At 33.5% G+C, this 60,948-nt stretch overlaps 2 protein-coding genes across 3 annotated transcripts; one reads left to right on the top strand and one right to left on the bottom strand.

The window, feature by feature from the left end:
• Positions 1–689: 689 nt before the first annotated feature.
• Positions 690–27,476, top strand: LOC127719517 (uncharacterized). Of its 2 annotated transcripts, none has more exons than XM_052225670.1 (7): positions 690–758; positions 2,202–2,288; positions 11,634–11,951; positions 16,004–16,183; positions 16,929–17,155; positions 21,286–21,438; positions 24,463–27,476. In XM_052225670.1, the coding sequence occupies exons 2-7, from the start codon at positions 2,204–2,206 to the stop codon at positions 24,817–24,819; spliced, it is 1,320 nt and encodes a 439-aa protein (XP_052081630.1). In that variant the 5' UTR covers positions 690–758; positions 2,202–2,203; the 3' UTR covers positions 24,820–27,476. The 2 variants fall into 2 exon arrangements, with proteins under 2 accessions (XP_052081630.1, XP_052081631.1); XM_052225671.1 differs by having other exon boundaries at positions 690–854.
• An 11,513-nt stretch (positions 27,477–38,989) lies between these two features.
• Positions 38,990–44,729, bottom strand: LOC127719518 (uncharacterized). The gene is made up of 3 exons (XM_052225673.1): positions 44,261–44,729; positions 42,843–43,064; positions 38,990–39,748 (listed from the first exon to the last, which is right to left on the bottom strand). Exons 1-3 carry the CDS (start codon positions 44,718–44,720, stop codon positions 39,123–39,125), a joined length of 1,308 nt encoding a protein of 435 aa, XP_052081633.1. The 5' UTR covers positions 44,721–44,729; the 3' UTR covers positions 38,990–39,122.
• Positions 44,730–60,948: the final 16,219 nt, after the last annotated feature.

Here is a 60,948-nt window from a genome sequence, read left to right as displayed (position 1 = left end):
AACGGATCGTATAAACCCGAAGGCAAATATAAAACAAGCTCAAACGAAAAAATATAAGAAAGTCTATATTGAAAACAACGTTCAAACCAGTCCTATGATTGCGTTGGATAAAAACCGCAATTTTTATACGTGTGCATGTAAAACAAATTTCTTGGTAGAGGGGTCTAAATACAGCTCAAACAACATTTTCCGAAAGACCAAAAAAGTGAAAAAGTATATTTTAACAAAACGCATAAATTTGACTCACGGAGTGCATGTATGCTATTTTTGTGTCACTGTGACACAAACATGTTTAATTTTTTTATATGACAATAAAGATAATTATTATTATTTGTTGTTGTTGTTTGGATAATGTCTTATATTAAATATGCTCTTTCTGAGCCCATTTATTGGAAATAAAAAATCTTCCGTTGTCATCATGTTTTAATCTTTCTTTTTGGTCTTGTAGCTGAGATTATAGTGATAATTACATTTTGTTAGTGTATTGTATTGTATTTAAATATGAGACAGAGGTAAATAAGATCACTCGAAGGCTTATAATTTAGCATTACAGTATAATCAGGACACTAATTATAGGCGCGGATTCAGAAATTAAAAGATAAAAAAAATGCCTACCGGGAATCAAACTTGTCCTTTACCGGAATTAATTTTATAATTAATTGTAAAACAAATAACCCTTTCTATTTTTATCCTAAAACAGACGCGTCTGGAAAATTCAAAAAAGTTATGAAGTGTACCATTGCCAATTTGTGCGTTTGGTAAGGTTGTTTTGATTTTACAAAGAATGTTTTCAAGGAGATGATGGAACGCTTTTTTCTTCGTGTTCTTATTCGATTTTAAGATACAAAATTTCAGTGAGTTCCTATAATAATAATATTGACCTAAAATTATTGGCGCTTCTTTTAAATACAACTTACAAGTATTTTGTTGTTCAGTAACACCATATGTCCATTGACAAAGGAATTATATAGAAATCCTTTCCCATATAAGATTGATTGCATAATCTAATGTTATCTTACATAATCCAGAGACATATATACACATATGTATATGTATATATACATATATGTGTATATATGTCTCTGCATAATCCAATTTTATTTATTACATAATCCAATACTATTTATATTACATAATTTTTGTAGATTGAAACCGAGACGTAGTCCAAATAATTATGACGTCTTGAATAAGTTGAAAGGCTAATTTTAATTTTTTTCTGTGACGCTCACAGAAAAAATAACCGGTAGGAAGGCATGGAAGGTGTCACAGAAAAAAATTAAAAACAACCGACGTCATAATTATTTGGACTAGATTGAAAGGTGTATATTTCACTCATCACCATGATTATTGCAGACAGTTGGGGAATTACAGGTTTCATAACAAGTGAGAATTGGATATTGCTTGATATGATGATATCAACCCCAGATATTAAGTTTATAATTATTATTGTAATAATAATTATAAATGATTGTTCATGCTCCTGTATTATTGCTATTTAGATTAAATAAAATAATGGGAGTTGGTATCGAGCAGTATCCAATTCTCATGAGTTGTTAAATCTATTTCTCTTATGGTCAACACACTCATTGTGTAAACAAAAAATTCCATGAATCATTGATCAAGTCTTTTGCACATACATTGACATACCAGTATGATGTCATATGTCCTGTTCCAGCGTCAAGCTTTAACGCCTGACAAAAAATTAGACAAAAAGAAGATTTTCAGATGAAAAGTGATAGTGTTTTATATATTAGGCACCTTTATATTATTGAAGAAGAAATCACTTATGTCCATTGACATGGACGAAATGTACATGTACTTGTCTTACATGTAGTCTTTGAAAGTCATCAAATTCAATGACCTAATGAATAGCCAATGAAAATGTTGTATTAAATATTGACTCATGATGCTGCATGAAGAAGCCAATCAAATCAACACAGTTTTCGCATCACTTTTTTCATATCAAAATAGTTTTTAATCTACTACATGTACTATATTGTTTGAATGAGTATGTATGTACTTAAATACCCTTTTAACTCATTTGAATGCCTGTTTTGAGGTAATTCTGTTTATACAATAAAGATTTCCAAAATTCCGCCCACCCTTTCCCGACTGACGCCCTGTGCCATAATGACACCAAGAAGTATACTGATCATGACCAATAGTAAACTTTTGTCTAAAAATAAAATGAATTTTTATAGGAATGGATGTGCCAGAAGCTCCATGTAATTCCCATGGTACACTGAAGAGGAAGCACTCTGCATCAGATACAACTCCAAAAATCCAAGGTAAGAAATCAGAAAACGTGAAGAGGAATAACTGAATTGTATTTGAGTACATGCGAATAATGTGGATCAGGTGTGGATCCAGGATTTTGAAAGGGGGAGGCTGACAAGCCAACATTTGGAGTGACACTTGTAAAATGTTTATGCATTTACTTGTAAGTAAAAAGTAAGAATTGCCAAAAATACCTCACAGTACAACAGACCTGTCACAACCTCAACCACCTCGCAGTACAACAGACCTGTCACCTCAACCACCTCGCAGTACAACATGACCTGTCACCTCCTCAACCACCTCGCAGTAAAACAGACCTGTCACCTCAACCACCTCGCAGTACAAAAGACCATGTCACAACCTCAACCACTTGCAGTACAACAGACCTGTCACAACCTCAACCACCTCACAGTACAACAGACCTGTCACCTCCTCAACCACCTCGCAGTACAGCAGACCTGTCACCTCCTCAACCACCTGGCAGTACAACAGACCTGTCACCTCCTCAACCACCTCGCAGTACAACAGACCTGTCACCTCCTCAACCACCTCACAGTACAACAGACCTGTCACAACCTCAACCACCTCACAGTACAACAGACCTGTCACAACCTCAACCACCTCACAGTACAACCATAGATGTATAAACCCATAGATGAAGCTCAACACTGACTTCAAAGGTTCTATGTGCGTTGTAATGGCTTTCACACTTATCTGATAATGACATGAACCAGTTGGTCATTGAGATGCCAATTGACAATCTAGACAATAGAAAACTGACAATCAAAAGCTACTTAGCAGTTAAACATGCAAAAAATCAGAAAGAAATAAAATCAAAATATATATTTTAGAATGACTTGGTTATGAAAAAATAATGTTCTTGTAGGTAAAACAATATTACAAATTATTCTCGAAAAGAAATTAATACATGTGGATATCTTTTTTTTAGCCAGAACTAATGTTTTCATCATATTTACATTTTTAAATTTTATATCTTTTATCAATTTAACTTTATCGAAACAATGTATGTTAACTATTATAAATAAGTCTATTGAAAATATAATTAATAGAAAACATGGAAAAAGTTGAATATATGCTCTATAATATTTATTTACCATGCTTTACATGGAATGTTTTGGTAGTACACTAAAATTCTTTACTTAAACTAATTTAATAAACATCATGAATGAAATTATTATAATTTAGCCATAGATGTATAAACATCTATGATCATTTAGTAGCTAACTTATTCGTAAAAATATAAAAATGATTTAGAAAGACAATTTATCTTCTAAAAATGTAGAAAAACTGATATATAAAGAAAAGAATGTACTTTCTTATTATTTTTTTCCCAAATTCGACGCAGTTCGACACCTTAATGAAGCATATCAAAGAGAAGGTGTATTTTAGAAGTTCAACAACGTGCTATTCCCATTTTCAGGAACTAACAGGAACATAGTTTTTATAAAATATAAAGATACAAGCCTTAAATAAACATTTTTTAATTCAGTTCAATATTTTTCTTGTAAAATGCGCAATTTCTGACCGATTTCATCCATTTTTTCACCATTTTATTTGTCTGTCCAGTGCGCTAAAAATAGACATACTCTTGGTTCTTTTTATCTAACAATAGAGAACAGTAGGGAACTTTTGACGAGCTTTATCTATGGGTTTATACATCTATGGTACAACAGACCTGTCACAACCTCAACCACCAACACCTTCTCTGGAAAAAAACACACATGACAATTAACAACATATGGTCATACAAATTTGGGTACACCGTACAGACGTCTGGCTGAGGTTTGAAAACCGCCCCCCATTTATATATTGATTTATGCAAAAATCCCTATACCCATTCATATATTTCATAAGAAAATCACAACCCAATTATATATATTTCCCAGCTATCATGACATCTTATTTAGGCTACATATTATTTAGGCTTTAACCATATTGGATCATTCATATTACATGTATTATAATACATTGTAATAAATATTAGATCAGAACAGTTTTGACAGACATCTTAACAGAAGATGAAAATTTATGACCTATTGACATTGAAATGTCTACCCATTATTATATTACCTCCGTGAAATATCACCAAATTGATATATTTGACATTCCAGCTGTGTATACCTTTATATAGGAAGAGACCCCCTTGCGTTAAACCAATTTTACATGCACATTAACGTCCTCCTTTGCATATCTAGACCATTGGTGCTAAAACTAAAACACAATAAAAAAAAACACCATGCAGTGCTGCTACCAACAAGAATACTACTAACATGATCAACAGCCTACGTCATGTAAAAAGTAAAATAACAAAAATTCCGAACTCCAAGGAAAATTTAAACCAGGAAATTTAAGTCACTTATCACAAATGTATCAAATGGCAAAATCAAACATGTCAAAAGCTCAAACACATCAAAAGTATGGAAAACAACACATGAACAACTGTCATATTCCTGACTTGGTACAGGCAAATTCCTTATCAGGGGTGTTTCCAGGATATTAGAAAGAGGGGGCGTAGATTACAATATTTCGCCGAGCGGATCGAGGCGAAAATTTTTTGGACCTTTTTTGGCTAAAAAACATAAAATAATTGTGAAATGCACTAATGTAACGGTTCCTGACTTGGAGCATGTATATTCTATAGTTAAAGTGTCAGGGTTTGATATTTTTTATGCCAAATTCTCTCCATTAATTGTCTATGGTATATTAAAATGATTGGATGGATCTTAACAGCAGTAGACCAATAACGAGAAATTCCAAATTCTAGGGTATAGGGCGTTACTTTACATTTCAATAGTCCTAGGCCAGGATTTTATGAACAGGAGGCGTAATTCCGGTTGCCTGGTATAGGGTCCATGGGGAAAGTCAGAAGCTCCTGGATTTCAACAATTTAGCATCAAATTATGAAGTATTATAACAGACTCCATGATAGACAAATTGGTGAAAATAGTCTGCCTTCGGATCATTCAAATTATGTATTGATTAACATGTGGATATCAAATCTTTGCATCTTTGGAAGAAGTTGTAAATTCAGTTAAAAGGTTATATGAAATGGGCATGAAAAATAAATCTTTAACGATAGCTTTTTCTGAACTTTTGATATATATATATATATATATATATATATATACCCGTTTTGTTAAAATAAACCTTTTCACTGTTTTGGTCTTTTGGAAAATGTTGATTGTGCTGTATTTAAACCCATTTACCAAGAAATTTGTTTTGCATGTACACGTTTAAAAATTGCGGTTTTTATCCAACGCAATCATAGGTTTGAACGTTGTCTTTAATTTAGTAGATATAAAAAGATGTGGTATGAGTGCCAATGAGACAACTCTCCATCCAAGTCACAATTTATAAAAGTAAACCATTATAGGTCAAAGTACGGTCTTCAACACGGAGCCTTGGCTCACACCGAACAGCAAGCTATAAAGGGTCCCAAAAATTCCTAGTGTAAAACCATTCAAACGGGAAAAACCAACGGTCTAATCTTATGAACCACATCAACAAACAACAACTACTGAACATCAGATTCCTGACTTAGGACAGGTGCAAACAGTTGCAGCGGGTTTAAACGTTTGAATGGTACCAAACATTCACCCTTATCTGAAACAATAGTGTAACATTGTATTTATAATACCCCGTTCTAGATAGTCAAATCTGACCCCTTCCAATGCAAGGCGAAAAAACATAACCCCATTTCAGACAATTTAGCTGAAAATGCAACCCCGTTTGTCGGAACATACCCGGTATCATATCTATAGCGAGTATCCCCCGGGTAGATGTAGAATGGCCATTGGGGAAGTGTCACACAAAACAACCATTTCATGTATAGATTTACTTACCGCTTTCGTAAAAAAGGTGTCCAAGTCACCCATCGGATGGGGGAATCAGTATAAAAAGAAATCAGAGTATGTGTTTAATTAATGAATATGATATTTTGTATTCAATACAATATAAGCAGATAACGATAGTTTTTTTGTTTTTTTTTTTTTTTGAAAAGAGGGGGGCGTACGCCCATTACGCCCTTACCTGGACCCGCCTCTGCTTATGTAGAAAATGGTGGAATAAACCTGGTTTTAAAGCTAGCTAAACCTCCCACTTGTATGACAGTCTTATAAAATTCCATTATATTGACAACAATGTGTGAAAAAAAACAAACAGACATAATAATTCAGTGGCTGTCATTGGTTGGTGTGTGTCATATTTGTTTTTTCCTTTATTGTTTCCTTGTAAATCAGGCCTTAATTGTCTATTGACTTTAAAACATGTGCTTGGTTTACATGTTACGTTTGTGATAAGGTCAGTTTAAGGGTAACCCCTTATGATAAGTCAATGATATTTGGTATGCATTTGTTTAAGCATTAGCAAATGTTTTTTTATGTCCCCGCTGTAGCGGAGGGGGCATTAAGTTTTACCCTTGACCGTCTGTACGTACGTACGTCCATACGTCCCAAAATTGGTTTCCATTCTCTAACTTTAGTTTGCCTCAACCAAATGTTATGAAACTTATACACAATGCTATTTACCACAAAATACAGATAAAGTTTGAATTTTGGTGGCATCACTTTAACCATTCTAGAGTTATGTTCCTTTATAAATGGAAAAATTGAAAATGTTTAGTTTCCATTCTCTAACTTAAGTTTACCTCAACTAAATGTTATGAAACTTATACACAATGCCTATTACCACCAAATACAGATCAAGTTTGAATTTTGGTAGCATCACTCTAACCGTACTAGAGTTATGTCCCTTTATAAATGGAAAAATTACAAAATTTTTAGTTTCCGTTCTCTTACTTAAGTTTGCCTCAACCAAATGTTATGAAACTTATACACAATGCTTATTACCACAAAATACAGATCAAGTTTGAATTTTGGTGACATCAATTTAACTGTTCTAGAGGTATGTCCCTTTATAAATGGAAAAATTGCAAAATGTTTAGTTTCCGTTCTCTAACTTAAGTTTACCTCAACTAAATGTTATGAAACTTATACACAATGCCTATTACCACCAAATACATATCAAGTTTGAATTTTGGTAGCATCACTCTAACCGTACTAGAGTTATGTCCCTTTATAAATGGAAAAATTACAAAATTTTTAGTTTCCGTTCTCTTACTTAAGTTTGCCTCAACCTAATGTTATGAAACTTATACACAATGCTTATTACCAGGTCCAAGGACACAGTTATCGTCCTTTGGTTTTCGTTGTCTACGAATATAGTCCCTAGTGTGAACAGTGTATAACTTGCATTTTTTTTTTGATACACTTTACCAATTTATTTCTTGATATTTTATGCATGAAATATTAAGTAAGGGGATGAAATTACATGTTAAAAAAATTTGGGTGCTGAATCTTTATGTTAAGTAGTGATTTGGTCCAGTTAAAAAAGGTCAAAAATTATAATGTCTGAAGCTGTCAAACTGAATTTTAGCCCCCCTTAACACAGAATAGTCAATATTTTGAGTTAGAGCTGGTAGAAGTTTCTATAATTTTGATATTATTTGTATCAATAGTAGTACACTACACTGTAAAAATCTTTTTGAGATAGAGCAGGTGCGATTTTTTTAATTTGAATTTATTGTCTAAAAGAAATGCACTACGAAATAACTGTGTTCTCGGGCCTAAGAGATGAATTCCGTACATGTAGATTTTGTACTTTGGCAACTTTCCTGAATGGTTTGCTGGTTTCAATTTGTCAAACTCAATAAAAGTAAAGGATTTACATCTTTGTTTGACAGAAATTCTGTTAAAATGTCCCATTTTGTCATTTATTTTATACGGCTAAAATAAGCATTTTAAAGCCATTTCCATTTTATGCCTAAGAGCCATGCTGACTTTCTATCTGATAGCTTTTTATGTTCCTGATATTTGTGTTTCTATGCTTAAATCAAATTTAATTAACCATTTGTGAACTCTGAATCTAGAGAAAAGTAGATTATCACAGAAAAAATGTGCAGAATATTTGTATTTATGTCCCTGGTTAAACGGCCTGTTTGATGTATGTGAAATGTGAAGAGCTTTGTACATAAAATCTGTAGTCCATCACAAATATTTCACTAAATCTGTAAAAAAAACACTTTACAATGATCAGTACACCCTATTCATTTCATATGCTACCATAATTTTCTTCTTTAGGATAATAAGTGGTTCAAATATATGCCAATTGAGACTAAAACTACATGCAAGTTTTCCATTGAAAAGTGAAAAACTGGTCATCAGACCATACTGTCTGCCAAAAAAGTTGAATTCAAGAGTCCTTTTGCAATTAGACTTCTTGTATCATGACATCTTAGCATAGAAATGAGCAAAAAGTAACAAATTTTCATTTCTTAAAGCCTCTGTGTGCATTTTTATATGTAAATATTGGCTACGGCCTAAATCGACTCTAAATAATTCTCAGTCTTACATGGCCTAAGACCATTTTATACTCATGTGGTATGTTTTTTGTAACTTTTCTTTACATTTAAAGTACATTTAATATATATGAAAGAATAATGTATGGTTAAAAAACTTCAAAAACTTCAAATTGGTTGAAAAAAATGCATATTTATGTAAGGCTTCCCTTAATTCGAAAATCTCTATTTTCAGGCACAGGCTCATATAAATTTGACTTTTGAATAGCTGTCATAAATCTGATGAATCAAATGAGTGTTCCGTTGCTTTTAATACTTATTATATTATATTCAAGAGTATTTAAAAAGCAAATTTTTGCAATATTTAAATTTTTAAGGCCAAAATCTTGACAGTTGTAAATATTTGATTTAAACGTCAAAAATAAACATCCAAATTTCAATATTAAAATGGCCCTAGTTTCTATAATATATATCCTATGGCCATGAAACATGGCCAACTATCATATAATTTCCTAAGCTTAGGTCATGCAAAGTTTTATTAAAATTTGTCAAGTCTTTCTATCCTATTAGGTCCAAGGACACAGTTATCGTCCTTTGGTTTTCGTTGTCTACGAATATAGTCCCTAGTGTGAACAGTGTATAACTTGCATTTTTTTTTTTGATACACTTTACCAATTTATTTCTTGATATTTTATGCATGAAATATTAAGTAAGGGGATGAAATTACATGTTAAAAAAATTTGGGTGCTGAATCTTTATGTTAAGTAGTGATTTGGTCCAGTTAAAAAAGGTCAAAAATTATAATGTCTGAAGCTGTCAAACTGAATTTTAGCCCCCCTTAACACAGAATAGTCAATATTTTGAGTTAGAGCTGGTAGAAGTTTCTATAATTTTGATATTATTTGTATCAATAGTAGTACACTACACTGTAAAAATCTTTTTTAGATAGAGCAGGTGCGATTTTTTTAATTTGAATTTATTGTCTAAAAGAAATGCACTACGAAATATCTGTGTTCTCGGGCCACCACAAAACACAGATCAAGTTTGAATTTTGGTGTCATCACTTTAACCGTTCTAGAGTTATGCGCCTTTATAAATGGAAAAATTGCAAAATTTTTAGTTTCTGTTCTCTTACTTAAGTTTGCCTCAACCAAATGTTATGAAACTTATACACAATGCTTATTACCACAAAATACAGATCAAGTTTGAATTTTGGTAGCGTCACTCTAACCGTTCTAGAGTTATGCCCCTTCATAAATGGAAAAATTGCAAAATCTTTAGTTTTCGTTCTCTAAGAAGTTTGCCTCAACCAAATTTTATGAAACATGTACACAATGCTTATTACCACAAAATAAAGATCAAGATTGAATTTTGGTAGCGTCACTTTAATCATTATCGAGTTATGCCCCTTTATAAAATTGAAAAATTGCAAAATTGTTAGTTTCCATTCTGCAACTTAAGTTTGCCCCAACCAAACATTATGAAACCTATACACAATACTTATTACCTTAAAACTCAGATCAAGTACAAATTTGGGTTGCGTCACTTTTATCGTTCTTGAGTTATGTCCCTTTATAATGTTGTATGCAAGTGGGGGCATCAACTGTGTCCATGCCCGGCCCGAGACAGGGACACATTCTCTATTTATTTTTTGAAGATTTTGTGACTCTGTACCTTTAGTCAGGGCACATCTCCTACTTTATAGAAATAAGGAGATGTGGTATTGTTGCCAATAAGTAAAATCTCAACCAAAGTTCAAATGAAGTGGATGTATGTTTTTCATACTTAAGATGTTATGACATGTCAACCATGGATTTTTGCCATTTTTATTTCAACATTTGGAACTATTCGGAAAATGTGTCAAATATAACCTAAAGTAGTTATTTTCATAAAGAGGGCTTTACCATGTCTACCTAAACAAAGATATGGTAGAGCCCCCTTGTGAAAATAAATACTTTGGGTTATATTTGACACATTTTCTGAAATAGTTTCAAATTTAACCCAAAATAGTTATTTTCACAAGGGGGCTCTACCATGTCTACCTAAACAAAAGTTTTTGTCTTGCCTGTGATAAAAGTTTTTGTGATTGTTCAGTTTCTCAGATACTATAAGAAAAAGGTCGACTATATTTGGTGTATGGAATGATTGTTAGGTGTACATGCATGTCTGACAGCCCTAGCTTGAACTTCTATAATGAATAATCCATTTTTTGGTTTACGATTTAATTTTACTTATGTCATCATACAGGAGAGCTGATAAGATACAGAAATATGTCTGGAAATGTTTGAATACTTGGCTATAGATAGGGAAAATAAATTGAAATAGGTTAGGGAAAAAAATTAAAATATATTAGGATTGATAAATTGAAATAGATAAGTTCAACAAGTTCTAATTAAGTCATGTTAGTGCATACTAAATTTTGTAAAAATCTGTAATACCTAATTGCATATATTTTAAACATGTTAGAAAAACAAATTTTAAGGATGTAGGGTATCCATCCATGACACAAAATCAGTACATGCACAGCAATAAAAAAACACAAAAGCAAAGGAACAGCACTTTTATTGCTGTTCTCATCTCAAAATCACAGTAAGGCCTTCAACATGGAGCAAGAAAACTCTCAACTCACTGCAAGTTTAAGACGGCCCCTAGCACTGGTTTGAGCAGAATTCTTTGCAAAATAGTTTGGGTAGACTTTGTAAGAATTGTAACACCACCAATTTGGGCCCAGTAAAAAAAAAACATACTGGAAAGTAGTACATGTATTTAAAACAAAATAGTTGTAAATATAGGACTGGTGTAAATATCAAACTATGTAGAATATATTTTGATGATTTAGGTATCAAATAGTTTTGACTTGATAAAAAAGATAAAATGTACAGAACCACAAAAATGAAACTAAATGAACCATCTATCTGGAAAACTCATCAAGAGTTATCATGCAAACAGCAGATTAATGTACTGTCATTTCTATTTTCAGGTCCCATAGCAACAATAGATTTAAAAGGCCCATTAAAAGGAGAATATGGGAAAACAGCTTGTTTGGTGGCTAAATGCAATATTGGAACACTTGATGCTTCCTACTTTGCTGCCAAGTGGCAGTTCATTAAAAAAGGGAAAATTGAAGATTTAGATTTATCATTAGATAAATTTAATGGCAGTTCTACAGACCTTAAGAAAGCAAGACTTATAATAAAAGACACACAACCTGCTGACAAAGGAACTTATCAGTTTCTCTTATACAGAGACAATCATTACATCAGCAGTCAGTTTGTGCTTAATGTGCACATGAAACTAGGTACATTGTACACATATAGTTTTTACTCATGTTATTGAAATATTTGTATATAACTGTTTTAAAATTGATTTTCTTGTTTGAGGAATAAAATTTCAGAGGAATTTTAAAAGCATGTTAAGCATGACAAAGTCCATCTGTAAGAAATACAACAATTTTCAGAAACTGTTTGACAGATTTTTTTCATATTTTGAAGGATTATTTGTCATCATCATCATGATCATGATCACATTCTCCTGCCCATGCTATATCACCTGTTAGATTTGAAAATTTTTATGGCAGTTGGTTGACTTTGGCCATGTTGGCCATTATTTTTTATACCCCCGTTTACGGGACATATTATGGTTGACCGTCTGTCCAACCGTCCGTCGTCAACATGTCGGACATTAACTCGTAAAAACTTCAACCAATATGCATGAAACTTTGGTGAATTGTTTATATCTATTGACGTGAGCTCCCTTTCATTTTTAGCTCACCTGGCCCAAAGGGCCAGGTGAGCTTTTCTCATCACTTGGCGTCCGTCGTCGTTTACTTTTACAAAAATCTTCTCCTCTGAAACTACTTGGCCAAGTTAAACTAAACTTGGCCACAATCATCATTGGGGTATCTAGTTTAAAAAATGTGTCCGGTGACCCGGCCAACCAACCAAGATGGCCGCCATGGCTAAAAATAGAACATAGGTAAAATTGTTTGTCAGGTCAAGATCTATCTGCCCTGAAATTTTCAGATGAATCGGACAACCTGTTGTTGGGTTGCTGCCCCTGAATTGGTAATTTTAAGGAAATTTTGCCGTTTTTTGTTATTATCTTGAATATGATAATAGATAGAGATAAACTGTAAACAGCAATAATGTTCAGCAAAGTAAGATCTACTAATAAGTCAACTTGACCAAAATGGTCAGTTGACCCCTTAAGGAGTTATTGCCCTTTATAGTCAATTTTTAACCATTTTTCGTAAATTTTTGTAATCTTTTACAAAAATCTTCTCCTCTGAAACTACTAAGACAAATTTAACCAAACTTGTCCACAATCATCATTAGGGTATCAAGTTTAAAAAATGTGTCCAATGACCCCACCCGCGAACCAAGATGGCCGACATGGCTAAAAATAGTACATAGGGTAAAATGCAGTTTTTGGCTCATATCTCTGAAACCAAAGAATTTAGAGCAAATCTGACGAGGATAAAATTGTTCATTATGTCAAGATCTATCCGCCCTGAAATTTTCAGACCAATCAGGCAACACGTTGTTGGGTTGCTGCCCCTGAATTGGTAATTTAAAGAAAATTTTGAAGCTTTTGGTTATTATCTTGAATATTATTATAGATAGAGATAAACTGTAAACAGCAATAATGTACAGCAAAGTAAGACCTACAAATAAGTCAACATGACCAAAATGGTCAATTGACCCCTTAAGGAGTAATTGCCCTTTATAATCAATTTTTAACAATTTTCATAAATTTTGTAAATTTTTACAAAATAATTTCAACTGAAACTACTGGACCAAGTTCATTATAGATAGAGATAATTGTAAGCATCAAGAATGTTCAGTAAAGTAAGATCTACAAACACATCACCATCACCAAAACACAATTCTGTCATGAATCCATCTGTGTCCTTTGTTTAATATGCACATAGACCAAGGTGAGCGACACAGGCTCTTTAGAGCCTCTAGTTTATAAATTTCAGATTTACCGTTTCCAAGTTTTGGAGTTTTATTCATTAAAAAAGGGGGGATTTTCCAGTTTTCCCACAATAACTCAAGAATGCTTTCACCAACTTGCAAGGAATTTTGTTTATATCTATTGACATGAGCTCCCTTTTGATTTTTATAAATTTTAGAATTTACGTTTCGGAGTTACAGGGTTTTATTCATAAAAAAAGGGGATTTTCCAGTTTTCGGACAATAACTAAAAAATGCTTTCAGCAGTTCTCATGAAACTTTGGTGAATTGTTTATATCTGTTGATGTAAGCTCCCTTTAGAATTTTATAAATTTTAGATTTTACATTTCTGAGTTATGGGGTTTTATTCATTAAAAAAGGGGGATTTTCCAGTTTTTGGACAATAACTCAAAAATGCTTTCAGCATTTCTCATGAAACTTTGGTGAATTATTTATAGCTATTGATGTAATCTCCCTATTGATTTTCATAAATTTCAAATACCGGTATGACATTGAGAAGAAATTGAACTTTATTTGTTTATAGTCTGACAACAGATTTACTATTAGTATTGCACAACAGCAAGAAATCTTTATTTGAATATAAATTCAATTCATATAACCAATTTCAAGTTCTTTGACTACATTTATTCAGAAACCTATAATATGTCAAATATTTAATTACAATCCAAATTCAGACCTGTATCAAGCTTGAATATTGTGTCCATTTTTGCCCCAACTGTTCAGGGTTGGACCTCTGCGGGGGTATCCAGCTGCGCTCAACGAAGCAGTTTATTAGTATTGACACAGTAATCCCTTGTGAACGCAACTCCTCTGAGACCATTTGACAGAAACCTTTCATACTTGGTACTACTGCATCAATTTGCATGCCATCATGTGAAGTTGACCATATTTTACTGCCATGTTGATTTGACAATTTTTAGTGAAGTAACAGGACTTTGACCATGTTGACCATTTCTTTATCATGTTGGTAGGGTTTATTTTAATAACTAAAATGTTTCTTGTTAATTCAATCGTATTCTTTCTTGTTCATGTCCCACCTTAATCTTCAGCATGTTCTGGGCATATTTACTTTTGATCCCCATAATTTTGTCATTTATTCTGATGAAAGGGAAATCTCTAATAGTACAAACATGGCATATGTGCTGTAATTTTTGACGAAATACATTTATGAATTACAGCCGATTGCATTGAGTGTGTGGGCAAAGATAATATCTTTGGTTAGCTTGCTTGCTAGCCGAAACGTGAAGTCATTATCACATGTATCAGGTAAGGTACACTACCCTCCTTTCGAAGTAGCCTAGTCCAACAGACAGATTGATTGGTTATCTGTAGGACTAGACTACTCTTAAAGGAGGGTAGTTTACCTAACCTAATAATGACTTCAAGGTTCAGGTAGCAAGCAAGCCTCAATGCAATCGGCTGTAAAGCTTATGTACATAATTTATTCATGTTGACTGACTGAAAATTACTTGTTCAAGGATTTAATCAAACTACAAATGAACCATATTGAATATGTCCTGTTATATTTATGACAAACAATGATTTAGTTCATATTATAAAAATTTTAACAATATCCAAATATATATGACTTGAAATGCTTTTTATAAAAATAAGAAGATGTTGTATGATTGCCAATGAGTGACCAAATGACATAGAAGTTAACAACTATAGGTCACTGTACGTCCTTCAACAATGAGCAAAACCCATACCGCAGTCAGCTATAAAAGGCCCAGAAATGGCAAAACATTTCAAACGAGAAATCTAACAGCCTGATTTATAACAAAACAATTTGAGAAAAACAAGTATGATATACAGCAACAAAGGACAACCACTGAATTACAGGCACTTGACTATGGACAGGCACCTACAGCATGTATTTAACTAGTTTTCTGGTGCCAAACCCTCCCCCTTACCTGGGACAGTGGTGTAACAGTACAACATAAGAACAAACTATAAAATTCAGTTGAAAAGGGCTTAACTCATCAGATCCATACAAAGCAGAAAAACATATAAAGAAAAACACAGACCAGACATGGCAGGGTATTTATTTAGACTAAGGATGTTTTTAGTCTATATGGTACGAAATGGCATAGGCCATTAACCAATACTGCATGAAATGGTTTTGTCCATGGGTACTAATAACAAATTCATGGTGCTTAAGGGTAATTTTGTGTACAAAATGGCAATGGTAAGAAATGGTTAAGGTACCAAATGACTAGCTTCCATATATATATATAGTTCTTCACATGACTCTCTGTACATATAGAAGAACATATATATATATATAAGTAATGGTTTATAAACCCGATAAAGTCTGAATGTCATCTTGATCATCATGTTGATTAAGTAAATTTTATTTTATTTTTTATTTTAGATGAAAAAAACAAAATACGTTATAAACTCCTGAATGATAAGGGAACAGAAGCATTGAAGACTTATTTTGATACACATGTTCCACCTGGCCAACTTAGTGTGCATCTTTTAAAATACAAAAGTGACTTGAAATTTAAGTGGGATTGTAAATATCATCAAATGAAGATTCTATTTCCAGTAGGTATGTATAGTTTTCATCTTTTAACCCTCATCTCATTTTCATGGTTCAGTGACTGCTTGTCATATGAATTTCTCAATGACTTTCAACATAAGATTCACTCATGATCAGCAAAGCAGGCAAGACATCTGCAAGTATATAATTTGTAAAGCGTATTTTTCTGCCATAAACATCAGCCAAATTTGAAGTTATTATTTTAATGCAGTACTTTATTCATAAGCTTAGGAAAAAAACTTAAAAGAGGATGTCAACTACAGTGATATTGCATATAACCAAATCACCGTTTTTGATTGCGATGTAAAGCAGGTGATATCACATCTCTAGATCTGCAGATGTGGAATTTAAGATTGAAAAGGGGGGGATGGGGGAAGGGGCCCACAAAGTAAGCAACATTTGGAGTGGGAGTTATGTAAAAAGCCTATGCACTAACCATATATATGTAGCTCCATAAGGGGGTGCCCAGGCACCGTGGGCCCACCCCTAAATCTGCCTCTGATCTGTGTTAACAGGTTTATATGGTAATATAATTTATATGTATACATATACACATAGAGTTTGAGCAGTTAAATAAATGAATTTAAATTTGATATTTCTTCTGAATGGACGAACATTTGAAGCTTTAATATTTAGCCAAATCCTCATATACTTTCTAGCTAGCATTGAATGTGATTTTTCTTAGGTCATGTAGGTATGTAACTGATACAGGCCTTCTTGTCTTATTAGCATGTATTAGTTTAAATTATTTCAGGCAAAGCAGTATCATCAAATGAATTTGATATTAGCTTGCTTTACAAATTATGTAGAAACACATTAGTACTTCCTCCACCACAGCAAGGATGGAATGTTTGGCCAAATCCTGGTGATTTAACTGAATCAGATGACATTGAAAGGATACACCAACACAGAAATAAGTTCTCTCATATGGGACAAGAAAAGATAAAAAATTTCAATAAGGAATTTAAAGATTTATCAGAGGTAGGTATGACATGTATGAGAAAAAAGGAATTGGCTATTTATAATCCTTATAGAAAAAGACTCAGAATCTAAGGGGATCTTGCATGTAGGAAGTTATATTATCATGATTATAACTATACATATATAAGTATTAAATTAACTGATGAGACTGATTTAAAAATTGATTATGTAAACCAAGAAAAAGAGGATAGTATTGGGGAAGGAACTTTTCATTTGTGCTCACATGCAGTTTACAACTAACCATAGAGACTCCAATATGAATATAAATAGATAAATATAAACAGTTTAATGTAGATTGTATGTGCAATATAGCATTATGACAATTATTCTGTTAAATTTCATATATAGTTAGTTGAGCATGCCGATGAAAGCGGACATGAAAATTTTTTGCAGAGAGAATCCGTCAACATCATTGAAACTGTTTTGTCCAAATGGGTTTCAATTATTAATATTATCCTTACATCGTATATTTTATGTTTTAGATTATATTTTTTTGTTGGAAAGTTACTGCAAATTTTTTGAGGTTTGTTTGAGACATGCGGTCAGATGGGATCTATTAGTAGTTTCACGTGGGAAACTATCAGACCAATCTATTTGATGTCTGAGGGTTTTAGCTGTTCCCCTAATGGATAGGTTGTTTCTTTCTGAGATCCTTTATCGTAGGATTTTTTCGGCTTTCCTCTACCAGGAAAACATCTGGGCATTTAGCGGTATCGGTTTGGAATCCAAGTATGTCCTGTAATACATGTACCCCGTTCTTTGCCATGGCATTTGTGCGGCATCCGAGTGACCTTTTCTCTTATTTTGTATATATTTTGCACTTTTATTTTACACTTTTATATTTTGAGGATAAGTAAATCAGGTGAGTGGGTGTGTACATATGTTTTATTGCATTGTATTTATTCATGTTTAACTTTCTTGGAGTAAGTCCCGTCACAGCCAGGCTGGGGAACTGGGTAGGCAAATGCTCACATTAAAGTTTGAATTTAATGCATATCAATCCAAATCATACGTTCAATTATTGTCTTGCAAGTCAATAATGTATCAGCAAAAATTTTACACTTATTTCGATAAATTTCAACAGTTTGCTAACTACAAATAATTATTCAATATTCCATTTTTATACGATCGCAAACAAATTTTGTGATCGTATATTGGTATGACATTGGCGACATCGTTGTCGTCCAGAGACACATTGGTTTTTCGCACTTTCACTTTAGTTTAAGTGAATTGATCTTTATAAAATTTTACCATAAGGTTCAATACCACAAAAGGAAGGTTGGGATTGATTTTGGGGGTTATGGTACCAACATTTGAGGAATTGGGGGCCAAAAATAAGCATTTTTGTAACTTCCAGACATAACTTGTGTGTTAGTGTATGGATCTCTCTGACATTGTACCACAAGGTTCCATATCACAAAGGGAATGCTTGGATTGATTTTGGGGGTAATTGCCTCAAAATTTTAGGAATTAGGGGGAAAAAAAGGGGCAAAAAACAAGCATTTTTCTAGTTTCATGACAATAACTTGTGTGTACGTGTATGGATCTTTCTGAAATTGTACTACAAGCTTCCATATCACAAAGGGAAAGCTGGAATTGAGTTTGGGGTTAATTGCCCAAAATGTTTAGGAATTAGGGGCCAAAAAGGAGCCAAAAATAAGCATTTTTCTAGTTTCCAGACAATAACTTGTGTTCAAGTGTATGGATATCTCTGAAATTGTACTGCAAGATACCATACCACAAAGGGAAGGCTGGGATTGATTTTTGGGGTAATTGCCTCAAAATTTTAGGAATTAGGGGCAAAAAACAAGCATTTTTCTAATTTCAGGACAATAACTTGTGTGCAAGTGTATGGATCTTTCTGAAATTGTACTACAAGCTTCCATTTCACAAAGGGAAAGCTGGAATTGAGTTTGGGGGTAATTGCCCAAAACGTTTAGGAATAAGGGGCCAAAAAGGAGCCAAGAATAAGCATTTTTCTAGTTTCCAGACAATAACTTGTGTTCAAGTGTATGGATATCTCTGAAATTGTACTGCAAGATACCATACCACAAAGGGAAGGCTGGGATTGATTTTTGGGGTAATTGCCTCAAAATTTTAGGAATTAGGGGCAAAAAACAAGCATTTTTCTAATTTCAGGACAATAACTTGTGTGCAAGTGTATGGATCTTAATGAAATTGTACTACAAGGTTCCATATCACAAAGGGAAAGCTGGGTTTGAGTTTGGGGGTAATTGCCCAAAACGTTTAGGAATAAGGGGCAAAAAAGGAGCCAAGAATAAGCATTTTTCTAGTTTCCAGACAATAAATTGTGTTCAATTGTATGGATCTCTCTGAAATTGTACTGAAAGATACCATACCACAAAGGGAAGGCTGGGATTGATTTTTGGAGTTATTGCCTCAAAAGTTTAGGAATTAGGGGCAAAAAACAAGCATTTTTCTAGTTTCAGGACAATAACTTGTGTGCAAGTGTATGGATCTTAATGAAATTGTACTACAAGGTTCCATATCACAAAGGGAAAGCTGGAATTGAGTTTGGGGTTAATTGCCAAAAACGTTTAGGAATAAGGGGCCAAAAAAGAGCCAAAAATAAGAATTTTTCTAGTTTCCAGACAATAACTTGTGTTCAAGTGTATGGATCTCTCTGAAATTGTACTGCAAGATACCATACCACAAAGGGAAGGCTCGGATTGATTTTTGGGGTAATTGCCTCAAAATTTTAGGAATTAGGGGCAAAAAACAAGCATTTTTCTAGTTTCATGACAATAACTTGTGTGTAAGTCTATGGATCTCTCTGAAATTGTATCACAAGGTTCCATATCACAAAGGGAAAGCTGGGTTTGAGTTTGGGGGTAATTGCCCTAAACGTTTAGAAAAAAGGGGCCAAAAAGGGGCCAAAAATAAGCATTTTTCTAGTTTCCAGACAATAACTTGTGTTCAAGTGTATGGATCTCTCTGAAATTGTGCTGCAAGATACCATATCACAAGGGGAAGGCTGGGATTGATTTTTGGGGTAATTGCCTCAAAATTTTAGGAATTAGGGGCAAAAAACAAGCATTTTTCTAATTTCAGGACACTAGCTTGTGTGCAAGTGTATGGATCTTAATGAAATTGTACTACAAGGTTCCATATCACAAAGGGAAAGCTGGGTTTCAGTTTGGGGGTAATTGCCCAAAACGTTTAGGAATAAGGGATCAAAAAGGAGCCAAAAATAAGCATTTTTCTAGTTTCCAGACAATAACTTGTGTTCAAGTGTATGGATCTCTCTGAAATTGTACTGAAAGATACCATACCACAAAGGGAAGGCTGGGATTGATTTTTGGGGTAATTGCCTCAAAATTTTAGGAATTAGGGGCAAAAAAGGGGCAAAAAACAAGCATTTTTCTAGTTTCAGGACAATAACTTGTGTGCAAGTGTATGGATCTTAATGAAATTGTACTACAAGGTTCCATATCACAAAGGGAAAGCTGGGTTTGAGTTTGGGGGTAATTGCCCTAAACGTTTAGGAATTTGGGGCCAAAAAGGGGCCAAAAAACAAGCATTTTTCTAGTTTCCAGGCAATAACTTGTGTTCAAGTGTATGGATCTCTCTGAAATTGTACTGAAAGGTACCATACCACAAAGGGAAAGCTGGGATTAAGTTTGGGGTGATGAATCATAAGGGGGGGGGGGGGGGGTTTCCTTTTTTTTTTCTTTAAAATTTACCATTTTTAATTGGTTATTTCTGATTTATATATAAAAGCAAATAATAATGATATGGTTTGAATAGGTAAATTACAAATTTTTAAGTTCTTAGACCACATTGATTCTGTGTCAGAAACCTATGCTGTGTCAAATATTTAATCACATTCCAAATTCAGTGCTGTATCAAGCTTGAATGTTGTTTCCATACTTGCCCCAACTGTTCAGGGTTTGACCTCTGCGGTCGTATCAAGCTGCGCCCAGTGGAGCATTTTATTGTAAATGTTTGAAGAAAGAAAAAAAACTATACCATGTATACTGTTTTTGACATTTTTACCTTATAGTGAACATCATTAACAAAACATTTTTAGTTTTTAGTTTTCAGTTTTTAACAAAATGTACACATATTCCTTGTTTATTTGTGTATTTTCAAATACAAATTTGTTATAGGCTTTAGTTAGACTTGGAGGTAAAAGATTCAAGCAGGAAGTTAAAAGAATTAAGAATTTAAAAATTGATGATGAGGAGAACATCAGAATTCAAAATATCGAAGATACTACATCACAGTCACTGGAGATCCTTCAAAGTATAAAAAAGAAGACTGTAAGTATGCATGGTATTATATATAGGTAAGCAGGATTATCAACAAACGAACACAAAATAAATGAAGTTCAGTTAGTCTATAACTAGTATTTAGACAAGGGAAGACCAAAGATTTAAATATTGGCCATGATTTATATTCGCCTTAATTTTTCTTCTTGCGAAAATTATTTAGTTTACAGTAATTTGAAGTTAAAAAAACTAAATTGTCAGTCAATTCCTAGAACATTGTAGGAGTTATTGCCCTTAAACGTTAAGTTAAAGGCAGTTGTGTCTATTTTCTTCCAATCTATAATCATGATAATAGCTTGAGAGAAACTGTAAACATTAAAAAAAGATTTACAAGTAAGTCAACACAACAGAAATCATCAATTAACTCTGTTTAGGAGATATTTTCCTTTAATAGTATAAATTTTTAACCTTTTATATACGACGGCTCGTATATTGGTATGACGTTGGCGTCGTCGTTGTTGTCATCCAAAGACACATTGGTTTTCGCACAATAACTTTAGTTTAAGTGAATGGATCTCAATGAAATTTTACCATAAGGTTCAATACCACAAAAGAAAGGTGGGGATTGATTTTGGGGGTTATGGTACCAACAGTTTAGGAATTAGGGGCCAAAAAGGGGCCAAAAATAAGCATTTTTGTAACTTCCAGACATAACTTGTGTGTAAGTGTATGGATCTCTCTGACATTGTACCACAAGGTTCTATATCACAAAGGGAATGCTGGGATTGATTTTGGGGGTAATTGCCTCAAAATTTTAGGAATTAGGGGCCAAAAAGGGGCAAAAAACAAGCATTTTTCTAGTTTCATGACAATAACTTGTGTGTAAGTCTATGGATCTCTCTGAAATTGTATCACAAGGTTCCATATCACAAAGGGAAGGCTGGAATTGAGTTTTGGGTTAATTGCCCAAAACGTTTAGAAAAAAGGGGCCAAAAATAAGCATTTTTCTAGTTTCCAGACAATAACTTGTGTTCAAGTGTATGGATCTCTCTGAAATTGTACTGCAAGATACCATATTACAAAGGGAAGGCTGGGATTGATTTTTGGGGTAATTGCCCCAAAATTTTAGGAATTAGGGGCAAAAAACAAGCATTTTTCTAGTTTCATGACAATAACTTGTGTGTATGTGTATGGATCTTTCTGAAATTGTACTACAAGCTTCCATATCACAAAGGGAAAGCTGGAATTGAGTTTGGGGTTAATTGCCCAAATCGTTTAGGAATAAGGGGCCAAAAAGGAGCCAAAAATAAGCATTTTTCTAGTTTCCAGACAATAACTTGTGTTCAAGTGTATGGATCTCTCTGAAATTGTACTGCAAGATACCATACCACAAAGGGAAGGCTGGGATTGATTTTTGGAGTTATTGCCTCAAAAGTTTAGGAATTAGGGGCAAAAAAGGGGCAAAAAACAAGCATTTTTCTAGTTTCAGGACAATAACTTGTGTGCAAGTGTATGGATCTTAATGAAATTGTACTACAAGGTTCCATATCACAAAGGGAAAGCTGGGTTTGAGTTTGGGGGTAATTGCCCTAAACGTTTAGGAATTTGGGACCAAAAAGGGGCCAAAAACAAGCATTTTTCTAGTTTCCAGACAATAACTTGTGTTCAAGTGTATGGATCTCTCTGAAATTGTACTGCAAGGTACCATACCACAAAGGGAAGGCTGGGATTGAGTTTGGGGGTGATGAATCATAAGGGGGTTCAAAAAATTTGGGGGGGATTTTTTTTTAATTTTTTTTCTTTAAAATTTTCCATTTTAAATTGGTTATTTCTGATTTATATATAAAAGCAAATAATAATGATATGGTTTGAATAGGTAAATTACAAATTTTTAAGTTCTTAGACCACTTTCATTCTGTGTCAGAAACCTATGCTGTGTCAAATATTTAATTACAATCCAAATTCAGTGCTGTATCAAGCTTGAATGTTGTGTCCATACTTGCCCCAACTGTTCAGGGTTTGATATCTGTGGTCATATCAAGCTGCGCCCCCAGCGGAGCATTTTATTTTATTCGTTCTTGAAGATATTGATTTGATATTTGGTATATAGTTTTATCATGACAATTTATAGATCAAGTTCGAATTTTGTTCCTGGTCTGATGATTAAGTCCAGAGTTATGGTCCATAAAAAAACTCCATAACTAATGTTAAGAGTACTATGTTAAACCATATATCTGTACAAAGGGAGATAACTCATTTTTTAAAAGACATTCTTTGTTAAATTGTTTGAGGAATTTTGTGGCAGGTTTATATGTTATTTTGTATAAACTAATTTTCTGAATGCTACATGTATATATATATATATATTTTTTTTTATTAAGTGAAATCTTTTAATTAGATAATAATATATCTTTATCAAGGTATATATTTCATTACATTACATTGTGTAGATAAAAGTTGTTGACATTTTATAGATAAGTTACAAATCTATATTAGTTTGTGACAACTATTTGGAACTATTAATTATATTTGATTGTAATTTGAAAATAGATATACATTGTATTACATCATATCTAATTTTAGAGAACTATTAATCATATCTAATGTTAGAGTGTAATAGGTTTTCCACACTTTTTTTCATCTTGCTTGAAGATATTGATTGACAATTGGTATATAGTTTTATCATGACAAGTTACAGATCAAGTTCAAATTTTTGTTTCGGTCTGATAATTTTGTGCAGATTTATGGTCCTTGGACTTGAAAAAATTCACTCATATATTCAGTTTTCCACACTGTTTTTGTCTCACCTTGCCGGAGTCCAAAAACATGACAAGTTATAGAACAAGTTAGCATTTTGTTCCAGTATAATGAATTGTTACCCGGTAGGGGACTATGTATTGCCATGCAATACTCTCAGAATGCTTGTTTTAATTACAGTTAGATTAAAAAGCAAGGAATTTTATCAATTCAGTACCTAATTATCTTAAAAAACATGAAAATTAAAATATCCGATTCACTTTTAATTGCTTATGATCATGATAATTAAAGAGACATAACATATACATTTACTTACAGGAAGAAACTAGAACCAGAAAAAGCAGTAGAATAGAGTCACCATTTTTATTGTGTAAACTTTATAAGCAAAGAATATGCAAAGAATGTGGTGGAAAATTTGACAGGCCAATAAGACCTCCAAAGGATTTTGTTTTCAGAAGACATATACCAAAAGATTATTTTTCTGTTGGACAAAGACAATTACGTTTTATTAAAGTACACTATCATGTTGAGTGTGTTGATGACAAAGAAAGCATTTGCAAAATTCCACCAAAAGAAGGAATCAGTCTTTCAAAAGCACACTTAGAATATTTTGAAAGTTTAGGGCATCACAGTTTGTGTGAATGGGCTAAAAAGTTAGATCTTATTACTGCTTGACTGTTGTGAACAACCATAATGCTGTGAAATCTTAAATTTAAGTATCTAGTCATAAACAATGAAACCCCAGTATGGTGTAAATCTAAATTGAATTCTTCACAAATCATTCCATTCCCTTTATGAATATAAGATGACATAACAGATGGCAATAAAACAGCAGAATAAATATTTATAAACAGGAGGAAGCACATCCATTTTATGTTGCAAATTTATTAGACTTCAATTCAGGTTTGGTTAAATGGTTGAAACTACTGCTTTTTGTGAACAAGTTCAACATGCAAGAACTTCTGAATCACAATGTCAGAGATTTTGCACTTTACATGCTTTAGGACATTCAAAAAGGAAATATCAGACTCAAACTGTTAAAAACTTTAATCTCTTGTTCTGTTTAGCAGCTCTCCTGATGTAATATTTGTACATATAGTGTTTTAATGCTGTAAAGCATGCTTTCATTCATAAATATATATATATACATGTATTCAGAATATCCTAATTTTTGTGCTTCTCTTAGTCTGATGTTTGCATTATATCTTAAAATCATTTGAAAATGTCTTGCTTTATATCTTTTTAAGAGTTATCTTGTTATATAGTGTATGTTATTACAAACACTTTAATGTAGTCTATGGTATGAACAAAAAATTACAGAATTATTTGACAGTTTGTCAAAATTTATATATTACTGTTAAATGTTTAAAAGAAACATGATAAAAAGTCCATGTCATGAGGCTTGTTTGAAAGCTTCAATTTGTGCAAAATTCATAAAGATTATATATGATTTCAATATGATTTTTTTCTCGCCTTGACGGAGTCAAAAAGCAAGACATAGGTAGGCTGTTTCCGGCGGCGTCAACAATGTATTAGTTTGTGATTAGGTCTAGTTCATGGTGAACCACTAGTGGTAGGTCAATGATATTTGGTATGCAGTTGTATTAGCATTGGCACATCTCATTACCATGGAGATTATTTGGCCCCGCCCCCTCAGTCAAGGTCTATTGACTTTGAAACTTTGCTTAGTTTACATGTATTAGTTTGTGATTAGGTCAGTTTATAGGGAACCACAAGTAGTAGGTCAATGATATTTGGTATGCAGTTGTATAAGCATTGGCATATCTCATTTCCATGGAGATTATTTGGCCCCTTCCCTCATTCATGGTCTATTGACTTTGAAACTTTTGCTAAGTTTTCATGTATTAGTTTGTGATTTTAGTCAGTTTAAGGGGAACCGTTAGTGGTAGGTCAATGATAAATGGTATGCAGTTGTATAAGCATTAGCACATCTCATTTCCATATATTTGGTCCTTACCCCTAAGTCATGGTCTATTGACTTTGAAACTTTTGCTTAGTTTACAACAGTTTAAGATGAACCACTAATGTTAAGTCAATGATATTCGGTATGCAAATGTATTGGCATTTGCAAGTTTCTTTTGCATGGAGATTATATAACCCCACCCCCTAATTATGGTTCATTGACTTTGAAATTTTACATAGTTTATAAGTTAATGTTTGTGTTTAGGTTTGTTTAAAGGGAAGGATTTGTGAAAAGTCAATGGTATTTGGTTTGCAGTTGTATTAGCATTGGCACATCTCATTTCCATGGAGATTGTTTAGCCCTGTACCTTCAGTCATGGTTCATTGACTTTGAATATTTACATAATTTACATGTTAAAGTATTGCTATTTTAATTTCAACATTTGCATTATCAATATAACAAATAGGGGAGACATATCTCTGTGTTAAAAGTTTTTAAAATTTATTTATATAATATTTCGTAATCAAACGACAGTGCATCATAAGCCTCTAAAGGCTAGTTGGTATTAATATACATGTTTATTGACAGTTTGACTATTAAGACGTATGTTTAAAATTGTAATATATTGTATTTCATGTACATGTACCAAGTTGTACTTTAGAAGAAAAAAAAACTATTTTCCATAGGAAAAACACACAAATAGGTGATACAAAGGAAAAGTATATATAGAGTTATAAAAGAAAGTTTGATGGGATGGTTTTCATTAAACACTTTGGCTTTTAAACCTTAAAAACTATGAAAGAAAGAAAGAATCTCTACACACCAATATTTATCAGCTTGACAAAATTTACAAATAATTCAACATGACTGAGATCATTAGCCCACTCAATATAAGAGTTATTGCCCTTCAATTACATTTGTTACCTGTTTTTGGTGAGAACTAAAGCAGACAGAAAGCTTATTTCTCTTTAAAAAAGATGTGTAAGATACCAAGGAGACATCAAATCTTTTAAGTCATAATTACAATTTTGTTCACATTCTCTGTTTTTTGGGGATATTATCTTGAAAACTATAATAGATTTGTTATTCAAATTTCTACTATAAGACATTACGAAATGTATTATTTATGGTAAATGAAATTTCTTGCAAATGAGTTGCATTTATATATATTAGAGTGTGAAAAATGATACCATTCATTTGAGATCCAAATTTTGCTACAGGATTTTCTATCGATTGGACTACCTTAATGACAGAATAACATCTGAGAATAATAAGAATTAAAAAAAAATCATGATTATAAAGGGACCAATTAATGCTGATTACATAAAGTAATGATGTATGATGTTGAAATCTCAGTTATTACAAATTGACAATTTTAAAGTTTATAATAAAATTAATTTGTATGTTTGATTACTTATGTCATAGTTCTTTGTTGATGATAAAGCTATTCAAGAGACAGTTAAGAAAAAAAGAAATGAGATACATTGTCAACTAGTAGGATATTTGTTACTGAACAATTGCAAAGGTCGTTCTGTGACTATTTCCTATGTTGTGTTGTGTAGACTGTTGTTTGTCTATTAGTTGTTTTTCATATTTTGCCAAGGCATTGTCAGTTCTTTTTTCGAATTATGAGTTTGACTATCCCTTTGGTATCTTCTGCCTCTCTTTTGCATATATCAGGTTTCATCAAGACAACACACAACAGAAAAGATTATGAACTATATTTTGCATTGCCAACACTAAAAAATAAAAGCTAAGACAACAAAAGACAGAATACAATAAATGAGCAATACAGACTGATAAAAACCAAGGTGTGATTAGGTGCGCTAGCCGGCGGCTTCTTAAAAATAAAGAAAGGTGGTATGATAAGCAATGAGACAATTATCCGCCAAAGACAAATGACATGAATGTTATCAACTATGGGTCACTGTACGACCTTTAACAATTAGTAAAATCCGTACCTTATAGAATGTTATAAAATACCCCAACATGAACAAATTTAACACAATACAAACGAGAAACCAGACGCCCAATTTTGTAACAGCCACTATGTTCCGTCAGTTATTTTGTTCCGACGGAACTTTTCAACTAGTAACTAGTTACATCGTTCCGAATATACCATATTTCGTCCTTTTTGTAGAAAGAGGGGGAAGAATGAGTATCAGTATATATAAGAGCAAATCATTAATTTACAAGAATACCACGCACTGAAAGGGGTTTCTTTGGGGACAAATATGCAAAATTTAAGTTGTATTTCATAGCTCACATAAAACGGAATAAGTTGCATTATCATGCAAATTTAGTATTCATAGTACCCTCAAGAGAGGGAAGAATACCCCCCTCCTCATGTGGTTCTTTGCATCAATTCTCCAAATGGAACTTTGTGACTGGTTGGTAAGTTCCGTTGGAACTTTTAGGCTAGTTAGTGATGTTGATATTATTACACTGATTGGTGTAACGGTTTCCAGTCCCGTTAGTATAATAGTCCCAGGTTCCGGTTTTGACTTAATTGCCAAAGAGGAACTTTGTGGCTAGTTGATAAGTTCCTTTTGACTTTTGTAATCAGTATCTTGGTTTCCCTTTGAGAAGTTCAAATATAATATGTTGCGCTTTTACTTTGCACCAATTCTCCAAATGGAACTTTCTGCCTGGTTGATAAGTTCCGTTGGAACTTTTGGGCTAGTTTGTTAGTTCCGGTTTTGACTAATTTGGCAAAAAGGAACTTTCTTACTAGTTGATATGTTCCGTTGGAACTTTTCAACTAGTCACTTTAAACCAGAAGAAGAACAAAGTAACTAGTTAATAATTAAGTTCCTCCGGAACTTTTCGGCTAGTTAGTTCTTTCCGCCCGGAACTTTCCAACGTCTGAACAAAAGAGCATTTACAATTTAAGATAAATAGAGAGTGAAAAACCAAATATTACATCCAGCAACATAAACCAACAACACATGAGAATAATAATATATTTTAAGAATATATGATTATCAAAGGGACCAATTAATGCTAATTATATAAAGGGAATTTATGGTGCAAGTCTGTAAGTAAGATGTTAACATCTCAGTTATCACAAGTTGGTGCTTGGCAATTTTAAAGTTATTAATGCTATTTTTATGCCCCCGCCGTAGCGGTTTTACCCTTGTCCGTCTGTACGTTCGTACGTACGTACGTACGTCCCAAAATTGGTTTCCGTTCTCTAACTTTAGTTTGCCTCAACCAAATGTTATGAAACTTATAATACACAATGCTTATTACCACAAAACACAGATCAAGTTTGAATTTTGATGGTGTCACTTTTACCGTTCTAGAGTTATGCCCCTTTACAAATGGAAAATTGCTGAATTTATCGTTTCCATTCTCCAACTTTAGTTTGCCTCAACCAAATGTTATGAAACTTATACACAATGCTTATTTTCACAAAACACAGATCAAGTTTGAATTTTGGTGGCGTCACTTTTACCGTTCTAGAGTTATGCCCCTTTACAAATGGAATAAAATGCTCCGCTTGCGCAGCTTGATTCGACCGCAGAGGTCGAACCCTGAACAGCTGGGGCAAGTATGGACACAACATTCAAGCTTGATACAGCACTGAATTTGGATTGTGATTAAATATTTGACACAGCATAGGTTTCTGACACAGAATGAATGTGGTCTAAGAACTTAAAAAAATTTAATTTACCTATTCAAACCATATCATTATTATTTGCTCTTATATATAAATCAGAAATAACCAATTGAAAATTGAAAATTTAAAAGAAAAAAAAAAGGAAAAAAGGAAACCCCCCCAATTTTTTGAACCCCCTTATGATTCATCACCCCAAAACTCAATCCCAGCCTGCCCTTTGTGGTATGGTACCTTGCAGTACAATTTCAGAAAGATCCATACACTTGAAGTTATTGTCTGGAAACTAGTAAAATGCTTGTTTTTTGGCCCCTTTTTGGCCCCAAATTCCTAAACGTTTAGGGCAATTACCCCCAAACTCAAACCCAGCTTTCCCTTTGTGACATGGAACCTTGTTGTGCAATTTCATAAAGATCCACACACTTACACACAAGTTATTGTCCTGAAACTAGAAAAATGCTTGTTTTTTGCCCCTAATTCTTAAAATTTTTAGGCAATTACCCCCAAAATCAATCCCAGCCTTCCCTTTGTGGTATGGTACCTTGCAGTACAATTTCAGAAAGATCCATACACTTGAAGTTATTGTCTAGAAACTAGAAAAATGCTTGTTTTTTGGCCCCTTTTTGGCCCCAAATTCCTAAACGTTTAGGGCAATTACCCCAAAACTCAAACCCAGTTTTCCCTTTGTGACATGGAACCTTGTAGTACAATTTCATAAAGATCCACACACTTACACACAAGTTATTGTTCTGAAACTAGAAAAATGCTTGTTTTTTGCCCCTAATTCCTAAAATTTTAAGGCAATTACCCCCAAAATCAATCCCAGCCTTCCCTTTGTGGTATGGTACCTTGCAGTACAATTTCAGAAAGATCCATACACTTGAACACAAGTTATTGTCTGGAAACTAGAAAAATGCTTATTTTTGGCCCCTTTTTGCCCCCTTATTCCTAAGCGTTTTGAGCAATTACCCCCAAACTTAATTCCAGCTTTTCCTTTGTGATATGGAGCCTTGTAGTACAATTTCAGAAAGATCCATACACTTACACACATTCAAGTTATTGTCATGAAACTAGAAAAATGCTTGTTTTTTACCCCTTTTTTGGCCCCTAATTCCTAAAATTTTGAGGCAATTACCCCCAAAATCAATCCCAGCTTTCCCTTTGTGGTATGGTACCTTGCAGTACAATTTTAGAGAGGTCCATACACTTGAACACAAGTTATTGTCTGGAAACTAGAAAAATGCTTATTTTTGGCCCCTTTTTGCCCCCTTATTCCTAAGCGTTTTGGGCAATTACCCCCAAACTCAATTCCAGCTTTTCCTTTGTGATATGGAACCTTGTAGTACAATTTCAGAAAGATCCATACACTTACACACAAGTTATTGTCATGAAACTTGAAAAATGCTTGTTTTTTGCCCCTATTTTGCCCCTAATTCCTAAAATTTTGAGGCAATTACCCCCAACATCAATCCCAGCATTCCCTTTGTGATATGGAACCTTGTGGTACAATGTCAGAGAGATCCATACACTAACACACAAGTTATGTCTGGAAGTTACAAAAATGCTTATTTTTGGCCCCTTTTTGGCCCCTAATTCCTTAACTGTTAGTACCATAACACCCAAAATCAATCCCAACCTTCCTTTTGTGGTATTGAGTCTTAAGGTAAAGTTTCATAGAGATCCATTCACATAAACTAAAGTTAGAGTGCGAAAACCAATGTGTCTTCGGACGACGACGAAGCCAACGTCATACCAATATACGACCTCAAAATTTTTTTGCGGTCGTATAAAAATTGCCGAATTTTTAGTTTCCGTTCTCTAATGTTAGTTTACCTCAATCAAATATTATGAAACTTATACACAATGCTTATTACCACAAAACACAGATCATGTTTGAATTTTGGTGGCGTCACTTTAACCGTTCTAGAGTTATGCCTCTTTATAAATGGAAAAATTGCAAACTTTTTATTTTCTTCTAAATATCAAGTAATTTTTATTAAAATTGGAGTTATCTTCCTTTGTCCACGATTATAATCAACTACAGTCATTGCTTTAAACAATGCAATGTTTAATTTTGACCTCCACTGATAAAACACAGATCAAGTTGAATTTGGGTAGTGTCACTTTTTTTTAACCATTATTGAGTTATGCCCCTTTATAACTCGAAAGATTGCAAAATTTTTAGTTTCCATTCTGTAACTTAAGTTTGCCCCAACCAAACATTATGAAACCTATACACAATATTCATTACCACAAAACTAAGATCAACTACACATTTTTTGTTTCCGTTTTCTAACTTTAGTGCCTCAACCAAATGATATGAAACTTATACACAATGTTTATTGAAATTTATACACAATGCTTATTACTACATAATACAGATTAAGTACGAAATTTTGTGGCAACACTTTTACCATTCTTGAGTTGTGTCCCTTTATAAACATAATAATTGCTGAATTTTTCATTTCCTTTCTCTAACTTTAGTTTGTCTCAACCAAATGTTATAAAACTTAATATACACAACCGGTCTATAGTTATGCGTCTTTACAAATAGAAAAATTGCTGAATTTTAAGTTTCTGTTCTCTACTTTTAAAAGTTAGCCTCAACCAAATGTTATGAGACTTGCACACAATGCTTATTACCACAAAACTCAGATCAAGTTCAAATTTGGGTAGCGTCACTTTTACCGTTCTTCAGTTATGTCCCTTTATAACTATATGATATGCAAGCGGGGGGATCATCTGTGTCCACATGTGGACACTATCCACATTTATTATTTTTATGTTTAATCTCTTCAATGTCGTAGTTCTTTTTTGATGATAAAGCCATTAAAGAGGAAGTTTACAATCAAAGAGCCTGACAGCTCTGAGGGAGGAGATGACTATTGTTTCCGTAGACATAAGTATATTAGTCAACTGCTCATGTAGAAGTATTCCTTGTGAATGTTCTTATGGATCCCGCGTACTCAGTGTCAAGCATATATATGTTACAGTCTATAATCACTTGTCAAGCTGTTCTTTCTTTGACTTTTGGTGTCTTATGGCTAATAAAATAATCCGCTGGGTGCAGCTTGATACAACCGCAATGGTCAAACCCTGAACAGTTGGGGCAGGTATGGACATTACATTCATGCTTGATATAGCTCTCGATTCTGATTAAATATTTGACACAGCATAGGTTTCTGACAAAGAATGAATGTGGCCAGAGAACTGAAAATTTTGAAATTGGACTAAATACATGCTTAGATTCAGCATATCAAAGAACCCCAAAATTCAGTTTTTATACGACAACAAAAAAAGTTGTGGTCGTATATTGGTATCAGGTTGTCGTCGTCGTCGTCCGAAGACATTTGGTTTCTGGACAATAAATTTAGTATTAGTGAATAGAAATCTATGAAATTAAAAACACAAGGTTTATAACCACAAAAGAAAGGTTGGGATTGATTTTGGGGGTTATGGTCCCAACAGTTTAGGAATTAGGTGTCAAAAAGGGGCCCAAATAAGCATTTTTCTAGTTTCCAGACAATAACTTGTGAAACGGTGTATGGATCTCTTTGAAATTATACCACAAGTTTCCATACCACAAAGGGATGGTTAGGATTGGCTTGGGGTTGTTATGGCTCAATCCGTTTAGGAATTAGGGGCAAAAAAGTGAGAAAAAACAAGGGTGTCCTGGTTAATGGACAATTACTTAAGTACAATGTTGTGTTTAAATTACCTCCCTTACACTGCTTTTAAATTATGTATAAAGAAATGTTGTATTGTCTTGAGGTGATTAGCTGTCAATTTAATTTTAGAAGTTACTATTTTAATAATTTAAAAAATGCAGATTAAGGTATATTAATTTTAGCCATGATTATGTATGTCATTTTCTATTTTAAGACTTTTATGATGTATCTAAATGGGTTATTATGGTTGCAAACTCCATTGGAAATTTGAATTGAGATTATGACCATATCTTGAGGGAAAGAATTTTTTTTTGGAAAAGGGGGGAGGGTAAACATTTTTTTTGGGGGGAGTCAATTCGCAACAGCATAGTGTATTGCACAAAAGCAAAAAAAAGGGGAGGGGGTAATTTTTTTAAATTTTTTTTTTTTTGGGGGGGGGGGTCAATTCGCAACAGCAAAGTGTATTGCACAAAAGCAAAAAAAAATAATATAAATTCAAATCATATAACTAATTCTAAGTTCTTTGACTAGCGAAGCATTTTTTTTTTAAATCAAACAAAGTTTAATTTTGAACACTTTGGGCCTTAATGTGGACCAATTTGAAAGAGGGCCCCAAAATTTTAAAATCTTTATACATGGTTAGATTCTGCATATCAAAGAACACCAATAGTTCAATATTTGAGGAAATCAAACAAAGTTTAATTTTGGACCCTTAGACCATTTCAAATATGGGGCCCAAAATCTTAAATCTAAAAACACAATACAGGATTAGATACAGCATATTAAAGAACTACATTCATTCAAGACTTTGAGTTAAACCACATTGAAATTGGTCAAGAAATAAGCAATTTATACAAAATATAAGAAAAGTATTGTAAAAAAATGAAAAAGCAATTCCAAATATTATTCCTCATTAATACAGTCTTTAAAAAATCTATAAAACTTACCTTAATTATTTTTCAAAATATCTAATAATGAATAGTAGATTTCAAACTAAATTTTTATATAATTTCTTCTCTAAAATTAGGTTTGATGCTATATCTATTTTTAACTATGACTCTACTTACAATTTTTATCAATTGTGCAATACAGCTCTGAATTTGGATTGTGATTATAACTGGACATGTATCAATTATGGTCCAATATCCAAATTCTAAATACATGGTTGAAATCAGCATATCAAAGAACCACAAGAATTCATTTTTTTAAGAAATCAAACAAAGTTTAATTTTGGACCCTTTGGGTCTCAATGTGGACCTATTTGATAACGGGACTCAAGTTCCAAAATCTAAATACGCGGTAAGAAACAGCATACCAAAAAGCCTCACATATTCAATTTGAAAACCTGGCCCAAAAATCAAAAATCTAAAACACTGTTAGATTGGGCTCATAAAAAACACCAATAATTCAATTTTTGATGAAATTTAACAAAGTTTAATATGAACCCCAATTTGGACCAACTTTGAAAACAAGGCCCAAAATCAAAATCTAAAAAAACTGAGATTGGGCATATCAAAGAACACAAATAATTCAATTTTTGATGAAATTAAACAAAGTTTAAGTTTGGACTCCATTTTGGACCAACTTGAATAATGTGCCCTAAATCGAAAATCGAAATACACGGTTAGATTCAGCATCTCAAAGAACACCAATAATTCAATTTTTGATGAAATTAAACAAAGTTTAATTTTGAACCCTTTGGACCATAATATGGATCAATTCTAAAACACGGCCCAAAATCAAAATTCTAAATACCCGGTTAGATTCAGCTTATTAAAGAACCCTATAAGAAATCAAGACTTTGAATTAAACCCCATTGAAATTTGTCAAGAAATAAACAATGTATACAAAGTATTACAAAAGTATTGTTTTGGACCCTTTCTTTTGAACCGTTAGGGTCATAACCCCTAAAACCAATCCAAACCTTCCTTTTATGGTATAACACCTTGTGGCATAATCAAATATCAATTCATAGACTTATACTCAAGTTATTGTCCTGAAACCAAAAAATCCTAGTTTTTTTTTGCCTCTTTTCAGTCCCGAATTCCTACACGGTTTGGGCCATCACCCCAAAATCAATCCTAACCTTCCATTTGGGGTATGGAACCTTGTGGTAAAATTTCATAGAGATCCATACTCTTATACACAAGTTATTGTCCTGAAACAAGAAACATTCTTGTTTTGGCCCCTAATTACTAAACAGCTACGACAATAACCCCCCAAAATCAATTCCAACCATCCTGTTGTGGTATGGAACCTTGTGCTAAAATTTCATAGAGATACCATTTCAATTTATATTTTATAGTGTGTCTTTCTATGTTGTGATGTTACACTTTTGTTTCAGGTAGGGTGAAGGTTGGCGCCTATTAAAGCGTTTAAACCCGCGGCATTTCTTTGCACCTGTTCTAAGTCAGGAATCTGATGTTCAGTGGTTGATGTTTGTTAATGTGGTTCATAAGTGTTTCTCGTTTCTCGTTTTTTATATAGATTAGACCATTGGTTTTCCTGTTTGAATGGTTTTATACTAGTCATTTTTGGGGCCCTTTATAGCTTGCTGTTCGGTGTGAGCCAAGGCTCCGTGTTGAAGGCCGTACTTTGACCTAGTAATGGTTTACTTTTACAAATTTTGACTTGGATTGAGAGTTATTTCATTGGCACTCATACCACATCTTCGTATTTCTACTTATACGCAAGTTATTGTGTGTGAACCATATTATTGTCTTCGAACCAGAAAAATGCTTGTTTTTGGCCCCTAATTACAAAACAGCTACGACAATAACCCTCAAAATCAATCCAAACCTTCCTATGTGTGTGCTAAAATTTTACAGAGATCCATACACTTATACTCAAGTTGTTGTCTGCTACCAAAATGTATTACGAACGCAAAAAAAAATGCGGTCGTATGAAAGGGTTACTAGACTGTTGTGCAGTAAATAGTCCAAATCACAGAGCTCCTAAACAACTCAGAAATATAAATGACTGTAGAGTATGCAGTCAAGAAGGTGAAAATAAATTCTATCAAGAGTGAAAGCTTTTGGGTCTTTGAGTTACAAGTATTAGTGGGTTTTGGTAGAGGCAATAAAAGTTAACCTTGAAACGAGCATACCGACCTTCCTTTGAAATATCCATTACTGGAACATCCATAATTTGCATGCGATTATATTTTTAAGGGTTTGATTTTTCGCAACATTTTTTGCATGTTTTTTCTTGTAGAATTGTGGTGTCATAGATTCTATATCTGTTTTGTTTCTTGTGGCATACACTGCTGATAAACTTATGAACCTTATTTTTTTCTCTCTACTTATTGATGATTGTTTTATTTTGCATAAACTTTGTATAAAGCTTTATATTTCAAAAGGTAGAAGACCTGGATGCTTCATACCTTATTTTACGAAGTTTCCGTCTGTCCTTGACCTCATTTTCATAGTTCGGTAACTGCTTGAAATTAAATTACCGTTTTTTTGTCATGTGAAATACTCACTTATTATGAGTAATAGGATAACTTTATTTGGTATATGGGTTCCTTGCAAGGTATTCATGCCTGACTGGCAAGTTTCGTCTGACCTTGACCTCATTTTCATGGTTCATTAGACAATGTTTCGTTTTTGTGGTTTGGTCATATACTATAAGCAAAAAGGACACTATATTTGGTGTATGGAATGATTGTAAGGTGGACATGTCCGACTGGCAGGTTTCATCAGACCTTGACCTTATTTTCATGGTTCTTTAGACAATGTTTAGTTTTTGCGGTTTGGTCCATTTCTCAGGTTACCTTAAATTTAATTTGAACAATAAGGCCACTATATTTTGTTTATGAAGTGATTGTTAGGTGTATATGTCTGTCGTGTGACATTGTCCTCATTTTAAAGGTTCATTGGTCAATGTTCAGTATTCATGGCTTTTGTCGGTTACGGAATGATTGTAAGATATACATGTCTGTCTGGCAGGGTTCATATGACCTTGACCTCAGTTTCGTGGTTCATTTGTCAATTGTAATTTTTCGTAGTTTTGTCAGTTTATTGGGGACTATAAGCAATATGTCAACTATATTTGGTGTATGGAATGATATGTATGTAAGGTGCACATGTCTGTTTGGCAGGGTTCATCTGACCTTGATCTCATGTTCATGGATTTATGTGTTATTTGTAGTAAAACCTTCATAGTTAAGACTTTCAACATACCTTCAATCATAAGTAAAACAGGTGAGACATTTCACCATGTGCACTATTGTTACAAAGGTAAGTCTTAAAAATTGGAATCGTAGATACAAATTCCTTGTTATAGGTCAGGAAAAATCTTACTTTGTGAAAGACCACACAGATTTCAACATATGCACTGAATATATTATCAAAATGCTGAACTTTTTATCGACAACATAGTTTTAACAGACTGATGGTATTCCAATGGATACAATTTTCGCATCCTTACTTTTCGTACCTGTTTTTGTACTAATATGAAGCAAAATTCATACACGCATAACCTTCTCATTGACAAAAAAAGAAAAATAGTCTTGCTGAGTATTTTAATTTCATTTTCAAATATATATATATTAGTGATGTCCAAGCTGTCACTCAATAACCATTTTGTTTTCAAGTGAGTCTTCCAACCATCAATCATGTTAAGTCTCAGCATGTAGGGGTCAGAAAACACTATTTTTTTTAAATTTGCAAATACATTTAAAAAATTGTATGTGGAAGCATTTTTTCATTCAATCCAGACCATGGTCAGACAATTAAAAAAAAAATAAAAGAGATTTCCAATGGGGTTGCATTGGGAGTAATCTGCCACAAATTTCTGTCATGGTTGCAACTTGTTAATCATTTATGGAAGATCCATGTAGAGAGTTTGATCTTCCAATAAACCTCTAAATTTCTATAGGGAAAAGACCGACAATTTTGGTCGTTTTAATTATTTGTATATATATTTGCTGATCATTATTCCTGTTTAGCTTCTCTCTCTTCCATATTTTTCACCCAAACTGCAAAAATGGGTAAAAAAGGCCCCTGTTAAAAGGGAAATAACTTCTATAACGAGTCAACCTATGATTTTGGCAACGTTGACTTACATTATGGATTTTGTCTAGCTGGTTGTGTTGGTCTCTCCATCTATTAGAACTTTTAAGATTAAAGCAAAAATTGGTAAAAATCGTCAATTTAGGGCAGTAACTATATGGAGCTATTTGAAGATTTCAGCCATGTTGACCTATTTGTAGATCTTTTACACTATTTACATGATTTACAGTAGATCTCCATACTGTTTGTACGTTTAAAAAAGTCATGAAAGATACCAGGCTTATAATTTGGTACCCCAGATATATAAACGTGTTTCATCTATATAAGACTCATAAAATGATTAAAATCATCATTCAAGGCCAACTTCGGCCAGGTGAGCTAAATAAACAATACTACAAACTTAACCAAAGTATTAATAAGACCAAGTCTAGTTTAAATTGGTCATTTGATTTCAGAGGAGGAAAGTTTATACAAAAGAAAAATAAGAAGATGTGGTAAGATTGCTAATAAAACACCTATCCATCAGAGACAAATTGATATAGAAGATTTCAGTGACGGTTGACAATGACTGATACCAAGTGATGGTAAAAGCACATTGCCCATTCACTAGTTGACCAATTGATATTTTTTTCACATTTTAAAAAAAAATAGAGACAAAACACAAATCTGGTTTAATCAGTTTAAATTATTGTTAGCTAAAATGAGTCATAGATAATCAGAGATGACTTGTTGTTAAAGTTGTCAATTTTTTTATTTTACACTGAAAGAAGCTCTCTCTCTCCATCTTGTTTAATTGGATGAAATCTTTTCTTCTGGTCCACTGTGTTCTCAATAAGTTGTTTACGTGCCTGTGAAATGTGTGGAAGGAAGTCACATGTTCCGCTAAGACGGTTCATATCTTCATCAGAGAGACATGGTGTAAATGTCATGTGATTCAGTACCATCCAAAGCATTAAAACTGACGACATGTTTAATGTTTCGTACATTGATTTAGATGGTTCTTCATTCCACAAAGGAATTGGTTCTCCATAGTTTCTCAATAGAATGTCATTCTCACAGTCATAGATGTATATATCAAAATGATTTTCAGTTACTGCCAGTGTTGGTATCAAAGTTGATGTGAATTTTTTATTTTGCCTTTTTTGTAAAGATCTTTGGTAAAAGGAAAAAGTAATTACTTGTGAAATAAATTTTGAAATATTTTTCCTGCATCTCAGTGCTTGGCTTGTATTATTGTCATCAGAATCACTTATATCAGGTCCATCCATTTCCTCTATATGACTATTGCCATTGTTGTCTGATGGGTACACAATGTTAAAGATATCACCACCCAGTGTATATAGTTTAACATCAGGTCTGCCATAAAATAAATATTCACTCCCTGTAATGATCAAAATATGCTAAATTAATCAATAAACACAAGAAATGTCAAATAGTCAATAATGAGAAGAAATGTTCTTGTTAATGTACAGCATGTCAAATCTACGAGGTAATTTATCAAGTGTTGCATGTTGAACCAAGTTCAAAATTTATGTTAGTGTATACATGGTATAGGGAGGCCTTCAGCCTTCCTAAATATGCTAAAGACTTATTAAGTGCTAATATAAGAGTTGTTGTTGGATGGGTATTTTCTACATTGTTTGTCAAAGAGCAAGACGTATAATATATTTACTATGACTGAATTCCTCCTTTTCAAGCTAAGTTATTCATTACTCACATTGAGACTTAAAACAACTAATAATCCTGAGTATGCAGTCAAATATTTTCTAATAGATTTGTATCATTGTATGAACCAACAATTAATCAATCCAGGTTAGTGGCATTGACCATGTTGACTAAGTCAAACTTTTAATCTAAGTTTACATCCAATTTTATCAGTATCAATTTTCGTCCGCTGATTTAAGTAGAGGCTCAATTTTGTTTGATCCCTTTCAGTTTTATGCTGTTAATGTAGTGTGGGTGTCTTTCGCCATCTTGGATTTTAAAATAGCAGAACACAATAGGTCCAGATTTTCAATGTTAGCAAAATTTGATGCAGGAATGCAATTAACTAATGTGAATTTTTAATTAAATGACAAATTTATAAGATTTTAACTTATAATAACTAATATTTTTACAAATATTTATTATTCCTGCTTGAGTTTCATTTTTTTTCTCCAATTAGCCGTATTAAGGGGAGGTAGCTCTGAAATAGTATAATTTCTAAAGAAATCTACATGAAATTTTATGTTACAGCAGGAAAAAAATGTACGGAAGATGAAGACTTGGCATTGACCTGACATGTGCAGATACTAAAAAGTCCATATCTTACTTGTAAGACAAGTTTAAGATTCCACTTACTGTTGACTTGACATGAACAATAAATTATTTAGTCCATACAATGTATCTTGCCACAAGTTTTAAAATTCCACCTAGTGATTTGATTTTGATTTTTGGTGTTTTAACGCCACTTTTAAGCACCGCTTTTGGGCTATTTCGTGGCGGCCAGTTTTTATTGGTGGAGGAAGCCGGAGCGCCCGAAGAAAACCACGACCTTCGATAGGAAAACTGACAATCCTAGTCAATTAAGATTGGAGTCGAGTGCACCCGCACGAGCGGGGTTCGAACTCACAACCTCAGTGTTGACTGGCTAGTGATTACAGTAGTAACTACTTAGACCACTCGGCCACCGAGGTCCCTCCACCTAGTGTAGTACATGTATCTGTACACCAAGTTTTAAAATTTCACCTAGTGTAGTACATGTATCTGTACAGAAGTTTAAGACACCACCTAGTGTTGACTTGATATGTACAAATACTATATAATTCATATCTGTACACAAGTTGATGACTCTGCCTTGACCTGACATGTACAAAATGTTCAGATACTATAAAGTCCTTATCTTACAATACATGTAAAACAAGTTTAAGACTCCACTTACATGTACATTACTTAGTGTCTATTTGACATGTACATGTACAATGTACTACAAAGTTCATATCTTAACACAAGTATAAGACCCCATCAAGAATTGATTTGACATGCACAAGTTCTATAAAGTCCATATATGTACACATGTTTAGGACCCCACCTAGCGTCGATTAAACATACTAATACATACTATAAAGTCCATACAATGTATCTGTTCATAAATATAAGAATTAACCTACAATTGTATAGACTTCAGCTGGTACTCGTGATGATTTTGTTGTAAATATAATAGATAAGTATGTGATGTATTGAATTTAAACTGTAAGATCTTTTTAAAATTATGAATACTCATAGAGATTAAATAGTCAAACGATAGAATTATTTGAAGTTTGTTTTACCAAAGATGACCAAATTTTCAAATATTCACACATACATGTATTTGTGAGTGGGAAATAATGAGCACATGCAAGAACCACAAAAGTAAATTTACTTGAAAGGTGTTGTTCATACATTGTATAAACAAACATTCTTAAAGGTTATCAATTCAACACTGTAATTAGATCTTTAAATATTGTTTTTATTGGTATAAATAGTAATTTTGTTATCAGTAAATTAAAAACATACTAAATAGTTTTGTTATACACATATATATGCACTTAAACGGTACTACAATCTGTTGATACCTTTATTTTGACATTGCACAAAGTCATGGTTTTCTCTGACTGTTAATGATGTCTTTACACTAAATCCATTGGATGTTGGATATATACTGATTGATATTTTGGTCTTAGATACATGATTTTTTTAATTAGTTGTTATTGGCTTTGAACTAGCTGTCAGTAACTGCGAGTACTCTCAGATCTGTACTTAAGTGTCCTTTTTGTTGTCAGGGATGAGGGATGGATAAATACCCTGCCACGTCCGGTCTGTGTTTTCGTTTACTTGTTCTGCCTTGTATAGATCTGATGAGTTAAGCCTTTTTCAACTGATTTGTATAGTTTGTTCTTATGTTGTACTGTTTCAACACTGTCCCAGGTTAGGGGAGGGTTGAGGGCTCACAAACATGTTTAACCCTGCCACATTCTTTTTGTGCTTGTCCCAAGTACGGAGCCTGTAGAACAGTGGTTGCTGTTGGTTCATGTCAGTCATATTTGTTTTTTTCGTAAATTGTTTTGTTATGAATTAAGCTGTCAGTTTTCTCAATTGAATTGTTTCATATTTTTCATGTTGGGGCCTTTTATAGCAGTATGAGTTTTTCTCATTGTTGAAGCCGTACAGTTGCCTATAATTGCTTACATCCACTTCATTTTAACTCTAGTGGATAGTTGTCTCATTGGCAATCATACCACATCTCCTCATTTTTATATAAATAGAAATCTTAAACTCAAAAAGTTCTAAATTTCAGTAAAAAATTACACAAAAATATTTAAGGCCCTTAAAAATTAAAGAAATGCATTTTGTTCTTTTGCAAACTAATGTTTTCAATATTATTTCTGTTTGTCACAGTATCAGTGGATTGCTGTCTCACTGATATTTATCTCTTATCTCCCTTTAATTACACTTACCAATTCCAGTATTTCCTAAAAGTATTTCATCATCACAATATCTGCAAGGACAAATCTCAAACTTTGACTTGTCAGTATTGTTATTGGCTACAAATCTTAAATATCCCCCGACAGATGTAAGCCTGGAGAATAGGTGATTTGTTAGGATAGTTGTGATGTATAATTCTTCACGGATCTGATTTGGTAAATAACGAACTTTCTGAAGGCACATTTCATGAATTTCTGAAAATTAAGAAAATGCATAAATAAAATTATTTAGGAATGTTATATATTTGTAGTAACCTTGTCAGTAATTTAATTGAATAGGATATAGTTAAGTATTTAAATTTCTTAATTAATATAAAAATTAATTTGAATTCAAACATGTTAAAAAAACATTGTTAAGAGCAAGCTTATATATTGCTTACATTGAAGTATAACAAATTTACAGTTAAGTTTTCAAAGACCAAGGAAGTAAAACAATACTAATATCTGGACTTCTCTAAAATATTTTGTTGTAAATTTTCAATTTTTTTTTCAAAGGAGTAAAGCCATGATCAGCTACAATAAATGGCTCTGTAAAGGTTTTTTTTTCAAACTTCAAATGTTTTGGTAAATTTTAATGAGATTTATGTATTACTTCTAAAGTATTAACGTATAATAAGAAAAAGTGTATATCAGCTTCATATATATTATTGTGTCAATTATCAAAATCATTGTAATAAATTACTTTGTTATTCATGGGCCCTTTAATTGAAATAAAAAATATTTTATCTTATCTTTTTTTATATATACAAATAATCTGATAATATCTATGAATTGACTATATGAACTATATAGCAAATTTCCCAGACATAAAAATAAACTTGAGCATGTTTTATGAATGAACTGCTCTGGCCATGGTTGACCTGGTGTCATTCTGGGGAAATGTGTCAGGACATTATGACTTTAAGATACTTACTTTGTGCATGTTGTGATGTCAAATTAATCAAGGATCATGGACTTATTGGAAGGTCCAGTATTAAATGCATGTATGTATATATATATACATGGTATAGGTAAAGGGTTATTTTTGTGCAACGTGTTTGCAATGTATTTCACAAGTTTTCGAACTTGAAGTTATTCTCCGTCATGACCGTGTATTCAGTGCAAATTGAGAAAAAAGCTTTTTTTTTATTTTCGTATATTCTAAAAAGACCATTTTACTTCCTGTTCTTCCGTACACATACAACTCTCATGAATGAGTGTAATAGAAACATAATAAATGAGACTGACACCTCAGAGTGGCTCAGACTACACTGTACATGTAACTTTTTTACATATTGTACATGTACTTCCTACATTTTTTCCTACAAACATTGTACATTTTGTACATGAAATGTACATCATCATGATCATATTTTTAAGTGACATCTTTTTCTTGATTGCAATATATGTACCTTTCTCTGGTATAAATCCATACTTCAATATATCAGTGATAATTTTTATTCTAGGATTCCATCCTTCATCAACATACTCATCTTTCAGAGCCCTGAAACCTTTTTTAAATATGGAAGAAAATTTTGCGTTTGGAGTAAAAAGTGGACTTTTGCGTTTTTCTTCGTTAAAGTTCACAAAGATTCCGTTATTATCTTCACTGTATTGTGAAAAGTCAATATGTGCATCCTGATAACTTGTCCCCAACACAAATCCATTTATACGATATGGTGCAAGTTCAACATCATCAAAATTGTCAAGACTGTCCCTAATGTAGCTGTCTATATCATTTTTAGTTAACCTTTTAACACTGTGTGTTGTGTTTGAAAAAGAGCAAAAATTTAAAACTGATGATACTAGCCGTAGAGAGCGTGTATATCTAGTTCCACAGACATTCATCGCAGAAAACCGATTTTGGCTCATAACAGAGAATTCGTGTGTAGGGGAATGAAACTACTTTTTTATTGCCAAATCCTTCTTGTCTGACTAACCACAGTCAAGCATGCCGATGTGAGCGGACGTGAAAATTTTTGCAGAGAGAATCCTTCAACATCATTGAAATTGTTTTGTCAAATTTGTTTCATGGATAAATATTATGAATTGTAGTTATCTCGTACCATTGCAAACTCGTACCACTAAATACAAACTCGTACCACTGTAAACTCGTACCACGGTAAATTCGTACCTTTGCCAACTCGTATCAACTTATTTAAATGCATTCAAATGTGTTTAATGATGAATAAATATTCAAATTTCACTCAATACCTCTTAATAGATATAAGAAGATGTGGTATGAGTGCTAATGAGACAACTCTCCGAGCCATCCAAGTCAAAATTTATAAAAGTAAACCATTATAGGTCAAAGTAGGGTCTTCAACACGGAGCCTTGGCTCACACCGAACATCCAGCTATAAAGGGCCCCAAAAATTACTAGTGTAAAACAATTCAAACGAGAAAACCAACGGTCTAATCTATATAAAAAACGAGAAACACTGATGAACCACATAAACAAACGACAACTACTGAACATCAGATTCCTGACTTAGGAAGTCTTTTATATGTATATGATTTGAAATCACAATGACCAATTTGTAGCTGATTTTTCCCTGACTAATCGGATAAAGAAAACTGTGGCAGATTGGCTTTGTTGTCTCCCTTGAACAGTTCCATTATTTAACTTTTACTGACAACTATTTGATTTAATTTTTAATCATAACAAATTGAAAACAACACGTTTAATAATTTCATGCGTCCGAAGTGCTTTTCTGGATTTACCTTCATCAGGAACGCTCAAAGCCAAACATTTGAAATCCGAGGGATGTATAAGTACCGAAACAGTTGAAGAGCTATATGACAAAAATACCTAAAACAAATAGCCAAATTCATCTAAGGTTGACTGTGCCTAAGGGAGTTGAAACCTTAGTTTCTTTATAATTTCAAAATTTAACAACAGACAATTTTAGAAAGGTTTGTTATAAATCATGTCAGTACCGAAGTACTGACTACTGAGCTGATGATACCCTCGGGGACTGATAGTCCACCAGCAGAGGTACCGACCCAGTGATGTAAACAATTGAAAACAACACGTTTAATAATTTCATGTGTCCGAAGCGCTTTTCTGGATTTACCTTCATCAGGAACGCTCAAAGCCAAACATTTGAAATCCGAGGGATGTATAAGTACCGAAACAGTTGAAGAGCTATATGACAAAAATACCGAAAACAAATAGCCAAATTCATCTAAGGTCAACTTTGCCTGAGGGAGTTGAAACCTTAGTTTCTTTATAATTTCAAAATTAGAAACATTGAATAGCTTTTGGTATTTACAATTGTTTCTTAATGAATTTTATTTGTTGATAAAATTTATTTATCGTGTTTTGAAAAATTTAAAATCGTTTATGACCAAAATTTAGAAAGTATAAAATTGATTTATATATAATATTCAGCACCTTGTTGAATTAGGAAGACCATGCATCTACTACATGGACACGTAAAATGTATAAAATTTATTATTTTAGATAATCGTTTAGCTAGAGTTTAGTTATTAATTTATAATGAAAGCATAATAAGCTTATAGGTCTCCATTGTTTTAGGTCTTTTTTTATCCCCTTTGTTTTTATAATTTAACGTGATTGACAATAAACATTATACAATTAATTCCCAGCTGTTAAATTATATAACAACAATCATAATTTAATATAATAGGATTAAACAAGTTGATTAGTTAAGCCGAGTTATCTAGCAGCGACACCTGTTAGTTTTTGCATTTTGTCTGTTTTCGTTTTTGACCTCTGTTCTATTTTTTTATCGTTTTTTTTTTTTATTTTTATGTCTGTTTTCGTTTTGATGTCTGTTTTTTATTTTAACGTCTGTTTTTTTAATTTTATATAAAATAAGAAGATGTGGTATGATTGCCAATGTGACAACTCTCCACAAGAGACCAAATGACAAAGACATTAACAACTATAGGTCACCGTACGGTCTCCAACAATGAGTAAAACCCATACCGCATAGTCAGCTATAAAAGCCCCGAAATGACAAACGTAAATCAATTAAAACCAGAAAAACTAACGACCTGATTTATGTAAAAAAAAAAAACAATGAACGAAATACAAAATGTGATATACAGCAACAAACGAAAACCACTGAATTACAGGCTCCTGACTTGGGGCAGGCACAAACAGAATGTGGCGGGGTTAAACTAGTTTAACTACTGTTTTCGTTCATGACGTCTGTTTTCGTTTTTGACCTCTATTTTTAGTTTTTAAACGTCTGTTTGTACATTTTTTATGTCTGTTTTTGTTTTTGAAGTCTGTTTTTGGTTTTAACGTCTGTATTTAAAATTTGGTTCAATTTTTCCCGAATGGCTGCCCAAAGTAATATATTACGACCAGACGACATATATAATCCAGTGGCGGATCCAGGGGGGGGTTCCGGGTGTTGGAACCCCCCTTTTTTTGGACGATCAATGCATTTGAATGGGGAGATATAGTTGGACCCCCCCCCCTTTTATCCTGGGTTAGGAACCCCCCTTTTATAAATGGCTGGATCCGCCCCTGTTACAATCATATATATAACGCCGTTGTATAAATTTCAATAAAAGATGGTGGAGGAAGGTTTATTTGTTTATGTATCTTTGATTTGTGTATTTGTGAATTGTGACGATTTGGACAACGAACGTTAGCTAGCAAGAAACTTAATGATATTATCATTAGTTTAAGTGCATTATACAATACAGTATGTTTGCATTCAAACAATAGTAGTGATGTAGTTTATGTTTTATGTATTAGAGAGGGTTAATATTCTATTGTATTATACCTCAGTATGTTTTTCTATATAAAAAATAATGAAATATTTGTGCTATTTCATTTCACAGACTATTTGCCGGTCATTAGTTTCAAAGACTATTACCCCGGTCAATAGTTTTATGAACATATTTCCCGGACTTTTTCATATTAATTTTTCATTGGACAACAATGACGTCATTGACTATTCTGCTTGGATTTGTGCGCTTGGCGACGTTAAACTTTGAAATATCGTAAACGGTATAATATGTATGTGTTATTTAAGAACTAATTCATGGGGGCTTGAATATATCGTGATTTTACCACGGGTTGGCACTTTATGCTAAATATTTTACCCTGAGCGATAGCGAGGGGTAAAATATCAGCATAAAGGGACAACCCGTGGTAAAATCACGATATATTCGAGCCCCCATGAATTATTTCGATTCTAATAGGACAAATACGGCAATTCTTTTGGATCAAAGCGCTCTAGGTGAAGGCAAATATTTGCCGTTCCCATAAACAAACGCACTATTCAATTGACGTAAAAGAACGGAGCAAACTGAATTAGTGACATGCTTAAACTATTTACAATAATGTATTTAAATAGGTTAGGACGAATTTAAATAAGAATTTTATTTATATGTCTAATATGTATTTAAAAAAAAAATGGATTATAACACATTTTAGCATCGTTTGTTTACGTTTCCTTGTTGTGATGATTTTCGGTTTCACATTTTCATTTTCCCATAAAATCCTCATATTCTTACGTAATCGTTGTATGCCGTCGGGTAGCTCATTCATAAAAAAGCATATGACGTGGGAGTACGATCGGAACAGCCCAAACAATATATTCATATTTTACCACGGGTGTGTACTCAAAGCGTATGAAGAACGTCATGTTAGAATTCAAATTAATATATTACTTACCAGAAGCAATAAAAAAGGAAAAAGTAAAACATAACATATGTATGGTATGGGGTTGTCGTCGTCTTCATAATCTGGGATTGCTTTGGTGTACGGTAATATATGATAGCTAGCGTTTATTATATGCACGGGAATTTTTACACAAGGATTCCTGGTCTTAATTACAGTAAATAAAATATTGACAAATACCACACAAGCAAAAAAAAAAAACCCTGATAGTTCACCTTGTACATGTTTATGTGACTATTGGGTTTTTTTCCAAGTGGTGTATATAGTCTTTTTAGAATGTTGTTTTGTTCGGTATATTAAAACTCTTACTGACTGGTTATGAGTGTATTAGCAAGTTTGTTGTTCCTTTGAAACTATATAGAAACGGTATAATCTGTATGTATAAAAAAGAAGATCTGGTATGATTGCCAATGAGACAACTCTCCACAAGAGACCAAATGACACAGAAATTAACAACTATAGGTCACCGTACGGCCTTCAACAATGAGCAAAGCCCATACCGCACTGTCAGCTATAAAAGGCCCCGAAATGACAATGTAAAACAATTCAAACGAAAAAAATAACGGCCTAATTTTTGTACAAAAATGAACGAAAAACAAATATGTAACACATAAACAAACGACAACCACTGAATTACAAGCTCCTGACTTGGGACAGGCACATACATACAGAATGTGGCGGGTTAAACATGTTAGCGGGATCCTAACCCTCCCCCTAACCTGGGACAGTGGTGTAACAGTACAACATAAGAACGAACTATAAAAATCAGCCGAAAGAGGCTTAACTCATCAGATGGATAAAAATACAAATACTACAAACACAAGTGGACGTGGCCGAGTACTTGTACATCCAAACAACAAAAAGACACTAAGTACAGATCTGAGAGTACTCGCAGTTACTGACAGCTAGTTCAAAGAAACTAACAACTAATAAAAAAAATCATGCATCTAAGACTAAATTATCAATCCGAACACATCCAACATCCAATGGATTTAGTGTAAAGACGTCATAAACATTCAATAAAAACATGACCTTGTGCAATGCAAAGATACATGTATCGACAGATATAGATCCATCAATGTGTTTATGTATATAACAATAATATTTAGTTTGCTTTTAATTTACTGATAATAAAATCAATATTAGTACCAATAAAAACAATATTTAATGATCTAAATTAAATTACAGTGTTGAATTGGTAACCTTTTAGAATAAGTTTATTTAAAGGATCGATAAGTTTACCAGGATCTTTTTCTAAATATCCGGGCACGGTAAAAAATATTGCCGTAAAAATGAGGATGTGCAATCCCGTTTGAAATAAGTTTTCTATAGGTACAACCAAACTTCAAAACCAAATCTTTATATCTGTGGAAGAATTTGGTAAAGGTTTTAAATAACTTGTGGTAACGAAATCCCTGGCTTAATAATTTACCAGTAATACTAAAATATTCTTATGTGTCTGTCGTCGTAATTTCAAATTTATATATTACTTACCAGAAGCAATAAAAAAAGAAAAAGTAAATCTACACGACATATTTTAAGAACTAAAACATAACGAATGTATGGTATGGTTATGTCGTCGTCTTCATAATCTGGGGTTGCTTTGGTGTATGGTATAATAAGTAGCTAGCGTTTATTATATGCACGGGAATTTTTACACAAAGATTCCTGGTCTTGATTACAGTTATCAAAATATTGACAAATAACACAAGCAAAAAAAAACCAAACACACAAGATAGTTAATCTTGTGCATGTCTATGTGACTATTTGGTGTTTTTCCAAGTGGTGTATACATGTAGTCATTTTAGAAAGTCGTTTTGTTTCGGTATAATAAAACACTTAATGACCGGTTATGGAATATAGTTATGTATTCATTTATTTTCAATGAAATATATCTTAAAAATTACGGTATAATTAATACTATATATATATGTGTGTGTATATGCTCGGAAACGGGCCCTTTAATTGGATTTAATAAAATGTTCTTATTTGATTCTCACAAGTTATTTATTATCTGTATAATTCAAATATGTGATAAGTTATATAGATACAATGAATAAGCGTTGATTCTTGAAAAAGAAACCATGAGCCGGATGGCGAATGGTTTGTTTTTCATGAATCAACGCTTATTCATTGTATCTATAACTTAAACTATTATGTTAATGTCTTTTCAAAATTAAAGCCTTTTCTTAATTAGAAGGTATTGTAAGTGAGTTTAAATAACCATGGTATCATGTTCAACGATGCATTACTAAATATAAGATCACAACTAATTGGTTAGAAAAATACAAATATAACACAACACGTCTGCCTTTAAATTATCAGGCATCTGAATATTATCTGTGTTTACAAAGTAAGACATATTCGAACTTATTTCTAATAAAATTGAGAATGGAAATGGGGAATGTGTCAAAGAGACAACAACCTGACCAAATAGCATATATAAAGTATATAAAATAAGTATGTTACCGAAATTTCTAGCAAGAAGCCTATTTCTAGGCACATCACGATTTACTCGCATAGGAATTTGCGAATAAACATTTGTAAAATTATGTAGTAAAACAGATGAAATCTTACTATATTTATAAACCAAAAATGGGCAAATTGAATGTAATCATTTTCGTTTCAAATAAGTGAAATAGCCAATAATAATAAAAAAAAACCGGTAAAACTCGCTATTATTACAAAAATATCCACAATTACATACAAAATAAGAAAAAAAAAGACAGAAAAACTAAAGAATAGGGACAACAAAGAGAATACAGGGATTCGAACCTAAACCGACAAGTCCTTACCTTTAACGTAACTCTTTAACTCATTGATCTTAACCATGCTAACCTCGCGGCTACCAACTTATACTATACGATTGCCTATTATGTATATCATGTATATATAAAGGTACAAGCCCTGTGTGTCCGTTGTACCGATGTATATCATATGTTCATTTATATATATAAAATTGACATTTAAATTGTAACCAATTGGTAGCCGAGAGGTTTTGTCGATATGATGATGTCAGTCACACAGATTTCAAGGACGGGTTCGATTTCCAGTGAAGGCATATAAAAATTACAAAAATTAAAGGTAAGTTTTTAAATTAATTCCATTAGGGAACAGAAATCAGTAAATTAGCTAATTCAAATTTAATGAAATTAGGCACACAAAGGAAACAATTGAATATAATTTGATGAAGCCATTTCAGCGACAGATTTAGAAAGCGTTGATTCTAGAAAAAGAATTCACGGTAAATGAATAGGCTGACATCACGACAATGGTTTAAAAAATATGCTTACATGTGTTACTTTTGAGAAAAATTCGGTCGAAAATTAAGATATTTACTAAAAAAATGTTTTTTTTTTTTTTACATTTCTAGCCTTTTTGCAGAAACAACTTTCATTTTCTAAATAGAAGCGTTGTATTTTTATTAATAAGAACGCTCTAAACAGCTAAAGTGAAACAATTTGTCTAACTTAAAAAAAATTCTCGGCGATTTTTTTCATAAAGAATTGGTACAAATATTTTGTTTTTAACCTTAATCGACCCGTATTGCACGTTTGTTGGTTTACAAATCTGATCGAGTTTAGAAAAAATCGGTTTTCTTAATTAAGCCAAATGTCATTTAAAAGGCAGTGATCCAATGGTTAAAATCAGTGGCACAATACGTACATTTCTTCCAATCGTATTAAAATTAGTTCCCTGCATTTCTTCACAATATGTCATATTGCGACGTCGCTAATATAACAGTTTAAGCTAGCTATGTTATTACCTCTCCTGTAACTGTATAGTATGACTAAGTGTACAGGAGAAATTTAAGTGTATATATAACATGCATTATGAGTTGTAATTACATTCACTTTTTATTAGCAAGGCCATTTTATTTTATCTTTAACATGTTTTAGAAAGCCATCAAAGATACTAGGCTTATACAATTTCTACGCCAGACGCGTTTCGTGTACAAAAGAGTCATCAGTGACACTGGCATTCAAAAAGTTAATAATAAAGTACGAAGTTGAAGAGCATAGATGACCAAAAATTCCGAAATAGTTTGCCAAATACAGCTACTTAGTATTTCGAACAATTCAAAGAGGAGAAAGATTAAGTTGGTGAAAGATTTTAAACCTCTACTTATTCTTTTTGACTATCAAATATTTTAAGGCAATTTAATAAATGAATAAATCTGAATGCATTTAATGGACAAAAGGGTAAATGTGTGTCATATGACAATAAATAAAGGCGACATTATTTTACTGATGTTCAAATCTCGTAAATAAACTAAGAAGAGACAAATCCAGGTAACAAACAAAAACTGGCGAAATTGCATTAACTCCAAAAGCAGTGAGACCAGGCCATAAACATTTCGAGCACGATTATCGTACTCAGACTTAAAAATCAAGCAATCAAATTACTGGATTTAGTGTTTCGAGCACAAGCTTTGTACTCCGAGTACCGAGTAAAGGTTTTTGGCTTAGGACCCAGGTGCGTTGACAGGGTAAGCGCCTCCTGTGCATTCATCACATGATAAGACTCTAATGTATTTTTTTAATACTTTTACTTGTTTTACAGTGTTTTTGTATAATAAAGTTAACGTAAAAAAACAAAACAAACAAACACCATAGAGTGTTGCACTGCAATAAACTATTTACTTACATACTTTTTTACTAACGTTAACATACATTGAAATATACCAAAATCGTACTCAGGAAAGAGGTCATAATCAGGGGCGGATCCAGGATTTTGAAAAGGGGGGGGCGTAGTATTAAAGATCGCCGAACGGAGCGAGGCGAAAATTTTTTGGACCCTTTTTTGGCTAAAAAACATAAAATAAGTGTAAAATGCATTTTATAGTTAAAGTGTAGGATTTGGACATTTTTGGTGCCGTATTCTCTCCATTAATTGTCTATTATGAAATGATTGGATAGATCCAAAGCTATGTACTAATTAATATATTTGATGTGGGATTTGTCAGTAAAAAATGGACATGGAAAATTATCGTTTGTTGTATGGTTAGTTAGCATATCCTCACAGATTTCTTGTTGTAAACAAGATATACGGCTATTCAATGAAATTTACAATACGACCGACACGAAGAAAGACAAACAAGCAGTTTTTATCCAAATGTTTGGTTGAAATGTTTCAACCAACAAGGGAAGTGAGGGGTTCCAAATCAACCAAAGGCTACGAATGAGTCGGAAATGACAATGAAGTTGTGAATGACGGTCGACACATGGAGAAATAGGCCACACCCAGTAGGCAGGTTGCAGTCGGGCCTTGAAAAAAAGTATTCGGTATATCAGTTCGGCGAAACAGACACTCCGGTCAGATATGGGATTCACATGAAACCCCCACCCCCCAAAAAAAAAATTACGCCCGTTTTTTATTCATCATGTTCATTTAATGCTAAATAATTTTGTTGAAAATATTTTTTTCTAATAGCAAAAAAGTGGACAAGATTATTGTTTTCAATCCAGATACGGCCAGAATTTTTGTTTAAGGCAAAAATCAGGGTCAGATTTTTTTCTCTAAAATATCTCAGACTGCCCCCTCAAATCAAATGGTCCGTACATTAGATTTATATCTATATCTGGAGCTTACTGATTGGGGATCATTATTCCCCAATATAATAATATTGCTGTGGAACTTTTTTTTTCCTGAGAGTGTAATAGAGTATTACTTTCTGTTGGGTGGAATTGTGAAAGAGAAGTCAATACGTTCTTGCTCAATACTATGTCGCTTTGAAGGCGTCATGCTTGTCATCCTCAGCCTAAGCAATGTGTTACTGTAATTGACTGTAAAATGACTGAGTGACGTTTTTTTCGACGTACTAGTCAACTCCACCGTAGCGAATCACTTGACTTTGACATAATCAATAATATATTACAGTAAATACGTTCAAAAAATATATTTATAAGTAAAGAATTGTCGTATAAAAATTAAATACACGGGAAATGGCAAAGTTCGCGAAGTCTAGTCTGATTAATCATTTTACAAAAAAAAAAAAACAGAAAAAAAAGTGCAAGCAAAAGGGGGGGGGGGGCGTACGCCCTCTACGCCCCCCTCTGGATCCGCCACTGATAATCCGAAGTCATGTCACAGACACAAAAATAAATACCACAGAAAACGAAAAAGATGTATTTCGGGGAGAAATCAATATACGAAGATGTAAATCACGCTAAAAAATCAGAAACTGAGGGAATCGCAAGAACTACAAAAGCAATGAGACATGCTGATATGCATGCCTCTCCCAACCTGCGAATCTAAATTCTTTTGAGTTGAGACCCAGGCACAACGTATTGGTCAACCAATTCAAGATAATGACCACAACACTTAGTTTGTTTCCTTATAACTCTGTTACATCGTTTTTGTATCAGGAGCACTCTCCTACCAATGCAGACCTTATAATGTGAACATGCACGCTGTAAAGTGTTAATTGAGATATGTATATACCATATGTTACTGCTGAGAAATGGTGAATTTTTAAGTTGAAATCATCCCGTTTGTATCAATACTGTGGAAAAGATCAACATATGAAGCAAACCTTTTAGTTTCTGATATTAGCTAGGATAAACAAGATGCAAGCATTTACTTAAATAGAGTTTCTTGAAATACAGAACATCATCAATATATCTGAAAGTGTAACTTTGCTAGATGCTTTTCCTTTTTGTCTATGCGAAGGGTCTGTATAAATTCTGCTTCATATAAGTACAAAAACAATTCGACCAGTAGGGATGCACAATAAGTAACCGTTTGATCGAATACAAATTGAAATATCATCCCACCAAACTCAACAGATATGTTGTCGATAAAAAATTCTAGCCTTTTGATGATCTAATATTCGCTGTATTTGCTGCTGGAATCAGTGTGGTTCTTCACAAAAAGTAAGATTTTCATTACCTCAAACAATAAATGTATATCTACGATTCCCATTTTGTAGAAAAAGCTCTGTTTAGCTAGAAGGTGTAGTAGTCCTTCTTTCGTTTAATTGCGCATTAAAACCGCATTGTTTTTATCAGAAACCAAATGGCATCGTCACACCACAAACATATATGTTTTATCGATAGGTTTGTAGGTAGACTTGAAAACTAATCAATAGCCAGTCTCAGCCTGTCAATCAGATGTGGATTCTTAAACATTCTGAAGATCTACTGCTAAATCTTAGATTACAATCTCTACAATTTTGCAGCAACATTAAATCCTTTGAATTTTCTAAGCTTTACACTACTATTCCCCATGCTCAATTGAAAGATCGACTTCACCATCTCATTAAACAGAGCTTTTCCTAAAAATGGGAATCGTAAATAAAGATATCTTGTTTTGGGTTATAATAATTCTTATTTTGTGCTGAACCACACTGATTCTATCAGAAAATACACTGAAGATGATATTATCAAAATGCTGAATTTTTTGATCGACAAAATATTTGTTGAGTTTGGAGGATTGATATTTCATCAGACAGTCGGTATTCAAATTTGTACTAATTGTGCACCCCTACTGATCGATTTGTGTTTGTACTCGTATAAAGCAGAATTCATTCAGAACCTTCGAAAAGACAAAAAGAAAAAGCACCTCACGAAATTCTTCAATTTTACTTTCAGATATACTGATGATGTCCTATCACTGAATAACCCATATTTCAGTCAGTACTTGCATCTCATATATCCCAGTTGTAACGATTATACTTTATTATATTCGTTTCGTTTATACAAATCTGTAATTTGTGTTCATCACTTCCGTTTTGGATCATTGAGCATTAAAAATGGCACCCTCCATGTAGTCACATGTTTATATGCATTACCACTCATACGGCCCGAACAGCCAAACACACAACATAACATGGTGGCAGCGCAAATGTAAACGAACCCAGGCTTTCGATTGAATGACTTTTAGAGAATATTTGAAGTGATTTGAAGTGATAATTATGGAAAATCAGCTGAAAACGCCGGACAAACTGAACTTTGAAGTTACCGATCTTGCACACACATGGAAAAAGTGGAAAGAAGAACTCACTGTATGCCGAGCTAGCATTAGACGGTAAAGATGATAAATTTAAAGTTAAAATGTTTAAATACTTGATCGGAAGTAGAGGCCGAGAAGTGTACGATACTTTGACATTTGCTGAGACTGAAAACAGTCGATATTGTGCTTCAGATATTCGACACTTATTGCAATCCGTTGAAAAACGAGACAGTTGAGCGATATAAATTTAATTCTAGGACACAACAGAGTGGTGAGTCCGTATCTAAATATTATACAGAACTGAAATTGATAGAAGCACATTGTGGCTATGGAGCGCTTGAGGAGTCACTTATAAGAGATCAGATAGTGTGTGGAATAAAAGACACCCAGGTACGTGAACGATTATTACGCGATAGTAAATTGACACTGAAGGGCTGTTTAGACACCTGTAGAGCTACAGAGCTTTCGAAGGAGCGTATTAAAGAGATAGAAAATACTCCAGCAGAGGTGCATGCAGTTAAGTCGCCAAGTCATGGTGCAGGTGCAAGAAATAAGAATAACTATGAAACACAGAAGTCTAAGATAGATTGTCGTTATTGTGGACGCAAGCATGAGCCAAGTAAGCAGAAATGCCCTGCATATGGACAATCATGTCGTAAATGCAACAAGAAAGATCATTTCGCAGCAGTGTGTGGACGTAACAAACCGCAACAGCACAAAAGTCGTGGAAATCAAAAGAACCAACGAGTAAACTTGATGTGCGATGATGAAGATTCTGATGAGTATTATGAAACTATTAAAACTGTAACAGGTGCCCCTACAAAACATGTATATGCTACGATGAATGTGAACGATCGTCCAATAAAGTTCCAAATTGACAGTGGTGCAAGTTGTAATGTCATTCCTTTGGTGAAACTGAAAGGACTAGAATGTAAAATTGTAAAATCAAGTACTGTCTTAACGACATATGACAAATCTGAAATAAGACCGCTTGGAAAGACAACATTGAAATTGATAAATTCTAAGAATGGCAAAAGTTACGACGAGACATTTATTGTTGTAAAGGAAAACACAACACCCATTTTGGGTAATCAGACTATTCAACACATGAACTTAGTAACAATAAATTATGACAATATACAGGCAGTAGATATCAGTGAGATAAGTTTATCCGAAAAATCAGTATTTAGGCAGTACAAGGACGTGTTTGACGGAACGGGCTGTTTACCAGGAACATACCGTCTCGAAATAGATGAAACCGTTAGACCAGTGGTGCACCCACCACGCAAGATACCTGTCGCGTTGCGCGAAAAGCTGAAAACTGAATTAGAACGTTTAACCGACAAAGAAATGATTACACCGGTTACTGAGCCAACTCCGTGGGTGAACAATCTCGTGATCGTCGAAAAACCTAACAAGTTGAGAATTTGCCTAGACCCGCGCGATTTGAATAAGGCTATTAAGCGCAGTCACTACCCGATGCCAACTATAGAGGAGTTATTGCCAGATTTGAATAAAGCTAGGATATTTTCCGTTGCTGATGCGCGAAACGGATTTTGGCATGTGAAATTGGACAATGATAGCTCGATGTTAACTACATTTAACACACCGCATGGACGATTTCGATGGCTTAGAATGCCTTTTGGACTAAATTCCGCGCCGGAAGAATTCCAACGTAGGCAAAATCAGAATATGGAAGGATTAAACGGTGTGCGTTGCGTTCATGATGATATTTTGATTTTCGGTGAAGGCGAAACCGATGAAGCAGCTTCTCGCGACCATGACCGCAATTTCAGAGCTCTAATGGATCGATGCAGAGATAAGAACCTCAAACTGAATAGTGACAAGTTAAAGTTTAAGCAAAATGAGGTGAGATTCGTAGGACACCTTTTGACAAACGCAGGAGTTCGAGCCGATCCCGACAAAGTGAAAGCCGTAACGAAAATGCCTATCCCGACCGACGTGTCCGCCGTCAAGAGATTTGTAGGTTTCGTGACTTATTTGAGTAAGTTCTTGCCAAAGTTGAGCGATTTATGCGAGCCGTTGCGAAAACTGACAGTACAAAACGCAGAATGGTGCTGGTTAGATTCACATGATAGAGCGGTATCCGAGATTAAGAAACTAGTATGCGCTAGTCCAGTTCTTAGATACTATGATCCGAAAGAAGAATTGACGCTTCAATGTGACGCTTCGTTAACAGGACTAGGAGCAAGTTTATTGCAAAATGGACAACCGATAACGTTTGCAAGCAGAGCACTTACCGATGTTGAGACCCGTTAGGCTCAAATTGAAAAAGAGATGTTAGCCGTAGTATTTGGCTTAGAGCGATTTCACCAGTACACCTACGGACGAATTGTTAATGTGGACAGCGATCATAAACCTCTCGAGTCGATAGTGAAGAAATCACTTTTAGCCGCTCCGAGACGTTTACAGCGTATGTTGCTCAGAGTACAGCAATACAATTACAATATCAGATATAAACCCGGAAGTACAATGTATATTGCCGATACATTGAGTCGTGCGTATCTAAAAGAGACTGATACAACAAGCTTTGAAAAGGATTTAGAAGTTATAAATATGGTGAAATATTTACCGATGACAGAATCTAGAGTAAAAGACATTAACTTACATACTCAGGATGACGAGTCGTTGCAAGTATTGCAAACTACCGTATTACATGGATGGCCGATTAAGCGCGAGGACACGCCCTCACTTGCGAAACCGTACTTCGACTTCAGAGATGAGATAACCGTACAAGATGGAATTCTTTTCCGTGGTGAAAGAGCAATTATTCCGAGAACTCTCCGTATGGACATGATGCAGCGTATTCACTCGTCTCATATTGGAATTGGTGGTAGTTTACGCCGTGCAAAAGAATGCTTGTATTGGCCCGGTATGCATTCTGACATAACACAGTATATTCAATCGTGCGAAACATGCCAAATGTTTGAGAATAAACAGCAGAAAGAGACTTTAATTCCGCACGAAGTCCCAGACCGACCATGGGCAAAAGTTGGAACCGATCTGTGTAGTTTCGAAGGAAAGGACTATCTTGTGACTGTGGATTATTTTTCTAATTTTTGGGAAATTGACTTTCTAGAAAGCACGAAACCGAAAACCGTCATTCGCAAACTACGAGCCTTATTCGCAAGGTATGGCATACCCGACACCGTAATATCCGATAATGGACCGCAATTTAGTTGCAACGAGTTTGCGAAATTCGCAACCGAATGGGAATTTGACCATAAAACGTCTTCTCCAACCTACCCGCAAAGTAACGGAAAAGCAGAACAAGCAGTGAAATCCGCAAAGAGACTCATGAAACGTGCTCGAAAAGACAATAAAGATATTTACATGAGTATTCTAGACTTCCGTAACACGCCAACTGAAGGAATGTCTAGCAGTCCATCACAACGACTTATGTGTAGAAGAACGAAAACGCGATTGCCAATTTCGTGGTCTCTCCTGAAACCGCATATTCCTTTATCCGCATCAAAGGAAATCGAACGAAACAAAGATCAACAGTGTAAATATTATGACCGAAACGCGAGAGACTTACAAGAGTTAGAAAGTGGACAACGTGTATGGATATCTCCGAAACCGAATGATCGTACTAAGACTTGGACAAAAGGTATTATTAGGAGAAAAGTGGACAATAGATCTTATGAAGTGAACACCGATCAAGGACAGAAATTGCGTCGAAACAGGAGAGACATACGTATAAGTAGTGGCACAAACAGACAATCTGACAATTACGTGAGGCCGAATGATATTGACTTTAATCTGTATAGAATACCAGAAGACGCACCTAGCACCGATAACAGAAATAGACCAAATCAAAACATTGACAATACTCAAACCGCGACACCGCCTCGTAGTGCGTCTATGGAACCTAGTGTCAGTCAACCCGATGTTGATTGTAATCCGTCCGACCAGCCGATTATAAATCCACAATCTACCAATACCAGATCCGGAAGACAAGTGAAGTTTCCACAAAAGTACAATGACTTTGATACTGGATAAATGTGTAAAATTTTATGAAAATGTTGATCTGTTAAAGTGAATTTTCTAGTCAAGTCTTTATTTCTGAAATTAACAATTTTCTAGTCAAAGTTTTAACTAGTCATTACAAATTTTATTGACAGTAATTAATTTTGGAAATGTCATTTTGAATTGATTAATTAGCTTTTCTTAAAGAAAGAAGGATGTAACGATTATACTTTATTATATTCGTTTCGTTTATACAAATCTGTAATTTGTGTTCATCACTTCCGTTTTGGATCATTGAGCATTAAAAATGGCACTCTCCATGTAGTCACATGCTTATATGCATTACCACTCATACGGCCCGAACAGCCAAACACACAACATAACACCAGTGAACTTGAAATTAAGGATACTACTGATACTAGAAGGACTGTTTCATACCTTAACACTGTGCCGGACAAATTTGCCATTCCAGAATTGACAAATCTGACT

This window comes from Mytilus californianus, unplaced genomic scaffold (assembly GCF_021869535.1).
Source record: "Mytilus californianus isolate M0D057914Y unplaced genomic scaffold, xbMytCali1.0.p SCAF_11, whole genome shotgun sequence".
NCBI lineage: Eukaryota > Metazoa > Mollusca > Bivalvia > Mytilida > Mytilidae > Mytilus > Mytilus californianus.
Note: the sequence above shows the minus strand (reverse complement) of the source record. Positions and strands in the feature narration are given on the sequence as shown.

Coding starts and splice junctions, on each gene's coding strand:
- LOC127719517 (XM_052225670.1), top strand. CDS start 2,204: ATGGATGTGCCAGAAGCTCCATGTAATTCCCATGGTACACTGAAGAGG. Junction 11,952..16,003: donor TAATGTGCACATGAAACTAG/GTACATTGTACA, acceptor TTTTTATTTTAG/ATGAAAAAAACAAAATACGT. Junction 16,184..16,928: donor GAAGATTCTATTTCCAGTAG/GTATGTATAGTT, acceptor AAATTATTTCAG/GCAAAGCAGTATCATCAAAT.
- LOC127719518 (XM_052225673.1), bottom strand. CDS start 44,720: ATGAGCCAAAATCGGTTTTCTGCGATGAATGTCTGTGGAACTAGATAT. Junction 43,065..44,260: donor TGGATTTATACCAGAGAAAG/GTACATATATTG, acceptor CTTAATTTTCAG/AAATTCATGAAATGTGCCTT. Junction 39,749..42,842: donor TTTAGGAAATACTGGAATTG/GTAAGTGTAATT, acceptor TGATCATTACAG/GGAGTGAATATTTATTTTAT.